At 36.3% G+C, this 72,089-nt stretch overlaps 1 protein-coding gene across 1 annotated transcript; it reads right to left on the reverse strand.

The window, feature by feature from the left end:
- Positions 1–18,988: 18,988 nt before the first annotated feature.
- Positions 18,989–40,886, reverse strand: HNF4G (hepatocyte nuclear factor 4 gamma; the record flags this gene model as incomplete). Its single annotated transcript, XM_079534008.1, has 11 exons — positions 18,989–19,042; positions 20,644–20,720; positions 21,076–21,198; positions 21,685–21,921; positions 22,119–22,271; positions 24,330–24,417; positions 26,616–26,771; positions 30,468–30,574; positions 33,949–34,043; positions 37,847–38,015; positions 40,769–40,886. The coding sequence occupies 11 exons, from the start codon at positions 40,884–40,886 to the stop codon at positions 18,989–18,991; spliced, it is 1,377 nt and encodes a 458-aa protein (XP_079390134.1).
- Positions 40,887–72,089: the final 31,203 nt, after the last annotated feature.

Genomic DNA, 72,089 nt, shown 5'->3' on the forward strand with positions numbered 1-72,089 from the left:
GGTTGTTGCTGAGTGATGGGTGCACACCATCAGTCAGGCTGGGCTGCTTGCCAGGGAAGAGCTGCCACCATGATGGCTGAGGGCAGAGGGCAGCCACAGTATGAGCCATGCTGAGATGCATGCGGTCCATGGGCTGAGGCTCTGACATGCCTTCTCCACAGTATCTGCCAAGACAGTTACCTTACAAAGGACTTTGGATCAGCTTTATATCAACAATAGTTCTTCAACTAGGTAAACCTATGCCATGTCTACTATAATACATAGTAGCTTTTCATAGAACTGAGATTGATTTTCTAAAATATAAGGTTTTATCATGTTAATGTTCAAACGTAGTCCATATTTCAGGATTTGAATATCATGTATTGTATAATTGCATTACAATACTTTTTATTACAAAATCACCACATTCTTGGTATGTCATGTTCAGCTTCCTTTAATATACCTTTTTCCCTCTTGAAATGTGAAGTCCTTTGTTTTCCAGGCCTTTTTAACACCTGCTTCTCTCATTAGAATTTGTAGGACTGGTAAAAAAAAGTACCAGAACCTCGGTGTCTCAGAAAATATGGAAAAAAAATAAAATGAAACATACAAAAAAGCAACAGGAATTCTATCCTAACCAATATCTATTGCAACTCATTTTATTAATTTTTACATTTTGAATGTCTATATGTGTCTTTAGTGGTACTTTTTCTAAAGACAATTTGTGAATTTCTATTCTACTTTTTCTTCCTTGAGATGTCAGATTTTTCTCTTTGCACTTTGAATATTAAGATCTCTTCAGAAACTCTAAGTTGAGGAAACATGCTATGATCTTCAGTGATATAATAAAGCAATTCTCAGTGAGATATATAGATACCATTTTAATAATTTTATATCTATTTTTAAATGAGATACTTAAGTGTAAGATGGTCACTTAGATAATGTGATCATTCTGCTTATAGTATGCAAGATCTGATAAACAATAGAAGAGTTTTTGTGTTTTAGTATACTGTCCTGAATACTGAGAGTATTGTTTAATATCTGTGTCTACAGTGAAAAGCGTCAAGGAAATAGAAGACGTCCTATTGCAGAATGAGGATAGGCTGGAAATAACCTTCTTAATGACCTGATTTCCTCTAGGATTGTTTTCACAAGATTGAGTATAGTTCAGTTTCTAAATCAAAGTGATATTCTACAAAGTACTAAATCTACAAAGTAATTATGAGAAGAAAAATATCTGTGTCTTCAGGTTCTATGGTAAGCTGGAGTTTCCATAAAAAAAAGATGGGTACTTGCTTTATTCTGCATTTCTGAGTTTGGGTGTACGTAAGATAGGAAATTATACTGACTCCAGGCAGGGAAGAATCAGTTTCTGACACAGTTGGAATAGTTCAATGTTTATTGTTTAGGTGATAGAGAAGAGGTTGAATCTGCTAAGAATTTCTAAGATATGTTGCCTGTTTTTACACTTAATTAATGTAATATAAAAATACATACAAATATAATTCATATGTGTATGAATTATAGTACACATACTTTACTTGAATAAACTCACAAGTATACACATTAAAGATAAATAAATGTCTAAAATTGTTGCAACAGCACCTTTTCTATCAAATAAATAATAATTCTGAAAGCTCAGAATATCAACATATGTCAGAGTTTAGTTCTTTCAAGTAATATTAATTTGTTATTATTTTTTGCCCCACTAAAATAAATTGGAGCTGTGGGTTATTTTGTGTGCTGATGTGTACGACAGTTATCTATTAGAAATATGGGATCTTGATTCCTTATTCATCTCCTATACAAATCTCTGGCCAGTGGAGTTCTCATGAAGTGCTTGAATTGTAACATTAAAAAAAAAAAGTTATTAATATCCACCTGACATTCTTTTATGAATAAGTCAAAGATCAAAGCAGCAAATTTAAAAATCACCATTTTATCTTTGGTCTGGGAGCAAGTACATATAAAAAAAAGAAACTGTCAAAGTGACATTAAACTTAGAAGCAAAATTAGAGAAAAAAACACTCTGACTAGCAGTGTGGGTTGTATGTGTTCTGCAGGTTCTGGACGTCCATAATTTCTATTGCAAGCAATTTTTAGGAATACATTAAGAAAAGTTTCAAGCAGGAAAGATTGAGCATAGCAGCAGAGCTCCTCTAGGTGCTGGGCTCCCGCTTGGTCTCTTTGGCCACTCCCTCTCTGGAAGCAATCTTTGGCCAGCTTCCTCCAGCTGCCGGCAAGCAAGACTGGTGGCTGAGGGACATCCTGAGTACTAGATTTGAAAAGTAACTATCATATGGAGGAGAGATAGAAGATAAATATCTTCACAGAAGAAAAAATATCCTGCTCTTGTGGGCACTTTCCACTTGCAGAGAATTTTTAGTTTTACTACCACAGGTGGCATTTTTCTTCCTCTACTCTGTTCTTATTTTTAAATCACCAAAAAGCATGAATAATGTCATATAATTTTAGGGCATTTTACTTGTTTTTCTAACTGTGTGGAAAATCACTTGTTCATCCCTACATCTCTTATTGAAAGACTTTATCTTCAACTTCCAATTTTTTGAGTTAATAGACCAAAAAAGTTTTTGGAAGACAAAATATATTTCTACTTTTCCAGTATTTCTTTTGCATGCCTTAATAGATAAAGTTTTGATTCATCAGATCACTTAATCCCAGCTTTAAATCTTTTTTGAAATATTCAATTAGATTCTACTGAGTCTGTTCTTCAATATACGATTTTATTTTGTGAAAGTGATGTACTTTATAATAAAATTATGAGACTTCAAACTGATTCAAAATTCTGCATTTAATTGGTGTTTTGTTGGTATATTTGTTTTGTTTTATTCAGTTTTCACCGTGACTTATAGGATTAATAGGTCAATGAGTCTTAATATGGTTTATAGAGTTTCACAGGATCACAGAATGGCTGAGGTTAGCAGGGATCTCTGAATCCAGCTGTTCCAGACTCTTCTCAAGCAAAAACACTCAGAGCAAGGATCCCAGGATCATATCCAAACAGCTTTTTGAAGATCTTCTATGACTCTGTAGCCTCTGAGCAGCCAGCCTATGCCAGTGCTCTGTAGCCTACACAGTAAATAACTATTTCCTGATGGCAGATTCTCTTGAGTTTCAGTTTATCTCCATTGCTTCTTGTATTATTGAACAGAGCCTGGCTCCAGCTTCTTGATGCCCTCCCTTCAGGCATTTATGGACACTGATAAGATCCCTCCTAAGTCTTCACTTCTTCAGTTTGAACAGTCTCAGTTTTGTCAGCCTTTCCTCATAGGAAAGACGCTCTTATCTCTTGATTATCATGGTAGCCCCCCACTGGACTTTTTGCAATATGCCCATATTTCTCTTATACTCAGGAAACCAGAATAAGACACAGTACTCCAGGTGTGGGCTCACCAGGGCTGAGAAGAGGGAAAGGATCACATCTCTTCAGTTGCTGGTTTGCCAAGAATAGTGTTAGATTTCATAGTGGCGAGGACATATTGCTGCTTCATGTTCATCTTGGTGTCCAAAAGGACACCCAGGTCCTGTTCAGGACCTGCTTTTTAGCAGAATGTCCTGGTGCCTGAGGTTGTTCCTCTCCAGGTGTAGGACTTTGCAATTCTCCTTGCTGACCTTCATGGGATTTTCATCAGCCCACCTCTCCAGCCTAACAAGTTTCCTCTGCATGACAGCATGAACCTCTGGTGAATCAATTTTTCTCCTTCAGTTCTTTGTCACCTGTGAATTTACTGAGGGTGCACTCTACTCTATTGTCCAGATCATCTGTGAAGATGTTAAACAGGACTAGAGCAAGTATTGGGCCCTGGGGGTACTTCACTCATTACTGGCTTCCAACAAGTCTTTGTGCAACTCACCACTACTGTCTGACTACCACACTTTATCATTACTGGATACAATACAAACATATCCTCTAGGATACATAAATAAGTACCAGAAAGGAAAGGATCTATGCCAAACATTTTTGTGGCACAGATGAATACTTGTAAAGTAGCATTGCTCAAATAAAAGAAAATGCTTTAAGATGCATTAGCTACCACCAGAAAAGAAGAAAAAGAAAAAAAAAATGTCAGGAAACAGGGGTTTCTTTCAATTAGAGTATGCTTAGGCCAACAAGTCAGTGGAATATTTCCAGAGAAATTTAGATAGGGAGCCTTTAAATCACCTTATGATTCTTTTGCTACCTCATCTTTCAAGTATTCTGAGGTTCAAAAAATCTTATGAAGATCATATGCCATTGTCTGCAATTTTTCTGTTACTAGCCTGATCTAGAGCATTTGAACAAGTTACTAGCTGTGAAGAATTGTTCCCAGCTTATGTTATGTTCTGCCTATTTGCATTAGTACCCTGAAGCATTTCTTACGTTTGCTGCTTGAAGAAAATGAACTGCAGCACTATATTTACCTGATAATTTTCATATAGCAGATTTGATCAGATGGAATCATTCTGCAGCCACTTATTTTTTGGTGGTGGGTATCAACAATGCAAATGGCAATTAACAGGACTGGAACAAGATTACATTCCATAACAGGGAAGTCAAATTATATTTCAGCTGGTAAGTAGTGAAAGTTCAATTAGAACATGAATCACTTAAAAGTAAATTGAACACAGCAGTGGATAACATTCTTTTGGAAGTAAGCTTGTACTTGTAGAGGGATATGTCTACTTAGCAAGGTAGCCTCAGGGATGCTCTGACCTATGCCTGAGAGCTGGCTCTGCACGTGGCAGTCCCAGAATGAGGGCAGGGCTTTGATGAGAGTTCCTCTTCCTTTGCATTTTCTCCCTCCCTCTCCAAAGGGCTCCTCACTGGCGATCAGGCACTGGAACAGGCTCCCCATGGCAATGTTCATGGCTCCAAGCTGTCAGAGTTCAAAGAACACACAATGCTCTCAGGCGTATAGTCTGATTCTCAGGTGGTCTTATGTGCAGCCAGCAGGTGGACTTGATGATTCTTGTGAGTCCCTTCCAACTCGGGATATTCTACGATGATATGAAATTGCACTGTGCACATAGCCATACCTGGAGATCTGTATCAGCACTTCGTTCCTTAGCCACTCCTTTAGCTACTGTGAGAATGTAGAACTGGAATTGTTGATCTTAATATCTTTACGAAGGCTTCCTTGTTTGTTTGTTTGCTTGCACTCCCACCTGTTCCCCTGAACATTTGGACAGGCAGAATAACTGCAATTTGAATGTCAGCAGCAAGCTGGGACATACAGCATGTTAGACTTTGAAACTGCTCCTACAGGTATCAACTGACCACTTCTAAGTACCTAGGATGAAACCCTCTCCCCTCTTAAGTCTCACAGCATTTACCACATCGTTCCCAGGTAAAGACATGACTGGCATCACATTTGGCATCCTTTATCAACTTGACTTTAAATTAATATAGCAGTCATCATATTCTCTTATAGTTAATTTGTATATATATTTGCTTCAACTTTCATGTCTGCTTCTGTAATCACTTGATTCATTTAAGAATTCAAGCTCAGAGAAGTAGCAAAGAATCCTATGAAGAAGCCATTGAAAACTAGGTCTGCAAAGAGATTCAGCAGAAATCCATGTTTGCCCTGCACAGTGGAGCACATGTGAAAGATACTAAGTTAGCACGGAAATACCTGGAAATGCTAGGTCTGAAAACAGTTGGGCAGTGACAGTTAATTACATCTTTGAGCTTACTGTTATACTGACACAGGTATAATGTTTGTAGTATGACTGCTGGCATGTCAGTGGAAGGCCACAGGTGTTTCAAAGGCAACATTATTTTGCTGGACCATGGAGGGACTCAGGTCCCAACTGTAATCCCCAAAATTCTTCTCTTCTAAACACCAAAGTCTCCTAGAAAAGGTTCAGAATATTTAATTGTGCACACACCCGGAAGCATCATAGCCTCAGTAGCTCAGACCCTGATGATTTTCTTTATGGAGATTCACAGCTTGGTCAAGGGAAGGGCACAACATATTTTTCTGCCTTTTGCAGAATTTTCAATGGTTAACATTCATGCAAATTTCTACATGGGAGGTATTTGGAGTGGGCATGTTTAAGTTTCCAGCTTACTGTCCACTGCTAAAATTCTCAATCTTGTTTGACTGTCTTGACAACCCCTAGTCTCTGTCTCTAGCCTGTTAGAGGACATACCTTAAATGATAACCAAGGCAGGTAGTATGCTATATGGCATGTTCCTTGCATTAGTCAGTAGAAAATGAAGACAAGAATCTTCATGACTGTTCTTCAGTGGATATTTCCTCAGAGGGACTGTCTCCATTCAGGATGCATCCCTCTCCAGCACTGCATGTTTGACACAGGCCAGCCCCTTAATCCAGAAAGAGACTGCATAGACACAAAAATTGTCTAGGTCCTCCATAAGGAAATATATATCACTACTACTATAAAGATCTCAGCTTATTCTTTTCGGTGATTTATATACTGCCTGTGTTTAAACCTTTTTGTTCCTCTGTGAACTGTAAATGGCAGCTGCATTTTTTTTTCAGATATGACAGTTTCGTGCAGTAGGTTATTTTTTCCCATTAGAACACATGCCATTAAATCCATTATGCTTTCTACTTTCTCTGTCAGCACAATCTGTCTCTTTGCTTTACTGCAGTTAATGCCACTATTAATTAATCTTATCCTTAATTCATTCCTTGTGTATTTTTTAAAGAGAATGTAGAGCTCATAATGAGCTGAACTGACAGATTTGGAGATCAAAGGCACAGATCCTCAGAGATACACTGGCACATAATTACGATTTAGGTACCCAACTTCCATTGATTTCAGTAGTAGTTGGGTGCCAAAGTATCTTTCAATATTGGTGCCAGAGTTCATATTCTTTTAATAGTTTTAGTGCAAAGTTCCCTTCATTACATTCATTTTGAAAGGTATTGTGTCCAAGGGTGTTACAAGCCAGAGCAGCCTTTCATAGTCAGTTGAGTCACCAATCTTGCTGTGAGGCTGTGAGTGCAACCCTGCTTGCAATTGTAGCTTAGTGGTAGGAGAAATGTTTTCACCCAGCTGATGGCTGAACAGTCACTTCCAGCCAGTTCCATCAACACTTCCTAAACAGTGGAAAAGAAAAACTTGCTTCCTTCAAAACTCTCTCACCAATCTCCAGAGATAAAAATAGTAATTTTCCATCTGTACTTTATTTTGCATTCAAAATAATGAGGAGATGGGGCAGTCTTTTCCTTTCATTCAAGACACTGAGCTCAGCCTGCGAGTTGTCTTCTCACATTGCTTCCTGTGAATAGATGAGAGCAACTATTTTGCTGAATTTATTTATTTATTTTTAATGCTGCAGCTGAAACAGAAGTAATTTGTATGATGCCCTGCAACACTGCCTCTTCTGCAGGGTGGTATGCAATAGTATGCAGCCTGACCCTGTGCAGCAGGGACCAATTTAAATCCATGAGTAGCTTGAGTGAAGTCAGACATGTTTCTGAGGCTAAGCATTACCTAACTGCCATGTTGCATTTGCTCAGAGTGTTAAGCGTTATCCCAGATTGTATCTCAAATATCTTAGCAACCTGAAAAGCTCTACCAGAGTAGGATACATTAATAAGTGATACCCAGATAACTCTATGCTTCTTCATGAACAGAGATAATTGGACCCTTGCTATCTTTCTTCAAGTCCACTTACTTCTATAACTTACTTCTATAACTTCTATTCTATAATGTGATCAAACTCCAAATCACATTTGCTAAGATTTTTTTGCTGCTTTTTTCTTCTGTAATGTTTTGTATCATATCATAATATTGCATTGTAATATTTTTCATATGAAAAAGCAAAATAACTAATTCATATATAAGGATCACTTCAGTGGAGTAGCAAGGAGCAGCATTAGCAGAGGCTGAACTGTCTTTACACCACAGAAAAAGCAGAGTATGACTCCACTCCAGTTACAGGGTGAAGAAGCCCTGCAGACATGCTGGAGCAGACACTGCTGCTTCCTTCACTCTTTTGGGGTCATCTGCACCAGTTAGCCTCATTACCTCAGAGGATACAAGACACGTGGCGCTGAGTGAGCAATCTCAGTTGTATTCGTCATCATATGAAATGAAAGAATATTAAAGGATCTTGACACTCTACTTCAAAGGTCAAGAAATAATTCTCGGTGCCTCCATATATAAAGCAAATTACAGTGGACAATGGGCACAGTTTTGTTTCATATGCTAGTTGTAGGTTAAAGCAAAGTGACAGGAAATAATGAGGTTTAAATTGGTGAATTGGCTTTTGTTTTCTGGGGATTAGCCAAATTGCACCCAAATTATGGAATTTCAGAGAGGAGATGCTTTAGAGCATTTTAACATACACACTGTTTTTTTTTTTGATATTTTATTTATAGCAATATTGGTATTCCTCATTACCTTTACACAGTCATGTCACAGTTTTAGACTAAAACCTTAAACTAACTGTAATAAAACTGAGTAGTATTAGAAAATGAGCACTACTAAAAGCTGATTTTAGTAAGGTGTGTAGTAGAGAAAGTGAAATGTACCAACAAAGGATCTGGTCCATATGTTAAATTTTTAGTGTTTATGAATGAAAGAAGGTGCAAAGAGGTAAAGGATAACTCATGCATTTTCTTTTAAAGCAAAGGAATATCATGAAATAACTTCACTGCTCATATCCTTCCAAACACTCCCTATACCAGTCTAGATGTAGACTGCACAGAGAAGAAGATTGGCAGTACATAGACCAATCTTCTACATTGGTCAGTACATTGTGTCATCTTATGTCTTCCTGTGACATGAAGAACTACCATGCAGCTACTAACTTGTACAGAGGTCATAAATAGTAGGCAATGAGTTCAGCAGCAGTGAGTAACAGAAATGACAAGATATGCTGCATCCCTCTAAATCTGCTGCTTTATTTTGCCCTTCCTACTTATTCTAGTAGGTGCTTTTTTTGCCCAAGGAAACTCAGACTGAACTCATATGAAACCAGACTAGCAGATTGACAATGCAAGTGCTGTAGGCTTGATGGTTTCAAGGATACTCAGGCACAAGATTCAATATAAATTAAGCTGTAAATAGTAAGGACTCTTACTCTGGGAAAGATAAGATTCAGGTGAGAGAGAAGACAGAGTAATGCAATTAATAGTTATTACACTAAAGAACCTTTATCACTAGCAAATATATTATTAGGGCTGAAGACAGTAATTTGAGCAAATAGTTCTATTAATATGCTTTAGTTGAAGTAGATCCCTTGAGTCTATTCAGTGTGCTGTTGGAAATGTTTTCTTTGGTCTCAGCATTCCCATTGTTTCGGGTTTTTTTTTGCTTTCTAATGTCTTCATTCCTCACACTCCCACTGGGGAGAACATGAAGATGGCATTTACAGTGGTAAATTCCAAGTATTCAAAATACGGAAGCAGAATAATAATTATCAGAAATATTGACTTGTATAAAAGAAAAAAAAAGTGAACAACAATAAACAATTACTTGGAGTTCAAAATAATTTCCCTTCTGTTTTTCATGTGAGTAAGTTTAAGGAGGTTCTCTCTAACCTTGATAGCTTGAAGTTCAGGCTAACCACAAAAAATAAAAGGATTCTTTTTCCCATATTACAAGCGCACCTGGATCAGGGAACTCCCAAACAAAGAATCCCAAGCAAAGAATCGTTTGAGAGCAGCCCTGAGGAGAAGGGTTTGGGGATGTTCGTTGATGAAAGACTTAACATGAGCCAGCAATGTGCTCTCGCAGGCTGGAAGGTCAACCATATTCTGGGTTGCATCAAGAGGAGTGTGACCAGCAGGTCAAGGAGATGATTCTGCCCCTGCACTCTGTTCTTGTGAGATTCCATCTGTAACAGTATCAAGTTCAGGGGCCTCCAACACAAGAAGAACATGGAACTGTTGGAGCAGGCCCAGCGGAGGGCCACAAAGATTATCAAAGGGCTAGAGCATCTTCTCTATGAAGACAGTCTGAGAGAGTTGAGGATCTTCAGCCTGGAAAAGAGAAGACTCCAAGGTGACCTTATAGAGGCCTTCCAGTACCTGATGGAGGCCAACAGGAAAGCTAGAGAGGGACTTTTTATAAGGGCTGGTAGCAACAGGACAAGGGGAAATTGTTTTAAACTGGAACAGGGTAGGTTTAAACCTACCCTAGGTTTAGATATTAGGAAGACATTATTTACTGTGAGAGTGATGAGACACTAGAATAGGTTGCCCAGTGAGGTTGTAGATGCCCCCTGCATGGAAGACGAGGCTGGATGGGGCTTTGAGGGTCTAGAGGGAGGTGTCTCTGCCTGTAGCACAGGAGTTGGAACTAGATGATCTTAAAGGTCCCTTCCAACCAAAACCATTCTATGATTCTACGATTCTGTGATATTCGTATATTTCGAGAAGAGATACAGTGAAAAAGGCAACAGTGCTGTCTTAGTTCCTTGGCTGAATCTCCGTCCATGCTCATCAAGCTTTCTTTTATCTACCTTCTCTGAGTTCCCTTGATTCTAACAGCACTAAATCTTTATAAGCAATTTTTTTCTCACTATTTCCCTTATTTTTTTTAAATGCAAAGTTCTCCTTAAGTGTTTTCTTCTGCAAGTCTGAAGCTGAAATCTCCATCAGTTTTTTCCTCACACTCAGAGAGATATGGATTCCTCTTCTGCCCTCCAGAAGGACTCTATTCCTATTTTTATTTTGAAATTGCTTATTGGTTAATGAGCATCACCTCAGGCTGTCAGTCTCTGAACAGCACAGTGTCACAGGCATAAAATATAAGCCTTTATGTATTTACTCATATGATGCCATATTAATCAACCTGCAAAAAATTGAGCTAAAATAGATGACAGATCATTCTACAGTTAAATTGTGATTTTGCTGTTGAGATAAAAATCGATATAAGTGTTCGTGTTGCAAGAGAGTGTACTTCACAGGAAATAAATTAAAGTTTGTTATTCTGTAATACATCTGTCCACGTATTTTACAGTATTGTTCCCTATTATTACATTTCTGATCAAGACTAATGCTCATTAAAAAATCTAATATGACAATGAAAAATTTATATGGAAAATTTTTTGTCCTCTGTTACAATTGCTATCTCCTCCATTTTTTGGAAACCACAGAAAATTAGTCTTGGGCTGTGGTAATCTTAATTATATCTTGGAACATATGATGTTGGAAATGTATTGAAAAATTCTATTGGTGAGATTACCTTTGCCTCTTAATGCAAAATCTCTATGTTCATATGCTTGCATTATTTAAATTACAAAAGAAAGGCAACTGAAAAATGGGATGCTTTGTTGTGCAGTCATATTCATGAAAATTCATTTAGTTGTGAGGGGGTAAAAAAAAAGGGGGGGTAAAAAACCTTTTGCTGTTCGAAGTATAACAAAGCTGCATTTAAGCAGTAAAATGCATAGGCTAAAAAACAAAGTTTTTATGTGCTCTCAAAATCAGATTTTTATGAATCTGACACACATATAGCTAGCTGGCAGCTGTAACCCAGCCTGTTTGGCTTTATTCCAAACAGACAGGAAACAGGTAACATTCTAAGAGGAGACACAAGGGCTCTGCAGATAACTGGTTTGACTTAAGCCAGTATCTCTTATGGATGTAACAGGTGGGTACATCATCAGTTCCAACACCCCTTTTCTCCACATTTGTATCAAATTCAAATGCTGACTCTGTACACAACTGAACTACAATTTGACTGTGCTTTTACCTTGCATCAATTGGTATATGAGAAGCATAAAATGAAGTATGAGTTAACGTGCTGGATCAGCTGCTGTTGTTATCACTTCACAGAATGACTGTGACTCCTGGCTAAGCATTTGCACTGTGTTTCCTGTCCTGTGATGTTTCCAAAATGGGGGAGCTCGTAGAGCTTTTCCAGGATAAGCGGTCAGATGATGCAACTGGCAGATTCAACTGTGCCACTACTGTGCCCCTATGATGAATGGAATGGTGACAGAAAACACTGCCATGGACTATATGAAGAGTGCCATTTCATTTCCATGGTGCTAGTGCTCAGTGACAAGAAATGCTTTTAAATAATACTTAGAGGCAGAGTACTTGAGCAGGGATGCAGTATGAACTCAGGCCTCCCTGCACAGCAGCCCCAGTGACAGCCAGCATTCTGTCTGAGTGCATGAGAAGACATGCTAAGCTGCAAGGTTATGCTCCAGGACCTGCTCAATAAAAATAAATGTAAACTAATCAGCTGTACCAACTTAAACCCTATGTTTGAAATGAACAAGCAATAGCTTAGACCACAAACAAACGTTCCTCAGCAAGGTTGTGTAATTTCTTACTTTCACTCTAGAGGTTTTCATGTCTTCATGGAATTGATGATGGTACCAGATTTATCCAGACCTTATTTCCTTCCTTGTTCTACTTAATTCCCTTGAAAGACTGTAGTACACATTATGTATTCTTTTAAAATATTTTTCTTCTACCAATCATGATCTTTTTTAACTTTGTGAGGCTTTTTTTCACTTCCAGAGACACATCTGCCCATGCAGTTTTTCTCACTACATTTCCATGAAGACATTTGGGATTCTAAATCTGAAACAGCAAGTGCTTCTTAGTGTTATTCGCTAACAAAACAGCGGAAGAGTTTTTTTCTGTGTGTGGCTAAATCCCACAGAGCTGCTGAGCCTTATAAAACACAATGTTCTCAACTATTCAGAGCACTTTCTTGTTATAATAAAATTTATTACAGAGACCAACCAGGGTTATTCAGACAAAATTTGAGGAGGTTTTTTTTTTGTTGTTTTTTTTGTTTTTTTTTTGTTTTTTTTTTAATGTGGATATCTAGGCTTTCATCTCTAAACTCAGAGCACAGTGCCTACACTTCAGATGGAACCATCCCTAGATCAGACTGTTTAAAGTGAAATCTTCAACAGCACTTCCTGCTGTTTTCCCTATGGAGAACACCTCCCTCTGTTAAGATACCAATGATAATCACTGCTGCAAGTAGAAAGGCCCAGAATTATCAGTGGTTGCAATGAAGAGTGATGTGCTGGTGCTAGGCCATGTTGCTGTGGTGTGACCTGTACAGCAATGTGAGTGAGGAACTGACAACCCTGTCAGCACTGCCAGTAAGTCTAGTGCTAATGCGATACCTTTGACTGATTCTTAATTGGGATGAACTGCCAAATAGTGTCAGTAGCAATTATAGCTCCTCAGCAACTTTAAGGAACAGAGATAATCATTGTCAGAACGCTTTTTAGGTGTAACTTTTGTTCTCTCATCTTGATTAGATGATCTCATCTTCTTCAGAAGCTATTTAGATACGATGACATTGAACGAGTATGATTTACCTCTTTCCATCTTGTAAGAAAAGACTTCAAGTCTCTTTCATTGCATAGGTGAGGTGTTTATATTACACTCCTCTTTTATTTTCTTACTCTATCATAAATATTTATAATTTTGATTGGAAATCAAGTATGTATTTTAATTTTTTTTTTTTTTGTATGAATAAATTTTGAAGATATTTTTCCTTAATCTTCTTTGTATTCAAGCTTAAATTTTCAATTTTTAGACGTTTCCAAATAGACATCATGATTAATTGGAATACTTGGATTTATCACAAAAGAATAAGGAACCAGAAGGAAGTAATGATCAACACTAGCCTTGATCAAGACTATGTCTCCTTTCTTTTTGTATTACAAACCAGACAGAAGAGGAAGAAACCTGTTAGCACAGTGACTTAAAGGTTTAGAAAAAGTAGTTTATTCTTTGTTTGGGATATAAAGGGAAAGAAGAAATCTACTGGCTCTACATCAGGGAAAATATAAAAAATTGTATACATTTGCAAAACAGCACAGATTTATGAAAGAATTAATTGAAAATGTGGCTTTATAAATTTGTTTTCCATGTATACTTTAACATAAAGTATATTCTGTTCTGTGAGAAACCATCTGGAGTATTGTATTCAGCTCTGGGGCATGTAGCATAAGACATGAACTTGTTGGAGCAGAGCTAGAGGAGGGAGAAAAAGATGAACAGAGGAATATCTCTCCTATGAAGAAGGGTGAGAGCTGAGGTTATTTAGTCTAGAGTAGATAAGTTTTTGGGAGACTTCACAGAATCACAGAATCACAGAAATACCAACGTTGGAAAAGACCTACAAGATCATCCAGTCCACCTATCACCAATAGTTCTCACCAAACCATGTCCCTCAACACAACGTTCAAATGTTCCTTGAACACCTCCAGGGTCGGTAAATCCACCACCTCCCCAGGCAGCCCATTCCAGTGCCTGACCACTCTTTCATAGAAGTAGTATTTCCTAATGTCCAGCCTAAATCTCCCCTGGTGCATCTTGAAGCCCTCTAGTTCTATCACCAGTTACGCAAGAGAAGAGGCCAACCCCCAGCTCACTACAGCCTCCCTTCAGGTAGTCGTAGAGAGCAATAAGGTCTCCCCTGAGCCACCACTTCTCCAGACTGAACATTCCCAGCTCCTTCAGCCGCTCCTCATAAGGCCTGTGCTCCAGACCCCTCACCAGTCTTGTTGCCCTTCTTTGAACCCACTCCAGGGCCACAATGTCTTTCTTGCAGTGAGGGGCCTGAAACTGAACACAGTACTCAAGGTGCAGCCTCACCAGAGCTGAGTACAGGGGGACAATCACTGCCCTGTTCCTGCTGGCAACACCGTTCCTGATGCAAGTCAGGATGCCATTGACCTTCTTGGCCACCCGGGCACACTGCTGGCTCATGTCCAGCCGAGCATCAATCAATACCACCAAGGTCCATTTCCTCTATGCAGTCTTCCAGCCACTCTGCCCCAAGCCTGTAGCACTGCCTGGGGTTGTGGCCAAAGTGTGGCACCCAGCATTTGGCCTTGTTGAAACTCATCCCGTTGGCTTCAGCCCAGCCATCCAGCCTGTCCAGATCCCTCTGTAGGGTCTTGCTACCCCCAGCCAGATAGACACTTCCAGCCAACTTGGTGTCAGAAAATTGAGGTTGCACTCAGTGCCCTCATCCAAGTCATCAATGAAGATATTGAAGAGGACAGGCCCCAGCACTGACCTCTGGGGAATACCACCCATGACTGGTCGCCGGCTGGATTTAGCTCCATTCACTACCACTCTCTGAGCCCAGCCCTCCAGCCAGCTCTTTATCCAGCCAAGAGTGTACCTGTCCAAGTCAAGGGCTACCAGCTTCTGCAGGAGAAACCTCCTTGTAGCCTTCAAATATTTGAAGGGGACTTAGAGGAAAGATGGGGAAACACACTTTATCAGGTATTGTAGTGGCCAGAAAAGAGATGACAGTTTAAAACCAAAAGAGGGTAGATTTAGATTATGTATCAGGAAGAAATTTACTGCTATGAAAGCAGTGAAGCACTGAAAGTTTGCGCTGAGAAGCTGTGGATGCCCTGTGCCTGGAGATGTTCAAGGCCAGGTTAGATGGGGCTTTGGGTAGCCTCATCTAGCAGATGGCAGCCCTGCTTATGGCAGGGGAGCTGGAACCAGATGATCTTTAAGGTTCCTTTCTACCCAAGCCATTTTATGATTCCATAAATAACACAAAGATTGGAGGTACATAATTAGAAATTGTGTCTTGGAAAGACATGTTTTAGACTGTCATGGACTGGCACAGATCTTCAAATGAAAACAGGACTGCTAAGTAGAAAAATGGTAAATGAGAGCTGTAATGGATTTTATTTTTTTATTCTGGAAACATCAAATTTTCTGTCACAGAAGGTTTCTGAAATTCAATAAATACCTTCAACCATATTCAGAACTCCTTAACTGGGAGAAATACTATACAGTGATTTGACCTGAAAACTAATATGTCCACCTCTTTCTGCAAAATATATGCTCCTGATTCACTTCTTGAGGTTGTTTCTAAACTTCATTTATGGAAATCCTGAAAGAAGGGTCTGTCTATCAGCACTTCATGTCATTGAAGATTTAGGCTCCACTGTAGGCTGAAAGAAAATATCTTCTACTGTTTAAAATCGTATATATATTTTTTTTTCATTCAACTTAGCATTTATGAGTAAAAAGCACATAAACCCTTTATCTAGAGTAATCAGCCAGAAACATATAATTCTCAATGGGACCTGGAGACCTCCAGCATTCATAAGTGCAGTTTCTTCTTCCTCCCGTGAAAGATTTGTCCAGAAGCTCAAAAGAAGTAGAAGGTATTTGAGCAAAAGCAATTACCCCAATTTATTGTGTTATTTCCCTCTTTCCTACCTTCCAAAAATTCCTCAAATCTACTTCTATGGAAAATCTATACACAGTAAAAATACTTTTCAAAACTTAGGAGATATTGCTTATATAAAAAGATCTATATTAAAAAATCAGTTTGAGTTTTAAATGTATTTACCTAGAAAGTAAATAGAATAGCTGTAACTACATTAGCCTAAGTAGCAATGCTCTAAGAAACAAAAGGGAGTGATTTATTAAGTTATCCCTGCCCAGAAAAAAAGAGAAAATGCTGTTGAACATATGCTTCATTTTAAATACAGATGGCATTAAGCACATGCTTCATTTTTTTTTTTTCTGAGGCAGAATTAAAAACTGAAAAACATACCTATGTAATACTTTGTCATGTTACAGGAGAATCAACTAAAATGTTGCCATTATATTCTTTCATATGATTTCAATATCCTGCCTGAACAAGAGAGTTGGACCAGATGACCTCCAGAGTTCCCTGCAATCTCAACCATTTTGTGATTCTGTGAATACTGTACAGATGAAAGCATGTTACAGTTTTATGCCTATTCATAAGATAAGCAATAGAAAGTGTCATCAATGTTTATGTAAATAGTAAAATAATAATAATAATTAACAAAGGCAAACGTGTCATTTGGATCATTCATTTTTCTTTATTGAATTTTGATGAAAAACAGTCCATTTGAAATATTTCCAGAAACCATTTCAATTCCAAATGCTCAACACAAAAACTTGGTATCAGAGTTCAAACATATGAAGTTACATCTTATTATAATTTAATATTTAACAAAGCTAATCATTTTTGATTTTGAATAATTAAGCTTACAAAAATAATGTTACAGTTATAAAATAAATCAGCTTTTCCCAATAAATTACAGTGGTGTTCATCTTATTCAAAAATGTAATATATTGTACAAAATAGATAACATCTTTTAGTAAGATAAAATACTAAAGTATGTTTTTCATCCAGTACATTTTGGCAGTGTGTGAAACCGTGTTATTGTACATTTAATATCTAAACAACAGTGTGAAAACTAAACCCATTATGTTATTACGTTAATTGCTTATATAAGGCAGGGCATCCTAACTTGGGGGCCATTTTATATTTCAAGTTACTTTTATTTAGTCAGGCCGATCCTGTCATATTCACAAAACTGGCTTATTTAATCTCGCCCAGAAAAGTCACACATATCCAGCCACAGCCAAACATTCACTTTCTGAGAGGGTCACAAAAGTGACCTCAGTCAACATTTGGGTGTCTCATGCATGCTTTATCCTTTTTCTCACAAAGTGAGAAAGCTGGTGGACTGCATGGAGAAACAGCACAGTTCTGATACCCCTAAAGTTAATGGCAAAACTTTGATACTTTATTCTGTCATAAAAAGTCTCACTAAAAGGGTCTAGTAAAAAGAGCAATGAATTGATAATAAACAAGCAAAAAAAAACCAAAAACAAACAAAAAAAAACAACAACAACCAGTAACCAGCAAAAAGAAAAACGCATTCTATAAAGCAAAAGGTAAACTTTAAGAGCTATTGTATGCAGATCTAAGTACAAAAGCAACAGCTTCAAAATAACAAGAAGAAACACAGCATCTACCTTGTGGTAAATGTATTTTCATTAAAGCCCTTTAAATGTTTAGGTCAGCTCAATATTTACTGTGTATTTTCTGCCTACAAAAAAAAAAAAAAAAGTATGCAAAGTAACTCTAAAGGCCAGTGGTTTAATTATACCATCTTTGGATGCTGTGATTAAGGCAAATGTCTGATTCAGGATGAACAACATCTCACCTTGTAGAATTTCTGACCCCATTGTATTTCATCTTTGCCATGGTTCAGCAAACTGCAAATATTTTTTCTGTTTACTTTGTATATAGCTTCTGGGGGGAAAAACAAACAAACACCTACTTTGAAGTAAAGAAAGGCATTGCTGTCTGGAATAAATAAAATGTGCAAAGTGGCAATTTTCTTACGATATCACTACTGTATGAACAAAATAATCACTTCATGTTTTATAAGAGATAATTTTCAAAAATTCTTAATGAATATATGCCCATGTGAGCATGTGTCACAACAGCCCCTTTATGCAAACTGACAGAGGGTCTATATCTAGATCAGTTAATATAGACTCCAGAAGGAAAATTTCAATCAATTCTGGATTCTTCATAACTGGGAAAGAAGGAAGAGGAGTCAAGGAGGACTCATCACAGTAAGTCAATTCATACCAAACACCTGAAAATCCGAATGGAAAGTACATGGTGTGCTGGTTATCTTCATAGCTTGAAATACCATGGCTCAAATGAGGAACATTTGGAGTTGAATTCAGGCATGTCTATCACTTTAGTTAGCAAATCATCTGTCTCCAGACATAGGTCTACAATATAAATATGTAGTTCTTTCTGAAAGCAATGCCTCCTATTTATTTCATGGAAACTACAACGGAAGTACAAAAACATTATTTGATAGACCAAATTCTCAGCTACAAAATGCTATTTTTCAACAGTCACCAGCTTTCGCTATGCATTTTTGCCAGTGATGAACATGAGCCTGCATGCCACACCTGTAAATATATGCACCACTGGAGGTAATCCACTGTTTCAGAGTTTCTTGACACTGTTGATAGAAAAATGTTGGCTATGTAGTCCATCTTTCATCAGCCCAAATAGATGGAAGTCAAAAGTCACCAAATCTAGACTATATGGTGGGTGTGATATGACAGTGCTGCCCAGATTGGTTATGTTTTCCATGATGTTCAAACTGGTAAAGGGCCTGGCACTGTGTTGCAGGAGAAAGGCTGTCTTCTTCTGTGGTCTGACTCTGGAAGTTTGAACCTTCGACTTAGTCAGTCTCATGATGTAGCTGTCAGAGTTGATGGTTTGTCCAGGTTCCAGGAAATCCAGAAGAATCACCCCGTTTTTGTCCCAAAAGATAGTGCACATCACCTTTCCTGCTGAAGGCTGAATCTTGAACTTTTTCTTCTGTAAAGAATTTCATGTGTCTACTCCATGGACTGTCATTTTGACTCAGGCTCATAGTAGTGACATCAGGTGGTCCAGAAAACTGTCACTGCTTTCACCAGTGCTGAAATGCACACATTGCATCCCTGCATTCAAAACCACTGTTTGGCTTCCATAAACATTAAGCAAGTGTTGATGAATGTCAATAAGTGCTATTTTTTCCACATGAAGGAATTCAATTCCATACTTTTGCTTCACACACGCTTCTATGTCAGACATATCAGACTGCCTCTCCACTGATATCCATCACATGGCATCAAAACACAATGGATTATTGGTGGTAAGGTTTGATCTCTACTGCCATACTACCAACATCCACCTCTGCTGTTGTGATACAGCATAATAAAATAGGAGGCATTACTTTCAGAGCAGCTCTGATACAGTTATTCTGTAGGTAAAGTTTAGAGTGATTGCCATGCACTCACCAGACAGTCAGACAAATAACACAATGGCTACATTTACATTAGTAAGTTAAACAGTACAAAGTCTATATACTCCAGTCTTGAGGTCAACTGACATGGCCTGGACATGTTTCTACAGTTATTCACTGTAAAGAAAAATGGCAATATTGCAAGTGCACAGCAAAAAGTGCCCCTAGACAGGCCTAATTCCCAAAATGCCCTGAGAAATTGTCTGGGAGAGAAACAGTCCTGACCATAAAAAATTCAGACCCCTTTTTAACTCTTTAGTAATATAAATGATAGCACTCTGGTGTCTATACATCCATGCCTAGGTACTGTCTCATTGAGTAATATAGACATTACTGTGTATGTAGATTTCAAAGAGTTCTCAAACATCTTCGCACATGGCAAGCCCTCCCTCTGATTCATACAAATTTGCTGCATGGAGGATTCAACTCTTTTGTTGAAATTTTTCTTGAAAGAGATGCTTCTCTCAAATCAGTATTTTTGAAAACGTACTGAATACTTCTATCCATTCAGTATTTCCTCGTTTTTATTCATTATATGTGCTTTGTTTTTGGAATCTTGGCTTTGGTTTGACTAATGCACTTTTTCATGCCTACAATTCACAGGTAAACAATCCCTAGACAGTTCAGTCACAACGAAAAAAAAAGTTATGTACACAACTAAAACAATAATATAAAGATGACAACTAAAACAGAAAATTAAAAAAAAAAAAGAATCTGTGCATTTAAGAGATCTAAAAATAACATCAACCTTTATACATTTTTATCAGACTGTAGTGTCCAGAGTTACAGTCTGCATAGCAGTCAGAACATTGAGTATTACCTTCCAAATCATAAAGGGTCTCAAGAAACACCCACAGTAGTGGCTGCTGGGGAAATAAACTCCTTTATCATCCTGAGATTTTAAATGTGCAAGTTTCCTACCAAATTATCTAGTGCATAAAAAGGAAGGAGGAATGGAAGGAGGGAGAACTGAAGGGAAAGAATGGGGGAAGTAAGGAAGGTAGGAAGAGCAAGACCAAGAAATATTATCACAATGATTTTTGTTTCAAAATAGACTGCTGTGCAATTACTGAAGCCTGATTTGAAGACATTTTGTATTCTTGTCCAGAGCCTTGAGGAGGAGAAGGTAATGGAGTCTCTGGTGTTGCTGAAAAAGAATTCAGAAAGAATTGCACTTTTTTATATTCTGTACAATTCTGCACACATATATACATACTACTGACCCCAAATACAGTTCTTCTACGTTATTGCAGATTTCAGTTCATCGGAAATTGTGCACATAAAACCAACGATGTATCAGAATGGTGCTAAATTGTTAAAATTAGATTAAATTCAAGTCAAAGACTCTTAGTTATCACATGTTAACAAACATGTTTTTAATGCACAATTATTTCATTCTTTATGAAATAACTCTATAAGCACTGACAGGCCACCATTTTAATTAATATGTTAAACTGTAAGACTGAAATGTTATGATGGAAGGCTAACTTGAAATTACTTACAAATCTGTTCTGCATGTACAGGAGCAGACATTGAACTTATGAGGATGGTTTGGCCAGTTAATGGATCTTGGGCTAAGTGAGGATGTACTGGATGATGTAAATGACTGGTATCATTAGAAGTACCTGCAAAAATAACATGAGCGTATATCAGTTTAGAAGAGCAGATTGTTGCCAGCAATTTATACTGCAATAATTACATTTCTGCAGAGCAAATATTTTGATTGGCAATTTGAATAATTGCCTCTGGGTATTCATTAAACAATTTAACCAGATTTCAACCACATTAAGCACTGTATTTATTTGCACTGTTTTGACTGCATTAACAGCGGACTTCTTGAAATATTTGTAAGAATTCTATAATCTGTCACGGGAATTCTGTGTCTAAAAATCCAGAAAAGACTAAGAAGTACAAAGCACAGTCTGAGGCTGTAGGACTGAGGGAACAAGACGAGCAGACAGAACAAGCATTTAGCTAACGATTATATGACTGGAAGCTCCGTTAGTGTGGTACTGGTCAAAGTGCTTGCTTACATCATGATTCCCTCAGCATCTCAGTGTGCTAAATTCAACAGAATACAGCATGGTAAGTTTAAGATGTTGTTAATTTACCTCCCAGTAACATTTCCTGAAGCAAACTGTCAATTTTAACAATTCCAAATAGTTTAACCAGTTGTATTTGCTCAATCATTTGCCAAGTGATACTCTGGAGTGTAGGCAGTAAAAGCAAAAGCTCTCCAAATCTTCCTCGGGAGTCATACTGACGGTCATTGATATAATCCTCTAAACTGATTTGGACTTGGTACCGCATGTTCTTAATCTTCATTGGATTACTCAGGCCTTTAGCATCTGAAAAATGACAAAAGCATACAATCAAGGTAAATTTTTATTTGGTTGGAGTGTCTTACTTTTTTTTTTTCATTTCGTTCTTTTCCTTCCAGCTAGATATCATGAGCACATGCTATACCAACAAAAATCACTTACAATGTAATCTGAACAAAATCAATAATTAACAATAATTCTGATATATATTTTCAGGAATGTACCTGGATCAAAAAACACAATGGCTTTCAAGCAAGCATACTCATTGTCATCTATCTGAATTTCCTGGAAGGGTCGAACTAGTTCATCTAGGATTCGATTTGCCACTCGGCTGATCTCCACTTCAGTGCTGTTGCGATGGATTATATAGTTGTTACCTTGGAAAGAAAGAATACCAACATGTAGACTGATATAAAGATTTAGATGCAATATACTACATGATGAAAATGATTTTCAAAAATATATTTTATTTTGCTTAATCAAAATAGTATTTTTTCATTCAATAGCTCTCCTTTATAGCATACAAAAATTTAATGATGCAAATAAAGTCATACGTACCAATTAAAGCTCTCATCTAGTGAATAAACTGTGCGGGTAAATATGCCATCATGTGTAGTTACTTACTAGTCCACGCAACTGAGATGGACATTTGAATGCACAAGCATGGAATAAGCAAGCCTTTACACAAAAGATAAAGACACCACTAAACAGATCTAACTTTTTTTCTCTGCCCATTATATCCCAAGATGAATAATCAGATTTTTCAGTGGACAAAAACCCTTTTTTCAGAGAAGACAACAGGAATGCTTCATTATCCAACAAATTCTCTTGTTATTCCCAACAAAATGTAGAAGCATCAGAAAACTTTCAGTAAATAATCAATTTTGCCTCTTCTTTTCATTTTAAATTTCCATTTTGGGTAAGTCACCATCTTAATATCTTAATTACTGTACAAGAAAGCATCTAACATAAGTGGTGAGAACAGTGGGAAGACCACAGAGCTTCCAGAAGCCACAAAGTCATTTTGGAAAGAAGAGTTGATGAACATATCACAAGAGATCCATGCCAAAATGCCTCATAAACTATACAGATATCTACCTTGAAGTATCAGAAATAAGCATAGCCTCAAACTGTTTCTTCCTTCAGTATGTATGCTGATTGTGGTAATGCTGACTACAATTTTCTGCTTATTATTTTCTCATTATTTGTCCTTATTATTTAATAATCCTGATAAAATTGTATTATTTATGTTAATTTTGTCAGTAAAGTGACAGCTAGAGAAAGTACTAGACTAAAAAAGTCATCTATATAGTTTCTAATTTGAAAATATTGCTGATGCCAGTAATATCTTCAGAGTAAGCCCTTTCTGTCCTTATGGTGCGTGTGAAAGAAAATTCAAACTGAATCACAGCTATGGAAAGGCTAACCCAAAGAAGTAGCAGAAAACTCCTCTGTACCACAACACTGATGAATAAACTAGTTTGAGTTGATATTCTGCATAGTATTGACTCGCTTCAGCTGTCCAAATAAGACTTTAACACTTTCTTACAAAACGGCTAAAGAATTGAACATATTAAATGAGGACATTTTTGGTAGGGTGCACTTTAGACTTGCAAATTGCTGTGTCAAAGATTGCTAACAAATGTTTCATCATGCCATTATGCACACAGGCACATATTTCATCATATGACTGTGCCTCTGTTGTGTGACAGAAGGGAAGACTTGCTCCTACAGTGTGACAATGTTCTCTTTGCTAACAGCTCTGGTCTCTCTATAAAACCCAGCAAAGGTTATGGTCAAGCATATGCTTGTTTCATGATTTGTTACACATGCAACAATCACACTGTTCTGTACATGTAGGTATCTACATCCAACATGACAGGGAAAAACAGGATTGCTCCTTGCATGGTGACACACGGCAGCTGTCAAAACAGCAGTGAAAAAGATGTTGGGAAAGACAACTGCCGGGAACAGTCCGTCCACTTTCATAGCCTATAGGATCTTCTGTGATAATTTCTGAAGAGCTTTTAGGAAAGAACCAGGTAAATGGTTTTCATGAGACTGAAATTATTAAATTAATCTCTCCTCTTAAATGAAGATTTCTTATGTGATTTTGGTACTGGTGGTGGTTTTTGTTGTTATTGTGTTGTTTAGTTCTCTTTTTTTTTCTCTTTTTTTTTTTTTTGTATGGGATAAAGATAAAAAAATGATGCTAATGTAAGGAAATCACTTGCTAGGAAATCTCTAAATTGTGGCTTCTGGTATTCTGCTTTTGCTGGAACAGGGCAGATGACATTATACCTTTAATAGCTATTTAGCATTTACAGCATGCATTGCTTTGATTATGTCACAACAGTTGTCCCACTTAAATGACTATGTGGTTGCTAGTGTACTATATCATCATCATTATTAATTGAAATAAAACCAATATTTACCTAAAAGTAAAATGTCCTTATACACCATGGACCGTTTTGCTGCTCCAAGCAACAGGTGTTCCCCAGCATGTGCTCTCAGCAGTGCAACCTTAAAAAAAATAGCAGAGTCATTAGAAAATAAAGCAGTAACTTCCAAGAAAGGGCAAAATGAATTACCATGCACATTAACATGAGTACTTTTAGCTACATGTACTGTAAGGTCATACGGTAAAATGTCAAATAAATATAAAAACCTTCCACTGTATAACACTGTATTTATAATTTATAATTATAATATTATAATGAAATTATCATTCCTTGTCACTTCTAGCAGTTGGGGATGATCTTGAACATATAATTCTACAAAATACTTCTAAGTCAGTACAGTTCTTCTATTTATTTCCTTGCCTTTATTTCATTAACAAATTTTGCTCTAAAATTTTAGGTTGGTGTCAAAGACTCCAGTGGGCTGGAATGAACCATAATAGTAAATTCTTCATTGTCATTCCTTGATTTTTGTCATCAAAATTGTATGCGTTACATAAAAGAGCTTTTTCCCTAACACAGATATGCTAAAATATACACTACAGTAAACAATGAAGAAACTTGATTCCTAGCAGGAAGGTGGTACAAAATGTGATCATTAGTTTACTCTTTGTCACCTATTTACTTTCCCTTTTAAAATCTCCTTGAAGCTTCAGCACTGACCTCTGTTAACTCACAACATTTCTCTCTGTGCAAGCATTTCCTTATGAAGCCAAGCCCATTCTTTATGGGTGATGTAAACCTAGGAATACTTAATGTATCTCAGTAGAGTTGACTCATCCAGATTGGCTGTTCCACAGTCTGATTCCAAGATCAGGAATTATTTGTCACAAACCAGATGATTAATGTGATAAATAAACACACAATGCACATTAAAAAGAAGTTATCACAAAAATAATAAATAAATAAATAAATAAATAAATAAGTAAATTGACATTTATTTTAACTCCTAATACCTTTGTCATTAATTTTCGAAGGTATTCAAAGTTCAGGAATATTTCCCAAATATGCACTCTTCAAGTAGCGCATTCTCAGCCTTAACTTATCTATCTGTACTGATGACTTTTTTCATTTAAGTAAAGACAGTAACTTCTTACTGACATCTGATCCTTTCCATATTTTCATGTCATCTTAGCAACTTGTTTTTTGCTTGCTTCCAGTGATTTTGTAGAACACTGTATTTAAAGATCTAACACTACATTTCTCTTTCTTTTACAGATTTTTAACTTGTCTGTTTAGGTTGTGCATATATATAATATTCCATGGGTCTGCACACATAGCAAAGTACTAATGTGGGGGCTTATCCCCTGTGTCTGAACCAACTCCGTATTTCTGAGAAAGCATATAAAAGGACTCAGTTTTAATTTTAAACCAAATTATCTAATCTTCTTAATGAAACTTTGTTAAAAACTGAAAGACTAAAGAGAAAAAAAAAAAAAAAAAAGAGGAATTGCTCAATTTCACTTCTCAAAGTAATTTTCAAGCTAAATCAGACATCACTGAGATCCCGAGCCATGAATTAATCTTCTATCCAGGAAGTTGGTGACAAGACCACAAGCCTACCACAATGTGAAGACACTTATTCTATGTGTGCCAACATGGTTGGCTTTGAAAATCACTAAACATTAGCTGCATTACAAATGAGATGATAAGACAGACCTCTGTAATGAAGACCCTGAAGAACCCTTCACGTTTTGATGATTTTTTTTCTCTACACTTTTGTTATTTACAATATAATTTGAGTACATTATATCATATGAAATATTACTTGCTACAGAGTGACATCAGCACGTGTTTGGCATTTGCTCAAGATTCTTATGGCTTTTATTTTTTGAAAGCAGAGAAAATCTGCTTTAAATTAAATAACAGGCGGCCTTAAACTATATTACAATGAAAGATGGACATAAAATAAATACTTTGGAAGATCAGAAAAAATCATGATTTTTTACAATATTTTTTTCATTTCTGCATTCATCTTGGTATTTATGCTTTCCAAAAGAAAGCACAAAACACTAAATGATTACTAGTTTGCTAAAGAAGTGATTCTTTCTTTTAGCAGGCTAGAGCCATATCATATCCTTCTATTTTCCCATGGTGGTGTTACTTCAAAATTTAAAAAAAGAAAAAAAAAAATTTTAATATCAGGCATGTAGTATCAAGCTGTATTTGATCAGACACTGCATTATTGTTTTCTCATATAATTAAAATGTTACAGAAAGAAAAAGACAGTTACAATGTTCTCCCTTTGGTCTTTTCTTGTACCTGGTCATCCAGTGGTAATTCACAGAAGCCAGGAATATATTTAGCCCATTCCACCAGGACCAAAAGTTGCTGCTTCATAGATTCACAGACATCACTAATACCAGCAATTTTCTTAGCATTTATGTCAGTGCTTGCACCAGGACTGGAGATTGAGATCTGGACATATTGAAAGAAAAAAATTAATAATGTTGAATTTCATATAGTTGCATTTTCAAAGCAAACTAAAAAAAAAAAAAAAAAAAAGAATGACAGCAGTTATCACATACTCTTAAGCAATTCCTTGACTATATAGAGAATACAGACAGGACAGTCTGCACAAAAATTATAAAACTTAATTTCACATTTATTACCGCTATTCATATCATGGTACAATATCTCCTCCCTTCAAAATACTACTTGTAAAAATTCTAAAGCCTCCACTGTCTGTAAACAGGAGGGTTTTGTTTTGTTTAGGTTGAGGTTTTCATTTTTTTTCCTTTAAAATTGTTGTAATTTATCTCTTTTTAGAAAAAAGAAAGAGTTTATATGCAATAAAATGAAAGGCAAAGAAAGAAAGAGAAAATGGGTAGCAAATTCTTCCAGTGAAAAGTGTTACTAACTTCTTAAGTTAAAATAGGGACAGAACAAAGTAATGTATGAGACCATTGAAACAGTTTCACTTTACATTTTACTTAAGAAAGGATATTTAAATCTTGAGATTTGATTACTCCTGTAACCCCTCTGCTATTTCCCCACTTCAATCCCTAAAAAAAAATAAATAACAATGAACTGTTTGATTTTTTTGCAGTTACAAATTTCAGGATTGTGGATCTTATTTAGGTTGACTTCTGCCATATCCTCCTCATTCTCAGATCTGTGTTTAATCACCCATTGGGACCCATGGTGAAATCCCATTATCCTTAGATGGTCAAAGGGAGTCGCACTTCTGAACTAAAGCACAGCACTTCCTACATAATTCAGTAGCCTAAAACACTGAAAACAGCTTAGATAGTAATGGCAGTTAACCATCTGAATGTCAGTTCTCGGGAGAATACAGCAGTCAATGAGATTAAAATAAAGTCCTCAGAGATAATTCAAAGGCAGTGATGTAGGAAAAGAGGTAGAGATATTGTCTCTTTGCAGGCAGACCATTTGTGAAATCCTTCCTGTAAACACGAGTCTATTTCTGGCATCTGTTCTACAAAAACAAAGTTGAAAAAAAATACTGAGTATTGTTTAGGTAGGCAGGATCTAGTAGAATAATTTAGTCTAGAAAGAAACAAAAAACAGAAAGAGAATAATGAAATTCAATGTATTTCATTCTTTCCAGAAAAGTCTTGATTGTCAAAAATACCTACACTGGGAAGAAAATTCTCATAGCAGGAGGCTCTCTGATCTATCAGAAAAACAGATATATCACCATTCACCAACTAGGAGTTAGTTCAAGAGGGAAAAGAACATGCAGGTTCTTTAATCATTACACATAATGACTCATGAACTTGAAACACACTTCATCCTTTAATATCTTTTGCTATACAACTTGATAAACTACAAGATTATGGACTGAGTCCTGAAATTACTTGGTGAACCTCTGTAGGGGATTCATTATGAACGCCTAGGACTGCATGTCTTAACAAAGAAATAAAAAAGACAACTTTCCTCTTTCTCCATTGCTCCTCTGGGTTGAAATATGGGTGTCACCAGCTTGATGAACAAAACAACATAACACTACATGCCTATAATCCTGAGGAATGTCAGTGACATATCTTTATTGAGAGTAAAGCATCTTCCTTACACATTTATGCAATCCAAGACCTTCAATCTGTGGGAGAATTGCACGATTTATCCTCACAAACAATCCTCGGGGATGAAATAGATCATTTTTCCCATTTTAATATGAAATCTAAAAAATGAAAGAATGACACCTTCTTCCTCATTTTCAAAGCTCAAATACTTGACCAAGTATTGGACTTGGGGGTTGTGGTAGACAAAAAGTTTTACACAAGCAAGCAGTGTGCACTTATAGCCCAGAAAGCCAGCAGTATCCTGGGCTGCATCAAAGTAGGGGTGGCCAGCAGGGCAAGAAAAGTGATTGTCCACCCTCATGAGTCCCCATTGGGAGTACTACATCCAAGCATGAGGCACCTAGCACAAGAAAGATGTGGAGCTGTTGAGAGTCCAGAGGAGAGCCATGAGGATGATGAGAGGGCTGGAGCACCTCTCTTACGGAGAAAGACTGAGGGAGCTGGGCTTGTCCAGGGAGACTTCACTGTGGCCTTCCAGTACTTAAAGGGAGTTTATTAACAGGAGGGAGACCAATTTTTCACACAGTCTGAGTGTGACAGGACTATGGGGAACAGTTTTAAACTAAAAGAAGTGAGATTTAGGTTAAATGTTAGGAGGAAATTATTTAAGCATGGTATGGCTGTGCAACAGGTTGTCCAGTGAAGCTGTGGAAGCCCCATCCCTGAAGGTGACCAAGGCCAGGGTCCTTGATCGGGTGGGTGGCAACTCTTTCCAGAGTAGGGGAATTGTAACTAGATGGTCTTTAAAGGACCTTCCAGCCCAAGACTTGCTATGATTCCAGTGTATGATGTATGACACTAACAAACTCTTGAAATCCCTTCTCAGGACTGAACTATTACAGGCCCATTCAACTGAGGCAAAAACAAGGACCTCCAGAACCTGGCTTTTCCATCACATTAAAATAACCTCTTGGCCTTTAAGGTTTGGCATATTGGAAACAATTCTCTTTTACTACACCGTATCAAACAATAAGAATAATAAATTTTTGTGTGAATTCACAAGGAGGTGTTTTAGGACAGGAATCTACCAGCTGACAAGAACTTAGTGGCAGAAAAGACTGAGGATGTGATTCTCTTTAAGAAAGCTCTTATTCCTGAACTGCATGAGTCAGTTGGAAATGATTAAGGGACTGACACACACATGCACATACTAAAAAGCATAATAAGCAAGTTCAAAGAATTACTAAGGAGGTAAAATAGGTATAGTTTTCATACTGCATAGCTATGAAAGGTAGGAAGGTCCATTATGTTCATCTGCCCAGACATGCAATATCTGCCAAAGACTATCACCCAGCAATTCCTGCATCAATTCTCTACAGACAGTTCCACTCTAAGAGAGATGCTGATAAAGGATGAGATTACAAAACATTTGGGGATGTATAAATCAGTCAACATGAAATCATAAAGGTGGCAGTTAAATTCTAAGTTAGCAAGAGGTGCAAGAATGCAGAATCAATGACCATGATTTATCTCAGTTGCAGAAAAGGGCTGGAGACTGTTCCATTCAGCAATTGATTGAATAGGAAAAAAAAGAAGAAAAAAAAGAAAATGAAGTTCAGATGAGACAAAGAAAATTTAAAAGAAAGCTGAGAAAAGAGTTTGCAGTTGGAACACTTCTGTTTGCCTTATTTATAATACCTAAGGATACTGAAAATGGGATTTTCAAAAGAATGTAAGGAAATGAGTGTCCACACCCATTAGAAATTTAATGGGTTTCGACAATTTTTTCACTAATGTTTCATATGAAAGCAAGCCTCAAGAATAGATAGGTGCCACCAGCTGCCTGAGACAGCAACTGATTTAAAAGCAGTAAGAACCATAAAGCTTTATTAAGAAAGGCGCCTAGGACATATTGTCCAGGACAAAGTAGAAATTTTATATTGACTTTGCTTTAAGAATGAATTCTGTTGCTGATTCTTTATTGGAAAGAGGAAACTGGGTATATTTTAGAAGTAGGAAGAAAGTAATATTTAAAATTACATTGAATACAATGAGAATCTGAAAGTATTTAACCACAGAAAATATTTTCTTGAAGTCTATTAAAGAAATTTATGGAAGATATCAGTACCTGACGGGAAAGTGTCTCAGCTTGTGACAATGTGCTAATAGAGGGAATGTTGCAGCCATCAAAAGTATTTCTTCTTGTACTTATCCTGTCCCGTTCATTTTGTACAGCTGGAAGAGAATAATTGTCTCATTTATTGACTTGTAAAAATTGCCACACAATATCATTACAGAGGCTTACTAGATAATTATAAGAAGAATGGCATTCAAAAAACTTTGTGCTTTCAGCTCTAACTAATGAGAAAGAATGACAGTACATGTTCATGGTCCTTATCCACATTATGATGTTTGCCTATAAAACTTAATACAACCAACTGTAGCTAGAAACTGAACTTCAATAAATGAACCTTTCTGATAGTGACAGAAATGGACATCTCAGTACTGCTGAATGGGTCAAGAGGTACAGCATCATGAAAAATGTCTGAGTGAGAGGTAGTTTCCTGCAAGAAACCTTGATACAGCAATGGAAAATGAATTAAATATTCTGGTAAAATAATTTTGAGACTTAAATATCATACTTCGACAACGAATTTCTAGCCAGTTTACAGAACATTAACTAAGTAAGAAATTAAAGAACAAAAAAGCACCAAAAAGGTTCCAGGAAGGTATCTTTTGTCCCATGGGGGGACAAAAAAAGGTAGTTGAAAGGACTTTAAATAGGGAATCCTTAATCAGTGCATGCAAGGCTTATGAAGCAACAAGGCTTACCTCTGAATTCAAGGAAGAATGAAAAATAAAACTATCAATCAGATACTTCTATAACCTAGAGCATGTCCAAGGTTAGGCCAGGAAAAAAAAAAAAAAAAGAATTATACTGATCAAAATATTTTTTACTGCGCAAGGAATCTCATAATCTTTTAAGAGCAGCAGCTTTATTTCCAAAGATGTGTTTGCTGTTTTGTGAGCAGCTCCAAAGGCTTCAATAAAAAAAGAAAGTAAATAAATAAATAAATAACTGAATAGTTTTCAGGGTTTATCTGAACAATGCACATAGTTTATTCCTGAGGAGCAGTAACTTTTTGCCAAGGACATTCAATGATGGGCCTTTTATTAAAGTCACAATAAGAAATGTTGTGCAGTGATAAATACGAAGTGCTAAATATGCCTGAAGAACTGAGACAAAAAATATAGCTTTTAAAAAAAAAATGGAGAAAAAACACTCACTTTTAATCTCAGAAGCTTACTGTCACATAGCTAATTAAAATAATGTTAATAGTAACTAATATTAAAATAGTAAGCTATTCTGCCAATCACTAGTGAAAGTCACTAGCAGAGCACTTGGGAATGATAGGCAAATTATTTCTTGGGAATACACACTTTCAGATGTACTGAATTGTCTATCTTTGTAGACCCTTTGTTCAGACACTGTAATGAAGGGGGAATATTTGCTCAAAGAGGGCTTGTATAGCCTCTACCAGCTGAAGCCCTTTTCACCTTTGCCTTGAAGGAAAGAAAGTGATTTCCTGGAATCAAGCTAAGAATATATCATACAAACCATGCTACACTTATGCTATAAGAGATAATCTGATTGTGTAGAGAGAGGTCTATAACAGCATATGAGCAGTGAAATCTACAGTTCAGTCTCTTGAATTATTTTACTGCTGGGAAGCCTTGAATAAACATGACTTGGATATGGGGAAAAATGAAAGCCTTATAGGTAGTGGAACTGAAAGAGGCAGAATAGTGTAAATGAGATTAAAATTCTGAACAGGATATATATTTTCAGTTACAACACGAGTCAGCAATGTGCCCTGTGTCCACATTAGCTAACTGTGCACTGGGCTACCCAGTGTGCAAGAAACACTGGAAAACTGGGCCTAGTGAAGGGCTATGGTGCTGTAATCCACATGATGTCCAAGGTGAAGCAGAGTATTTGATTTTATAGGAAAAAGAGGACCAAGGTGGAGGTGGTCTAATTTCAGTAGACCCAGATCCTTCTCACATGTGTAGCGAAAGGCCAAGGCAATAGAGGCTACACTAACTGCAAAATGAGACATTCTAGTTAGATATTACAAAGAAAATCTTCACAGTGAGGGCGGTTAAGCAGTGGAAAAAGTTGCTGACAGAGGCTGAGAAATGCCCTCTCTTCGGGACTATCTAAACCTGGCTGGATAGAGATCTTAGCAACTTGACTGAACCTAGGAATTACCTGTTTTAAATAGGGGCCTGGGCCAGATGACTTCCAGACGCCCCTTCTTAGCTAAAATGTTCTTTATTTCCCATTTTTGAATGTCTACAAAGCGTTGCTTTTTGCAGAAGTTCTAGGGTTGCTATGTATATGAAGGTCTTCCTTTTTTTTTTCTGTCATATACATAATCAACATGTTACTGACTTTAATGGTTCAAATTCCAGAAGACTAAACTGTGTTCCACAAAAATATCAAACCTATTTCATTCAAGCACAGTACTACCTGTTTAGTTAGACTGTTTGTCTGTACTTACGAGGAAAAAATTCCTGTTATCTCATACTATAACTCGAATACAAGCAAAGCAATATGATACTACAGATACTTAAAAGCATAAACAGCTTCCTTCATTTTAGGAAAGCAATGTCTAGACTAAAACTATCATGATACAGTCTAGTTACAGGACAGTCATGCACTTCCACTGCAGACTGGCCTTCCAGATGACATATCATATTCCAAATAAAACAGGTTGCAAAGAGCATCACAAAAAACACAAATTTTGCAATGAAATAATCATCTCTGACTGCTTATTTGAACCAGATCAGGATGCCTTTTGCCACTACATTATAACTGAAAGTGAAGCAACAAGCCCAACAACTTGGTATAAAAATTCTCTGATATTCCTACTGACTTTCTCCCTCCATGTCCTCAAGATCACCAGAAGATCCATGTTTCTTCACATTTTTTGAGGTAGATGCATAAGCATCTTTTCTCACATATATACAAGTATATCTCACGTACACATACTAAGTCCCAGCGAGATTGGAAATATTCCTGATTGTTGACACTCCACTAACAGTTACCACAGTTACCTCACACTTCTTTCTTAAGAGTTTCAAACACTTAAAATGAAGGGAACAATAAGCAAGTCAGCCCTGTAGCTCAGGTAGGGTATAGAAACACAATGCAAAACATGCATTTTATGATTGAAATTTGGAAAAAATTATAAATCAGAACTGAAATTCTGTGCTTTGAATTTTTTCCAGGCATATGGCACTTAGAAAGCAATGAATTTTGGTGCCAGGATTCATGGATTAAGCAGTTGATATTCACTTGAAACCAGTCATGTTTGATAATGCCCAAAGTATTAAAACTGCTTACCCACCTGAAAATTAGATGATACATACTTCACCTCAGTAAAAATCTCCATCATGCAGGCAGTATAGCTGCCAGATTTTCCATTTAATTATTCTGCTGTTAATTTTTTTTTTGAATTTTGATTAAATTTGGAATTTTGATTAAATTTTTAAACTTAGATTCTATTACTTCAAGCATGTCAAATAACAAACGAGTCTATTACCTTCTTTTTTCATTCCTGCTCGAAAACATTTTTTTAAACGACAATATCTGCACTGATTCCTTTTGTCCTTGTCAACAACACATTGCCGGCTGAATCTATCAGAGACAAAATAAGGTAAACATACAATGCATTAATAAAGCACCACTCTGGCTTTGAAGAGGAGAACTAATTAATTTGTGCTCTGAGAATTATGTCTATGACCACAGAATTTCTTCTGCAGTTTTTTTTCCCTGTCAGTCAGTCTTGAGAGATTTCATACCTCCTTATTTTGCAAGCACATGTGTGTATCTATGTATAAAATACGTATTACAATGGGCAAGAATGGAATATTTTTGAGTTATGCTTTATTGTGAGATATGCAAATGCTGCCTACTCAGAAAGGGTTGGGATGAAATGCTACTAATAGAAGAAGGATAGGATACTTGATGAAAATGTCAACTGTCACCAGCACAGAGCAGCCCATCCAACTCCTGCAAAACCGGTACCTTTGGTTGGCAAAGTTTACTTCTGGGAGCTAACAAATGAACCAGTTACCTGTAATATCATTATAGGTGAGAAATCAAACAGGAAATAGGAGGAAAAAAAACCTGAATACCGCAATAAAGATGCAGAAACACACAGAGTGTGACACTGCAAGAAAGTTTTTCTGGCTCTCATGCACATCCACAGATGTTCCTAAGGAAAATGTATATGAGGCATCCCCTCCTCTCCATTTGCTTTTGCCTTTTTTTTTTTTTTTTTTTGTATGTGTTAGATATATAGATCTATCCTCTTCAGAGCTCTACTCGGACTCAGCTACAGCTCTTATTACACCATTTTAGAAGCATTCTATGATCATATATCCATAATTAGAATGCTAAGTATCTAAGGAAGAGTGGAGCAAACAACATTTCCAGCAACAACGCTATGAAGAAAGTTTTCAGTTTTATCTATCTGTCTAAACTCACAAATATATTCTGTGCATGGCTTAAAACTGACATCTTAAGGACTCAGGTATGCACAGAGCAATTCCTCAAACATGGTACACATAGTTGCAGAATGACAATTTGGGCAGCTAGGCACAGAAAAGTTAACAGGTTGCCGTTCAGACTGTCAAGGAGGGTAATAGTCACTAAAAGAGCAGTGCACAACTGAAGTGGGAAGATGTGTTATACACTTGATCTGTCTTTAAAAAAACTCATAAATTTTAGTTTTTCTACAGAAACTGCCTTAGCAGAGAACAATTTTAAAATCAAAATTAAAAATCAGTTAAGAATCACACTTTCCAGTGAAAATACAAGATTTTTTTTTTTCATTTTCTTTCTTCTTGTTTTGTTTTGTTTTGTTTTCAGGGGTTGTCTCTCTGGATATGGTTGTGGGCACTCTGGTCTAGGTGTCCCTGCTTGAGCAAAGAGGTTAGATCAGATAACCTCTAGAGGTCCCTTCCAACTTTAGCTGTTCTGTGTTTCTATTATTCTTTGTAATCATAAATAAAAGACCAAGATTGCACTTCAGTAATACAAGGACATCAACCACATCAATGGACACGTGGAAACTCTAACAGAACAGAACTTCCCTAATAAAATCACAGAATCACAGAATCGCAGAATCACAAGGTTGGAAACGACCTACAAGATCATCCAGTCCAACCACCCTCCCATTCCTATCAGTGCCACAAGCTACTAAACCATCTCTCGTAGCTCCTCATCCAGGCGCCTCTTGAACACTACCAGGGACGGCGACTCCACCACCTCCCTGGGCAGCCATTCCAGTGCCTGACCACCCTTTGAGAGAAAAAGTTTCTCCTAATATCCAACCTAAACCTCCTCTGGTATAACTTCTGGCCATTTCCTCGGGTCCTACTATTTGCCTGGGAGAAGAGGCCAGACCCTTTTGCATCACAACCTCCCTTCAGGAAGTTGTAGAGTGCAATGAGGTCTCCCCTCAGCCTCCTCTTCTCCAGACTGAACAATCCCAGCTCCCTCAGCCGCTCCTCCTAAGACTTGTGCTCCAGACCCCTCACCAGTTTCGTTGCCCTTCTCTGGACACACTCCAGGGCCTCAATGTCTTTCTTGTAGTGAGCGGCCCAAAGCTGAACATGATACTCGAGGTGCGGCCTCACCAGTGCAGAGTACAGGGGGATGATCACCTCCCTACTCCTGCTGGCCACACTATTTCTAACGCAGGCCAGGATGCCGTTGGCCCTCTTGGCCACCTGGGCACACTGTCGGCTCATGTTCAGCCGAGCATCAACCAACACCCCCAGGTCCCTTTCCTCTTCACAATCATCCAACCACTCATCCCCAAGCCTGTAACGCTGCCTGGGATTGTTGTGGCCAAAGCGCAGAACCCGACACTTGGCCTTGTTAAACCTCATCCCATTCATCTCAGCCCAGCGATCCAGCTTATCTAGATCCCTCTGCAGGGCCTCCCTGCCCTCAGGCAGATCGACACAACCTCCCAACTTGGTGTCATCTGCAAACTTACTCAGGGTACACTCAATCCCTTCATCTAAGTCGTCAATGAAGACATTAAACAGGATGGGCCCCAGTACCGACCCCTGGGGGACACCACAGGTCTCCAGCTGGACTTCACTCCATTGACCACTACCCATTGAGCACGGCCCTCCAGCCAGTTCCTTATCCAACGGAGGGTAAAACTGTCCAAGCCATGGGCAGCCAGTTTCCACAGAAGAATATTGTGACAGACCATGTCAAAGGCTTTGCTGAAGTCTAGGTAGACTACATCAACTGCCTTTCCCTCATCTACCAGTTTGGTCACCCAGTTGTAGAAGGAGATGAGGTTGGTCAAACACGACCTGCCTTTCATGATCCCGTGCTGGCTGGGCCTGATCCCGTGGACAAGCTGCGTGATCTCTCCCAGGAGGATTTGTTCCATGACCTTCCCTGGCACTGATGTCAGGCTGCCTGTAGTTCCCCGGATCCTCCTTACGGCCCTTCTTGTAGATGGGAGTCACATCAGCAAGCCTCCAATCCTCTGGAACCTCTCCAGTCAACCAGGAGCGCTGGTAGATAGCCGAGAGCGGCTTAGCGATCACCCCTGCCAACTCGATCTCCACCTCGATCTCCGGGGAGATACGCTGCATGTCAGCCCAGATATCCACATCACGGCACAAAGTGCCCTGAAGATAGCTGGTCTGACTATTAAAGGCAGATGTAAAGAAGGCGTTGAGGACCTCAGCCTTCTCCTTGTCATCTGCGGTCACATTCCCTGCCGCATCAATTAAAGGACAGAGATTATCCTTGGGTTTTCTCTTGTCATTGATATATTTGTAAAAGGATTTCTTATTCTGCTAGATAGATACCTGAGTATCTATACTTGTATAAACATTTTTTGTTCCGGTAGTGATACCAAGTTAATTCATAGGAAAAACAAAAACAACAACAACAACAATGAAAAAACAACTGATATAAAACATTTAAAACATTCAGCCCAGCTTTGATAATTAAAGTTAGACTTTCAAAAAGTGCTGTCTTGATGCCCATTAAATTGTTGGTAACTTTTCATTCTTAGCATTTTGTCTGCAAGTCCTACAAGTAAAAAAAAACCCATCAATGAATAGAATACTCTCATGAGGTCTTAAAAGCTAACTTAATATGTTACTTTGTTAAAAGCTAACTTAATATGTTGTCTTTAGGAGCATATATAGTGCTACAAAGATTCCATATCAGAGAAGCCGTTTATAGGTGGTCCAATTCATTAGACTTAAATGAAAGGGATGTTTTTCCACATTATAAGAACATAACATCCTTGCAAGCTCCATCTGAAGTGCTGTTTAGAATTCCTTCAAAAGAAGCTGAAAATACCCCTATGTATGTCTGAAAATTCTGAAAATGTCTGAAAGTAATGTTTGCATACACTCACTAATTTAGTGCCTCTAGATTAACTTTTTAAATACCTGCATGTATAAACATGATTTTTCCGTATACTGCGTCTAAAGAATCCTTTGCATCCATCACAACTGGAAGCACCATAATGTTTTCCAGTTGCTCGGTCTCCACATATTGCACAGAGACTGCTGATCCCGCTGTCAGTAGCATTCATGTTGAGAGGTTCTCCAGAACTGTCTGAAAAGAGAGAAGAACAACATACATAGTTATGGACAACAAGTTCTCAACAGCAAATAATTTTATTCCAAACTGTTTCCAACTGAAAGGGGTTATAAAGTAAATGTAAGGTCTTGCAGGTCTAATTACATGTATTCTAAATACATATATGTCTAATTATATGTATACTAACTAACAAGAGGAGAAACTTTGGCATAAAGCAACATTACATGGATAGCTGGCAAAGACATCATATACCACGTCTAACAAGAAATGGCAGTAACTGTTGACTATCAATGAAAAAATCAATTGTATTTAAAAAAAAATACAATAGACTTAAGGAAAGAATGCTAAGAGAGTCCTCTTAGCATAGCTTAGTAGTTTTACTTCCTTGAACAATTTTTTCAAAGGAAGATTGACTTAAAAGTTGTGAGAGAACATTATCTAAATATGCTTAACATTTAATCATTGAACATGGAAAACAATACTGAATTCATATAAAATCAGAATAGCTATGTTTATTATCCTTTGAATCACAAGGCTTAACAGACACATTTTCTGAATATAGATCTTTTTCTGAGTATGCTTCTGTTCTTATGGAAGGAAAACCTCAGTATCCATTAAACTTTTGTAGTTATTCAAAGAAAAGAGGTTAACATTACTTAAATATTCAAGCTTGCATTAAGAAATACGAGTTCATGAAGAGTAAAAATGTTGAAAAGCAGAACTGTTAATGTTGATAAACATCATTTATATTGTAGAAGAGGCATCTGAAATGTGTCTTGCGAAAATACAATAAAATTTTGCTTATTCCCTAAGGAATTTACAATGTAAATAGAATTAGCATCAACTTTTTCTGTACAGAGATATAGTTGATTAGAATCACATTTTAAAATGTTCAAATAAAAATAAAAAGGTAAGAATTCAGTTCCCTGAAGAATTTACTGTTTTAAAATTGGGTTTGTTATGACCAAAATTTTAAAAAATAGTCTACAGGGTAGCTTCATTTGAAAAGTATAAAAGCTTTACTTCAGACTTTAGAGATTTTGGATCAGGACATATCCAAATAATTAAAATACTTAAATGTAATGATGAAATATTTCATAGCAGTATGACTTGTATCTTCTTGTGTCTGTGTTTATGCATATGCATACATATATATGGAGATACTTGTTTTCTTTGGGTAATACTCTGAAAGAAAATGGGAAATTGACTTGATTTTGCAGTTTGTTCAACAGAACTGTACAACCTGTCTGAATGTGGATAGTTAAATTTCTCTGAATAGTTTTAATGAACTTAGAAGTTTTGAAAATACACATCTGAAAATTCAGAAAGGCAGCTCTCAGATCCAACCTAGCACTGTAGATGGAAGTCAACCTTTTTTATTAATTCTATCAGAAAATACTTAGCCTAACCACAAAGAAAACTCTGAAGAAAAAAAGGACTAATTTAGTAAAAAATAGTTGTCAAAGTAATCATTTACAGTGAATAATTTAACTAACTGGATCACTAACACACAACACAGCATAACCTCCCTAATCAACTTTCCCATTCTGAGTAACATTAACAGATCAGAAAAAATGAGATTCAGCAAAAAACAAATGACCAATGAAATCATCCATAGTAAAAGGAAAATCAGATAAATCCTCTAAAACTTACATAATCATTGTTGATAGCTTCAAAATCATTTAGGCAGTGAAGGTCTGTTTTTCTTCCTAAACCAATAATAAAATCTACTTTTCTGTTTACTGAGCTGGTTGTAAAGTAATACTAGAAATTCAAATAAAAATTCAAATCCAGTAATAAAAATTAACTTTGATTCTATATTGAAAGAATACATTGACATGGGAAATGGAATGTGCTTAGTATTTTTCCTGCAAATCACTAAGTATTTGTTCTGCATTTCAATATATTTCATAAATATTTCATAAATACTATATCTGTATTAGAAATACAACTAAAACTAATTCTCAAATATATCAAAAGATTTGGAAAGACACTTTAGGGGAGTTTAATTCACTTGATATTTTTCTTCACTTTAATAGACTGAAACTACCCATTTTTGTTCAATGCAAAAAGATGGCAGAATGAAATTGTGTGCTTCCTATTCCAAGCACTGGTACAATTGGTACAATTTCTCACAAAAAAAATAATAATAATAATAAAAAAATCTACCTGAAGTTAAAACGCTGCATTAGCCAATAATTTATGCCAGTAGTTTTCCTCAGCTAAACATTAGCCTGTAGAGAGCCAACATGATTTTTAAAAAATCACCCTCATTCATATGTACACATATTTAGAATGATTATTTTAACATTTAAATGAACAAAATGTCCCACAAATAGAAACTAGGCATCGAGAAGCAGTAGCTATTTTTTTTTCCACAAACCTCTGGATAATCTTGTCGTGTCCTTCTGAATGCTATATATAACATTTACTTTCATGTCCCAACTGTCAATACTAGTTATTCATTTGTCTTACAGTAAATAAAACAACTGCTGAATACACCATTTTCTTCCTTTGATTAACTGAATGATGACAGTACAGTTCAGTTATTTTATTACATATAACCACTCTTTTATTTTCCTTAATGTTAAAGAATTATAACGTCATTAACTTAGAGTTAACAGTGAAGTGTGATAGAGATGATCTGTGGTTTGAAAACAATCACCAAATCTGCCATTAATAAAACATTTTGCTAACATCTTAAAACATTAATAAAATTCACACTTCCCACTAACTGGCATGATTTTGCATCACGGAGCAGAACTCACCATTGCCATTGTACAGAATCTGCATAGTTTCAAACTCCAGTGCGGTGTACGCAGGATCTAAAACTTCACTGTAGTTTGCCATTTCCATGTCTAGTATTGGTTCCGAGACCCTCATCATTCAGAGCAAAAACAGTGAAAAAGCTGCTCAAATGTACAAGCTTTCCATTCTGTTTTACAGTGGTTGATTATCCAAAGTTAACTATAACCGTGTCTCTTGCGTGCTACAGTGGGAGGAGCTGGAAAACTGCCTCTGCATGCTATATTCTACCTGCATTTTTTTTTTTTTTATGATACAGTGCAACTCTTCTGATAATCTTGGAATGCTTCATGGAATTACCTTATCAGAAGTTATACTGGCTCTAGTTCTTTCATGAACTCAGGTACATCCAGGAAGCTTCCTATCTCCTGTGACCTTCTACACATTTTGTTGTCAAAAAGTGGTGTAAAGGTTCTAAAAAAACTACTCTTGCTTGCTTTGTGTAAAGAGACTGTAGATTCATATGCTATTTTGTTCTCTCTGTTTCGAACAGTAAGGAAGTGCAATACAAATATGGACTATCCTCAGTTCCCATCTATCTAGCCTTATGATGCCTATTTTTACAACTATTCATGTTCTTCAACAGTGACAATGAGCTGGCTGTGCAGGCATTCTTAACAAAGATCTGAAGCAACATAAACACTAAAGCAAGAGTTCCCCCTCCTCTTTACAGTCCCTCCCCATCACGTATTGTGTTGCTGCGATGGCAGCAGTGGATCTCACATGCTCTCAGAAGATGGCTTCCTGCTCTAAAACTTCTTCATGCAGAATGCAATGGCAGTATGCAGTTTTCAGAACCACTGAGGTACATAGAAAATAAATTATTTTCCTTCTCTGAACAGAAGGTGGACATTTTGGATAGGTGCATTGCTCATCAGTTAGCATACACATACAAACCCAAACAAACCCCACCCAGGAAGTCACTTGAATCTCTGCAATAAGGTTGCTGAATTTTGCTTGCTAATCACATGTTTTTAAATGCTGCATGGCAGAATTTCAGATATTCTTGCTTTGCAAGGGAGCCTGTACAGAGAACTACTCTTTACACTGCTAAACAATAGTTACAGTAAAGATTACGTGTACAGGAAAACTTTCCAGGTTATGCTTAACCAAGAAGAGGAAATAACTATATACACAGCATTTAAATGTTTATTTGAATGATGTCTGCTATCACATTGCTATGCCCAAATTTAAGAGTATCATTGATCATGTTCCTTGGACAAATTCCCTGCAGATTTTGTAGGGTGCCATTTTTAACCCACTGTTATATTTCCTACACAGTACAGAAAACAGTATTTGGGAATTTTAGGATTACAGCTGAAGAGTTAAACTATTTCATGTCTACAAACATAAAAAAAAAAAATTCTACTCAGTAACACTTCACAGTAACAGACGTGTAAAAAGATCCATTATCTTTTACCCTCTTCATTATTTTTTCCCTTTTTTAAAAGAAGCATGCAAAATATCTTTGTAAATTAAGATTGTTGAAAAACTATTTGTTGTTGAAAGCCTTTATTTGTTTAAGAAATCACTGTAGTTTCATCATGAGATAGATTCCTGCTATATTCTGATGGTTCAGCTTGAAGTTTCTTCAGTAGCAGAATTTGTTGTAATTGAAGTATTTGCTACATAACTAGTTACTAGTTATAGTAATAAAATGATTCATTGCATTAAAGATGCTAGTTAAAATTATATACAAGGGTTTCACTTTAAGTAGAATTATCTTATTTTCCCTAGTGCATAGGTTTCGATAAGATACCCTAGAAAAAATCTGTGACTTTTTATATCAAAACTACATGTTGCACAAGCTCAAACTTATCTTCAGCTAGCTGAGTTGTATTAGAAAACTCTAGCTCCAAAACAGTCTGCCATGCAAGTAACTTTTAAATAAGGGAGTGTATTTAAAAAGGAAGAAATGTATGACAATACCATTATATCCTCTATTGTTTAAATCACTTCAGTGATTCAGTCTTCACTCTTCACTTCAGTGATTCAGAAATCACTTCAGTGCTGCGAAAACAGGCCCCTCAGTGACAACTAAAGAGAGGGAATGAATTGACCCTTTCTGATTCCGTCATATAAAAACTCACTTCAATTGATTTTTTAATATGGAAAAACATAAATATAGGGAAATGTTCTTTATACTATTTTTTCATGCCTTCATATGGAAATTTCTTACAGTTACATCTTGTATTCATAAAGATGTGTATTTGGGGGGATTTTTTGCTTCATAAAGTAAATCATGAACAATTAATGTATTCTAAATTACTACTGTAAAATACTTATATGCTTTCTTTCCATCTTAGGTAAATCACAATGCAGCCCCAGAATTAAGGCCAAGACATATTAGTCCTAGATAAGCAGAGGCTTTAAAACTGCATAATTAGTCAGGCTACAAAATAGTTTTCAGACTAGTGATACAGAAAACTTGAGTAGAAAATGATTTTTCAAAATTAATTTTGCACTAACTCTGAAGAAGCAGAAAGCAGAACTATAATGTACTTGTTTGTGTGGTTTTGTTGTAGGTTTGTTGGTTTTCTTGCTTTAAATCTGATCTCATAGTCACATACAGAAAGCATTCCAATCTTATCTTTAGGACTATTAACCCTGTTAATTGTTCAGTTCTCCATAATAAATGTAATCATTCTTTCTGATTGTGGTATAAAATAGTACACAAGCTAATAAAATCAAGGTTATTTCCATAAAATGTCTTCCTGAAAATGAAAACAGCTCCCAGATTACTATCACTACTGAATTTTTTTTGTAAGTAGCAATACATTCCCTTATTACGCTAGTTTATTAAGAAATATAGGTACTTACAACAAGGTCTTTATTTAAAGGGTTGTTTTCTTGTTTGTTTCTCACGTTTTGAATAAGGAATACACATCACATAAAGAATCACAGTATCTCTTTTTTTTTTTTTTTTTTTTTGAGTATGGAGAGTTGTAATTGATATACTCCAAAGGTATCCTTTTTATATTAATAATCTGGAGTATTTATTAAGTATGCTTATAAAACACATACTTTGATATGTCTCTTCTGCCATTTGCTGACACGTAGGAGTACACAGGGAGCCTACATTAACCATGCCTAATGAAATCACATGAACTTATGCCGTAGTATCACCTTGCAACCATCAACATGGCCAAAGATCTCCCAACATAGAGAGATTATCCACCAAAAGCTTGATACAGGAAGCTGTGTGCAGATTTCCTCATGTCACTGAGGAATTTCACCTTTGGCTTATAAAGACACAGCTCCATATTGCTGCAGACTGAGTGCCCCAACCCTGTAACAGACTCTCAATGGGCACTGTCATAGGAAGGCTCCATCGGCTCTGACACTGCCCACCCCAAAACATTTCATGAACGAATCATGAGCAGTGGCTCAGAAACTTGTATTCTAATACACATAAAATTATGAGCATGTTTGATATTAAAAGATTCATAATGTTGCAGTGTTATTTTTCATGATGGAGATCATTGGCTTTTTTTAAGAAATAAAATGTCAGAGGTGAATCGCATCCAAAAAAGAGTAATTGTGTTACTAAGGTGTTACCCAATTCTTAGACATTTTGGAAAATAAATCACCTCTTGTGCTTAAGACCTAAATATCATAATGAAAACATGCCTACAGTCCTCTGCAGATCTAAAAGACCACAGCAAGTCTCTAACACTGTCACTACCTTGCCCCCCACATAAAGAACAACACAATTCCAAACAAGGACAGAGTTGTCTTTGAGTTGATTAAAATAATTTTCAGAAAATATTGTGGATCGTGAGAGCAAATGCAGAGCACTACTACTTCCAGTAAGCTGATCAAAGGAACAATTTAATATACACCCAGCATCAGCATTCTGCTTTACCAGATAAATCCGTAGCACTTAGATGTTTTTATGTCTTCTCCATTTTGCATCTTCATTTTGACTTTGCCCTGAAAGTTCAGTGAGTAAATAAAACACTCAAAAGTGAAGTAAGAAACAGAATCAACATCAGATTTCTGCGGCACAAATGTTAGGCAAGATAATAAGACTATCTGCAACAAATCATGCCCACTGAAATGCAAATACATATCTTTCTGGGAAATTTAGGTTAAACTTGTTTCCACTGCACATTTTTAGGCAGAGGCATTCTATAAAACTGAGATACTTGCACATGCTGAATCTGCCTCTTCTTTTCATTTGACTATTCATTACACTAATCTCCACAGCATCATACAGCAAAAATACAGATTCCTTTAATAAGTGATGACAAGAGGTGAGTTTTTTTGTTTTGTTGTTTTCCTTTTTTTTTTTTTTCATTTTAGAGTAACAGGAACAGATCATTACTGTGAGGTGTTAACTGTTTTTATGTTTCTGGCTTCAAAAAGTATCCATCTAGTAGAACACAATCACTATTTCAACAGCTATGAATCTGCATACACAGAAAAAACAAAGAACATGGATGGCTTATGACTGGTCAAATGCTATGGACTCACCTTATTTAGAGTGCTTTGCTGGAAATATTGCCCAGGAGTTATGAAGATGTCAATGACTAGTCTACACCAGAATTTCAAAGGTGAGTAGCAGATTTAATGCTCCAAATTCTTTGAAGTGCAATTTACAGTTTTAACCTTGCAGCCACTGAGGCCTCTGCCCTGTCTGCACTTAAGGGGAAATATCAAAGGAATATGAAGGCTGTAAAATATTTGAAGCCTGATAAATAGTCGCCACAGCATCTGAAGTTAATTTACACAAGCTGAGGATATATCCCACTTTCAGATCCTTTTTCCATATTCCAAATTTCAATCTCTGCAGTTTATTCTAAAAGGATATATGATTTATTCATTTTATATTCTACATTGTCATTGAGGAGATAGGCTGCTAGCATAGCAACACTAATATAATGGTGCCATATGCAAAGGAAAGATGTTACACCCATTTTGTAAGGTCAAGGTAAACAAAGTTATCTGGTTTATCTAATTTTATTTCTCACGTGCACATACATCAGTTTGCAGAATATCAGTGTGATTCCTAGGTAGCATCTTGCAAAGTACAAAATATTTCAAATCACAAATCTGCAGTCACTTTTTTTAATAGTAAGGCATTTTTTGAGGATGACTCTTACATTGGATTCACTCATATTCTGAACAGATAACAGTGATTTGGACAATATCTTCTGCATTTTCCCAATGTGCTGTGCTACTTTCTGTCAGTGGTCCAGCAAAACCAGCATTGTATTTGCGTGTGATATTCCTGCAGTGGTGATCACAAGCCTTTGATTAACTACTACTATCAGGGAGATTTTTCCTACTGTTATTATTTCACTTCATTATTCACTCTTTATTTTCATTATTCACTCTTTGTTATTCATATTACAATGAATTTCTTCAACTAAGGAGAGCTAGATTGCTCCTACAGTAATTGTATGTGAACAGCTAATACTTAAAAACTGTCTTTTGACAATACACAGTGTTCACCTTAGTGGAGAGATTTCTGGATAGCCTTCCACCAAATTAAACAACTACTTAAGAGCAGAAATGTCCAGAGAAAGCCACCTCATAGTCTGTAGGTGGCATGTGGACCATTGCATACAGGCCACCATGAAATGTCAACCAGCAGTTATATTATACAATTGCACTGATGGAGAGCAGTGTGTCTGGGTGGTGGAGAACCCAAAGTCAAGACTGTACCTCTTGAAGTATGACATTTTTATGAGAAGATTTACAGGGACACCTAAGGGAGAAGTGACAGTCATGACATATATTCCTGGTTAGGAGACTAGTCATTAGGATTTAAAAGACCAAGGACACAATTTTCACACATTCCCCTTTCTAGCAGCTCCAGGAGGCATCTGGCCACAGTAGACCTTGAGACAAATGTAGACAGACAAAAGCAGATTTAAAATCTTGCCTTATATAAAATGCACATGTATACATGCATGTATGCATCCACATGTGAATTTCTATTCAGTGTTTTTCTAACAGTTGGATTGGCTCCTGAATTATTATCGAGTGTGCCTACAAAAATGTATTTAGCAGGGGGAAGCTCTCCATCTTGCTCAAATATGTCTCAGTCCTAAATATTGGATTCTAGTAATTCTTGATATTATACTGTCTGTGAGCAGATTTTCTCCATAAGCTAGTAGTAAATCTGTATTTTTCCACTTCAATCCATTTCTGTGCTTGCTTTGTGGCCAGATTAACAATAAATTAGCTAACCTTATCTGGATAATTGTGCATTTCCATAGGGTGGAGGCATACAAAAAAAAAAAAAAGGGATACTTTTGCTTTTTACATAGCATCAGATAAAGTTTACTGTTAGGTGTTCGGATTACTATTAGGTAGACTTTAATATTTCTGTTTTAACTGGATATTCTTCAGTTCATTTTATTCCTGAAAACTCACAATAGCCTTGAAGTTTTGGCAGTTTACAGAGCTTAAAGGATTTTTGTAGTGTACAGTTTTCTGGCAAGTCTTGCTGAGTTACATTTAAACGACTAGAATGACTTGTTAATTATTTGCTTAGATCAGATAACTTTTATTATTTTCTGATACACAGGGTAATTAATCAGAGATTTGTCTTGGAGACCAGAATGAACTGAGAAGAAAATAGGAGAGTTCAGGCACAAGATAAAACCAAAACATCGTGATATTGATAAGCAAGATTAAAAGTCCTTGTTCAATCATCCTCATGTGATTAGCAATTTCTTAACAAGCCTCCTTGGCAGGTTTTTATTGAAACTTACTCGTAAACAATGTTTTATATAGCCAGCTAGGTAGCTTATAATTTATCCGTGTTATCTTGAGAAATACTACATAATGATATATATTTTTCCTTTTTACTCCACAGATAAACACCTTTGCCTTTGTCATAAACAATAAAAGAGTTTAAAAACGGTTAACCACTATTTGAACACAGTTTGTTCTGTTGTTTTTGTTTGTTTGTTTGTTTGTTAATCTTGCTTAGAATCCTTCTGTGTGATGAATTAATTATAGCAAGTCTTCTAACTTCTAAATCCCATCCCTTGCTGAATGAGTAATATATTCCACATAATTTTTCAGGTCGAACTCAGTACACTTCTGCCCAAGTTAGTGACTGTGTAACTCCTAGTCCCACGTAAAAAAAGCTACTTAGATAACTAAATAGTCAGACAAGTCCCATTATTTTCAGTTACTCTATCTAAAATTAAAAATTTTAACTAGTGTCTGAACTGACTCATCACATTCCTGCAGAAAGAACTTTGTGTCAACACAATCAGCTTAACTCTTCCAAGCCACTGGCACGGTTATGCTTGGCTTGACAACTTCTCCCATTTTTACTGTCAAGAAAATCAGTTAATGTGAAGCTCAAAGTGTGCTAAAAACTAAGAGTTTAAACTGAAAGTACAGCAAAGAAAATTCAAAATACTACCGGAATGCATGAGAGGAAAGTATTAGGGCATATATTCTATTGCAATTATATTTTGGACCAGTCTTTTAAAGTATTAAAAGAACTCAATTGTATGCAGTAATAAACATGAAGATTTTCAGAACACCTCATATCCTGGGGAAGCATGCATGTAAAATATCTTGACTTTCAAAGGGATAATTTTTCCTCTGAGAACAGTAATATATGAAGGGATTGAGTACTACTAAAAATCTAGCTTCCATATCAGAATCAATAATCCAAAGCTTCTAATATTGCTAAATTGGTCCAATGAAGCCATTTCACTTGGTCAGAAGCCAAGAAATTTCATATTCAAATCATTACATTGTTTTCCTTAAGAGAACAAATCCATTATTCCAGCAAATACAAAATGATCACAGTATCTCCTTGAAAATACAATCAGAGCTCTTCTAAGAATTAGGAAGGTCCTGGAGAGTTGATTTTTTTATGGGCAGAAGCATCTTCTCTGTGCATGCAATGAATTCATATCCCAGCTCACATGAAAGAGAATTGTCTGCAGAAGAAAATTAATGCTAGGTGTGTTCCCAGGTAGGAATAAAACATTAACTCCTGTGACTTCTGAAAGATACAAATAAATCCATTCCGAACAGATTTTTGACAGTAATTTTAATAAGTTCAAAATTAGCAAAAGTCCCTTTTAAAAAACTGGTGATTAATCTTATGAGAGCTAAGATGGACTTATCTGTTAGAAGAATAAAGCCAGAACATTGATCAAGTTGAGCAGGAAAAAATTGCTGGCATGGAAACTATGAAGGAAGCAATACTGCAAAGTTGTACTTGGGCCTAATCTTAAGTCTACGTAAGAGGAAGCTTTGAGAAACAGTCATAGGTACAGTTATGACCAAAACCACAATGCAATCATTAAGATTCAATCTGAATCATTATGTGTAGCTATAGTAATGTAAGTTGCATGATCAATTCTACATTAAATATTATAGATAACCTCTATGTCAGGGTGGGTTTTCTGGACACAAGCAATATTCATGTGATCATATAGTCATTTTTAGTGTACTCATGTAGGCCTCATCACTTTATCCAAGAATCTTGTAGTCAGTAAATTTATCTCTGTATCTATAAGAGAGGGTAAAAGTATATTCCTCTTTTTATGAACAGAGGAGGAGAGGAGAGCATACAGTGCTTATGACGCTTGAGTCCATGTGCCTACAACATAGTCATCTGTATGCACACTAGAAGTCTGTCTTTGTGTCTGATGAAAGAAAAAAGCACTTCTAAAAAGAATCACCAAACATATCTTTGACTTTGAGTTGAATTGTGTCATCCTTCAAAACGCCCACTGGTGAATCCTACAAGTCAGAGAAGGTGGAGACCCTGGATGGAGACCTACTTTCAGCTTTATTCACCTGAGTACTTTCTCAAAACTGCAAGTATATCATATGTCCTATCTGCTACGAGTTATACAAATCCAAGGGAAATAATATCCTTTATCAAAATCAAAACAAATTCAAGTACTGTTGTGATCCTACTACATATAGTGGATGCTTACTTCACCTTATAAAATGTTTCAGAATGCCTGAGCTTTAGCAAGAGTCAGCCAACGTAACACACATGGCCATGTGTGCAGTCATAAAATGCTGAGCACTATACCCACATAACTCTGCATAGTAAGAATGGGGCTACATGTATTGAAATCCAAAAATAGTCTAGGTGAAGAACATTCCTCGTAACAGAAAGAGACAGAAAAATGGTGAGTTTCCCTAACTGCAGAACATCTCTACTGCATGGAAGTTCCAATTATGGATATGTATTCAAATTCCCCGCAACTGTAGGAAATGGATGTATAGAATCATGATTTAGGTGGCAAATGACCCTCAAGATCATTAAGTCCTGCTATTAACCTAACATTACCAAGGCTACCAGTAATCTACACACCTTCATGTGACATACACGTATCTCTTAAATACTGTTAGAGATGTTGACTCCACTAGAAATACCTCCAGGGATGGCTACTTTTTCTCCTGTAGTTTCCTTCAGAAGGAACACTAAGAGGAGAGGCTCAGAGCCTAGTCAGTTCTTCCTTGGGTTCTGGGAATCAGAAATACAAAGCATACATTGGACACACGTCAGTTCCCCGTCCTGCAGGTACACTACAGTCGAGAACAGTACAGGAACAGCTTTCCATGACAGGTTAAGCTGCCTTATTAAAAAACTATGTTGAATAAAAGGAGAAATCACAGCAGATCTATTAACTATATCTCAGGAGAATCACACAAAAATTGCTGCGCTGCAATATTTTGGTGATTTTTCAAAACAATGTTGTAAATACATACAACTTTTTCTCTGAAAAAAAAGAAAAAAGCAGCTATAAACTGTAGTTTTTACTGATTAAATGCCCTGGCAACCTTTCCTATCTAAAAATGATTCATTACCCAGGTAATAATATTGCTTTAATTACACATGTGAGAAAATATCCAAGGTAGCAGCCCACTTGATCATTAAGTTCTGTAAATACATCAGCATTTAAAACACATTAGTATTTGAATACTCCTATCTGATTCGGGAGCATGGTAAAAGTAACTTCCTGTGAGAAGTCAGTCTTTCAACTTGTAAAGTAAGCAAAAGCCCCCTAGAAAAGTATCTCCTTATCAGAATGAACCACAGAACAAATTTGTTTAAGTATCAGGAAGGCTGAGTCAGAAGAGTTCGTGTGTAAGCAAACTAAGATGACTTAAACTAGACAGATGACAAAAAGGTCATTAATGGGCATATCCAACCATTTATGGCAAGGTTTTAACACACATAAAACAAATAAATTATTTGAAAAACTTCAAATTCTGCAGGTGACTGGGAGAAATAGGGGTGACAAGATACTGTCTTTTTAGGTAATGTAAGCTCTAGACTTGTAGGCATTGTTGTAGTAGACTGACTGTTATACCTAGCGCAACAGAATTGGTGTACCAGAGGAGACAGCAACATTTGCAGTTTGAGGTGGATATTCTGCTTGTTCTAATATGAAACGTGGTCTCCTGCTAAAATTTGGCCTTGCCTGGATCTCTTTGTAAGTACAACTGAAATGGTGAAGCTTCTTTATAATTTTTGGACATATAATAAACGTTAGGGATAGGAAACATGATAAGTTTTTTCCTAATTGAAAATCTAAGAATGTATTTTGATGTGCTTATCTAATATGACCTGCATACCTCAAATAAATAAAACTACAGCATTGTTGCTTTAGAAACACAGTTAAAAAAAAAAATAAATAAAAAATCAGAAATCCAACAATTCCTAGGAAATGTGGCTGAAATAATTACTCCAAAACCCAGAAGTCTTCAGAATCACCGAATCCTAAAAAGACATGAAGACACAAACTTTGGTAACAAAAGTTTTATTTCATATAAGTGAAGTATTTTTCATTTGTCTGCCTACAGAAGATTTACAGCTGAAACAGAACCAGCTTTTTTCATAACTTACAAATTTGAAGATAATTAATTTGACTGAAATAGTACTGTAGCAGATTGTTGTGATGTATTTTTTTGAAGACAAGCATTAATAAAAATAAAATTTAGAACAATAAAATCCCAGCTTGATGTTATTTCCTGAAGGGGACCTGAATATAAAATACAGCCAAGAAAGAAGTGATACTGAAGTGAACTAAATAATGCTGTCTAACATGATGCATAAAGGGGAAAAATATTACTGTCTTTGATCCCACTTGAAATCATTTTCTTGTAACAGCCAGGATGCTGTTGCCCTCTCTGCTCCAGGAACACATGGCTAGCTCATGCTTGACATCTTGTCTGCTATGGTCCCTTTGGATCTTTTCAGCAGAGTTGCTCCACAGCCAGACCCCTCATTCTTCCACTAGTACAAGATTTGTCCTTGGTTATTACAAATCGTAATACCTTGCCAGGCTAAATTACTACAGTATTCTCTAATTTTAAGAGAAATATTTAAGTAATTTTCCATGAAAAGATTGGCTTAGCTGTCTCAAAGAGTCATAACTGAAACACTGGAGCATCTGTTCACTTAGCCAGAAGAAGTCAACTGGCAACCAGTTGCTTCCACCAGTACTTCTGAACACATTCCATAGAGGGAGCAGAACTCATCTACACCTCCTGCTGTCATTCACACGAGACTACACAGTATTTCTGCTTCCATCTACATGGGAGAAAGGGCTTAAAAGTTGCCATTACAGCTGAAATTAAGGAGCGCTAATGGCTTGCCAGCCATGTTCAGGGCAAGAGAACATAGATATCGCAGAAGAGGATTGAGAGGAGTTGGTTTACCCACCTTGGTGAAGTAAACAATGAGAGGGAGTGTTTTCTACAAATCATGTATGATGAATATATGAAAAAAAAAAAAAGATAATGAAACAGTACTTCATAAAAACAAAGGACTAAATTTTAGTTTAACAAGTGGAAAGATTCTAAATGCGGAAGGATTAGTGTGCTGTGACAAACTTTCAGTTACATAGCAGAGGCAAGGGATTCAACTGGTTTTAAGAGACTGATTTATGAATGTTATTATTGATGATATCAGCCAAATTGATGACTCAGAAGACCTCTTTTAGATTTATGTTGCTCAACATTTGCATCCTTACTTTTTTTCTTTTTTTTTTTTTTTAAGTAGTTACTGAGCAATATCAAGTGTGGTATTCCAATTATGAATTAAGCAAATATAAACGACAGAATGTTAACCTTACTAACAATCAACTGAACTATACTGACTGCAGCTGATACACAAATGATGTTATCCATCTAATTTGCCCAGACTGGAGTAGCTTTATTCTCAGACATGCTTAGCAAGTTGTGTGGTAATGTACACTTGAATGAAACACTCTTTACTAACATGTTCAAATCACAAAGTTGTTATTGGAATTGTAAATAAGTTACATTCTAACACTATTTTCTCTGAATATCATTTTCTCTTCTTTGCAACTGTCCTTGACAGAAAATCAAACTGCAGCAAGTCCAAAGGATGTTTGCACAAATTGAGCAAAAGAAATGTTATATAATTAAACAAGAAAAATGTGCAAAAAATCATCCTGATGAAGCAAGCTGAACTGAACTCAAAGCATATAAGTTGGTGCTGGGTAGGAAAGAACAAGGATTATGGAGAGAGAGAGTTCACAATAGAATTCTTTTAATAAAGTAGAAAAGGGAAAAATATATTTTTAAATGTTGTATATTTAAAGCCCAGAACTGAAAAATATCTGATAAAATCAGTATAAAATATCACTAGATCTTGACTAGATCTTCAGGGGCAATACTTTTTAGAGTTGTAAAATGAAGAAGCTAGTGGTTCTCTGCTCTTCTGGTCACCTTACCCAGGGCATAAGAGAATCTGGACAGCTGGAGAAATAATGTATGATGAAGGAGCAGTTGCCTCAAAAGTAGTATGCACAGCCTTGGTAGAACAATGTATTGATTGCACATAATTGATAATACACCATACCAGTAAAAGTCTTAGTGTGGTGCACACCTTCCACTAACCTACCACCAATTTCTCCAATGTCACAGATATTTATGTGGCTTTCAAGAGCACACAATCATTCATACAATTGTGTCTCCGAACAGTCATTATTTTTCTGAGAGAATGACATATCAAAATAGGACAACTATCTGTACAGTCTCTACAAGCAAGTGTATTAATGAAGCATACAGCAAAACTTTACTTACATTCGAACACAAAACAACAGAGTACGAAAGATTCAGTTCTCCATAGACAGATGAGGGAAGGCTGACTTCCTGGTCTGTGTTTCCATCCTCACCTGTAGGTAACACCTGCAGTCAATAAAAGTAAAATAAATGTGAAACTACCTGTAATGTAAACCAATCTTGCTCCGAAAGAAAATTATTTTTATTATGAAGGATGAGAATACAGTACTTTTAGTCAAGGTACAAAGGTATTATTGAAGATTAAAGAAACTCTGAGAAAAGACTAAGTCATCAGACAGTGTTGCCAGATTTTCTTCCACTTGCAGAATAAAAAAAAAAAAACACAACAAAAGATAGAATTTCTACAAGGTCTTGAAATGCTATCTGAAAGGATTATATATAGGGAAGAAGAGACAGAAAGCTTTTAAAACTGTGGAACTGTTGACAGAGAAGCATATGAACAAAAGATTTCCTGCTCTTTGGATGACCCCGGTGTTTAGGTACAGGGTAAACTATATAGTAAAACAGGATTTGCAATAGAAAAATCTAAAAAAAAAAAAGGAGTTTAATTTGACTATGTGCAGAGGATTTCAAGAAGGATGAAGATATGAATAAAAACAAGGGATACTTTGTAGTAACCTTGAAAAGTACCTTATATCCCATGTTGCCTTGCTGATTTTTCTAGCATGACTTGCATTTTTAAATGCTAAGCTTTAGGGACAGTACTATCTTTTTTGTTTTACAACTTTTTTGTTGTTTTTTTTTTCATCCATGCTACCTATAAATTCAAAACAATTTTATGTTGGTATATATACTATGGTAAAGTTCTGAAATACGTTTTCTTTCTACATCCAAAATGTAATTCCTTGTTAGTAAATTCCAGGTAAGTACATGTCATTTTCAGATTCTCCAGTTAAAATAAAACAAATGAAGAAAACGAAACAGAAAACTAGCATCACCAAGACATCATTCTTTGCTCTGCTTTTTACTTTACTAGAAACCTTATGGGCCATACATTGTGCTTCCTCATGGAAGAAAATGACAACACAGAAAATCACTTCTAGACACCTGGGATGAAAATAGCTCCCCTTATTTAGATACAGCAGGACTTTAGTCAAGACCAGAGATTCTTACAGTCTAAATTGTAGGTCTGCTGAGGCATTATATTCTTTATTGATCTTATAAACTGCAGTGCATGCAAAATAGAAAGCAGTAAAATTATTAACCCATCAGTACTTTTTTGTCCTCATAAGTGATACTGCTGCACCAGTATACAAGATTGATTTTGACAATATCAGAAATGAGAGTGTTTTATTTGCTATTTATGTACATATAAAAGTAATCCTCATATGCATATTTTCATACATCAACCGTGGATCAGAAATGCACTGTTTGGCTAATTGGGTAGGAAAAATGCAGCACGTGTAATGGCACAGCCTCTCCCATTGGGGCCACTATGAAGGCACATAAAAATCATCAGCTGTACTGAAGTGAGGATGAAGCCTAGAAATGGATCTGTTCTCAAAGTCCCTCTGTGCCTCTCCCTACCCTTGCTTATCTATGCAAGGTAAATTGGTCTCTCCATCATTAGTGATTAGGAAAAGACAGAGTCTCTATGGCAAGCACACACTTCTTTATATACCTCTTTCAGTTCTACATTTTCAGAACTCCCTTACACACTTAATCCTATAGCCATTAGTAAGGCAATGAAATGACATAAAATGAACAAAGAGCAATAAAGTAATCATATCCCAGCATGTTTATTTAGTTGTGGTCCTTAATGACTGAGACCTTCGTACCCAGTGATATCAGGAGCTGCTACTAAATTTCCTCTGACTCAAATCCCTAGTTAGGATTATTGTTCGATATGCTCAATGCATTAAAGCCTGCCTCACACAAACCATGAAAGCAAAACAAAACAAAGAATCGGAAAAACACTTCACAGAAAGGAAGATCAGTTGTATGAAAAGTTTTTTAAATTCAGCCAAAACTCATTTTTTTTCAAAGCAATACTTGAAGAATAGGTGTGGGTTAAGAAGCCAGGTTAAGAACGAATCACAAAACCACAGAATGACTTGGGTTGGAGGACACCTTAAAAAGAGTCTAGTTCAAATTCCCTTGCTGAGGAGGGAGTTGCCACTCACTGATCAGGTGCCCAGAGCTCCATCCAGCTTGGTCTTGAACACGCCCTGGGATGGGGCATCTACAACTTTTCTTGGCAACCTGTTCTAGAGTCTCACCATCCTCTGAGTAAAGAGCTTCTTTTCAACATCTAATCTAAATCCCCCTTTTAGTTTAAAACCATTCACCCTTGTTCTGTCGCTAGATATTCATGTAAAATGTCAGTTCCCAAATGGTAGAAGTGGACAACAAGTAGGTTCAGGCAGCACTTCTGCTGTCCACACTTTGAGCAAACTGGATCTGACAAAATGCAAAATCTGCATAGCTGCACTGAGATTGTGTTAAAATGTGTTAACGTGGGCCTCGGTCTTTAAGTATATTGTCAGAATTAGGAACATAAAAAGGCTGAAACATCAAATAGCAGTAAGAAACATATTTAAAAACTTGTGAATGAATCTGATGACCAGTCAGGCTTTCATCCCCTCAAAATACAACTTTGACAAGCAGTCAAATTTAAGCTGTACTAGCTATAGCATATTGTGATTACTTTTCCAGTCACTGCTGTGTCGATCTAAAATCCACTCCTATTAAAATACCACATTCTTTCAAGAGCTATAGTTACATATTAACTATTTAAGACTAGTTTCCTCTATCTTTACTTTGCAATTTATAGTATTGTTTAAGAACTGTTAAAAAACATTATTGCCAGAAGGGGACATTGAGATAATCCGCCCTGATTTCTGACTAGCACTGAAAAGTGCTATGTAATCCAGTTATTCTTAACAGGGAGTGTGTGTTTGTCCTTTGGGAGAACACATTTTGATTTTAAAATGATCAACAATCCACAAAAAAGTCCAGTGAACCATTACAGTCCAGTGGTTAGTCACAGTCAAAAATGCAGTCTCGATTAAAAAAAAAAACAGTAACATAGTTCCACTTATTTCTAGTTTCACCTTTTAGCCATTCCTAGCTTGTTAATTTATCTATCTATATACCCACCTATCCACTTATCTATGAAAATTGCTCTATTTTATCTTTTTAGAGTTGCCACTTCTTCATGAAAAATGTCTGCAGAATCACTTTAGATTCACCTCATGCTGTGTGTTTCCTTCCCAAGATTTCCCCCTTTCTTCTTTCCGTGTCCCCCTTGTTTATTTTCAATTAATCTCGTCTCGCCTCATTTTATTTAAGTAATTCCCTATGTATTAAAAACAAAAATATTGCATGTAATGAAGCCAGCATGTCTTTAGATTGGTATTGAAATTAGAGAAATTCTTTCACTGAACCATTTTTCAGGATAAAAAATTCCAGAACCTGGAAGAGATCTTTGTTGAATTGCTTACTACATCACAATGAGATGTGAGTGGATTTCCACTTCTTTAAAATATTCCTAACAAATGTTTATGAAATGCCTGTGAATATGCAGTTATGCATTTTCTGTGGCAACTTTAGTAGGACTGGTCTCTGAATCACTACTTAATTGGAAAATCTGGGATTCTTTTTAAGTAATTTCGGAGGGTTCAAACTGCATTTTGCACTGCTATACTTCACACTTGTTGCAATGCTCCTGCTGTCCCAGTCTCTCCTAGACTTTTTTAGAGATATTTTATCAGAGAATATTTTTCTGCAGATTTCAGCAGTGTTTTGACTCCAGAGTGCTCAGGGAACCTGGCCTCTTTCAAACTGGGATGAGCTACACAAATGTCTAAGTCCAGTCATAAATTACCAATTGCTTAGAACAAATAAATTACCTGACCAAGACAGCATGTGAGAAGTATTAATATCGTAAGCAAAAAGATACAACACGTTTTGTTTACAGAAGTAAGTGCACATGATACAGAGAAAAGGCATATAGCTTGGTAACATTCTTCAAATTGCATGCTATATATAGGAAAGTTGGTCAAAAACTACTGAGAAGAAAACAAATTTCCTTTTGTATTTGAAATTTCAAATGATCGAATAGTATGTTTCAGGGAAAAAAAAAATGGCCTGCTGGAATAAAAAAACAATAAAGAAGATCTACATGTTGAATTATTTCACTGAGTCAGAATCCAAAGTAGAGCACTATGTATAAATCACATCATTTTATTTAAAAGGCAAGGGAGAATAAAACATAGAAGAAAACAAAACAAAACAAAACAAAAAGAAGAAGAAAATACTGGAAGAAAAATAAAAATAGTGCCCCTTTCAGGATGATTGATTTCTGTGCAATCCATATTTTACTCTCTGCTACATAATTTTATACTCTTGACAAAATGTCACACAACTGGAAAAGGGCTAGGAAAACATATGCAGCTTTCTATCAACTTTATGCCTCCCTAAATTTAGAAGATTTCTCTGAATAGGGAAACTAAAAATAAATCAGGAAACAATGTCAATAATGAAGTCTGAATTATCCAGCAGTAAAAAACACGAAAGTATTTTTAGTATATTTAAATAGAACATTCATAACACAAATAGTGGCAATGAAACTTGACTGTCAACAAGAAAAAAAACAAGTGATCTGTAGCTGACTTCTGTAGATGACGTTTTCTTTTTTTTTTTTAAATGACATTGCCTATATGTACTGTGCCTTGTTTACTTACACGTTTAAACTATTGTAAGAATTCACTGTTAGAATGTAGCCAACATGTACTTTACCTAATCTTAATAAGAAAAGCTGACACTGAAGTTGGATAAGCAAATATATTCGCATTTATAGTTACAATTTTGTTTCCAGAATGAAACTCTGGGCCAATTTAACCAGATAATGTAAACAAATTAACAAGATATGCAGAAAAATTAATATCTACAGACAATTTGGGTTTCATCACATATACAGTGCATTTGCACATATATACAAGAGAGAGAAGGCAATTTAATTACAATTCTACGAAATTATAATCATTAAAGAAATCTTCATATCTTTAATGAAATATGCTGATAAATTACATAATTATAACAGATATATTCCTGGATTTTCTAAGAGGAAAACTTTTTCAAGACTCTGTAAGCATTCACAATATTAATTCTTCAGTCACTACAGTAACATCATCAGAGATACTTGACAAGAATGCTAACTATTATGCAAAAACTAAATGTGGTTGATATAGAAAAGTTTTTCTGAAAAAGCATATGTAAAATAACAGCGGTTAGAAAGAAAAAGAAGAAGTAAGTTGGTTGTCAAAATAAATGTTAGTTAGTTGACTAATAATGTTCATATTTGAATTAAAGTTAAAAAAAAAAAACAAACCTTGAGAACTTTAACAAATAAAATTATATTTCTGACTAGCTCTAATGATGTGTGCAACACTGAACCCAGACTGAGATTAACACCCATTTCTGCCAATTGTTCAACACTTCTATGAAGTTACACAATTATTCTGACTGAAGATGGTCCCAAGTTACAGTCTGGCCCACGTGCCCAGCTAGCCAGTAAGATTTTTTTTTCTCGTGGGGACCTTGTGACCACTGAGAAGCAAAACAATCAACGAGACTTCACTGAAGCTCCTGCAATTCTTTATCATTACCCTCTCATGTCTATCTTCTTGTTTCTTATCCTTTTCAATCTTACTAGACTTTTATTTCCTATGTCAAAGAGCACAGATTTTTGCCACTCACTTTGACGAGTTCATCAGTGAAACCACTGCGGGTCAGAGGCATGCAAAAGTGAATGGTGCTGCTTGTAGCACAAGCTGTGTTAGAGTTTTCTCAAGCCACTATTCTTGATTTTCCAACATGCCTGTACTAAACTAAACAAATATTTTCACACAATAAACTTCCAATATTTAACTGAAAGTAGTCATAAAGTATACCAATCAGTAACCAAATCCACACACAAAGCGTACAAATTATTACAAAGCAGCACTACATCTGCAACATTAGCAATATGCATTATCTTCTAGAAGGTACTGAGGGACAAAGGACACAGGCTTTTTCAGTTTTACGTAAAGAAAATGAACCAAGGTTTTTATTTAAAAAAGAGATGGTGAGGAAAGCTATCTAAAAATGTTAGTTAGAAAAGACAATTGAGTCTAAAGCTACATCTAGAAATAGCAGCTTGCATGAGCATGAGAATGATCTTCAGATAATGGTTCGATGACATGACTGATGGAGAAAGTTAAATTTTATTCAGATAAACAAAATATTTTTTTTCAATTTCTAATGCCCTTATGTCTGCAATTGTTTTATGCCATAAAAATATTTATTAATGTGTTTATAGGCAACCATTGATTTTACTTGAAACATTCCATTAACTATTGGAAGACATAGTATAGAAAACATTGTGCAAAGCCCTAGCTAGTATACAGGAAATTACATAAAATTAGGTGAGATTAGATGAAATGAATAGATATAAAAAGACTGCAATATACCAGCCTAGCAGTGTTCTTCCTGTAGAGAACATTCTGTCCCAGGCAGTTCTCAACAGTAAAGAAGCAGACAAGAACAGAAATCTCAGTCCCGTTGGAAAGTCGTCATCTCAGCAAAACAGCATTGAACAAACCTACACGAGAAGCATATGCAAACAACAGACCAGCAGAAGATTGAGTAGTCCCATAAAAAGATACAGAGATTTCTTAGTAATATTCAGGCACCATGAGATGTATTTATATATGCACTGCAGGAAAACCCACGGCTCTTGGTAATGGCTGGCCTCATCCTGCCAGGAACCAGCAAGTTAAAATGCGTGACTTTCAGCTGAAATACTAAATGAGAGAAGGATGAGATCGCTAATGCTCAGAAGAGGGTGATAAAGAGCAAGAATCTTGTACAGTGACTTCAAACACATACACAGCTGCAATTGTATCAGTGTAATATTGCTGTGTATTACACAAGTAAAGTGTAATCAGTGTAATATTGCTTTAAACGTGAAAGAGAACTGTGAACCATTATTTTTATGGTAGTTTTGTCCTGTACCTTTTTGCTGTCAGTCTGGAAGTTCAGTTTACAGACACAGGATAGGGATGGTGTATTTCACTAGATGCCTGTTAGAATCTTTTGATGCATAAACCCTTTCGAAAATCTGACCATAATCCTAAGTACTCCATAGAGAAACATGATGGCAAAAGTTCGTTTTTGCTACTCCATTGTTGTCTTGAACTCATCAGCTGTCAATTAACTGTAAATGATTACAGCAATCACATGTGCTTGTGGGCAAATCATAGAGCTCAGTTTCAGGTGTAAATGAAATCTTTTTTATGAAATATGTTCTTTTAAAGTACAAACAACTGCTTAACTTCAAATAATGCCTTTTTTTTTTTAAGTTTAATAAACATATCCTGAATAAGAGCTCGTTTGCTTTCCTTTGCTCTTTTTCTGCACAGATATGAATTTCATGAGAAATGTATGCAACTAATAAGTCTAAAACAGATATATGATAAATTTTAATTTTAATGTTTACACATCAATTGAAATAACTGAAATAATGTAAAATGTTTTCAATTATGAACTAATGCTCTCTTTAAAAAATTGGTTTCCATCTATCTGAACTGCACACAACTGTGTATCAGTCACATTCTGCTACACTAAGACAACATAGCCAGTAGCAATTGAGAAACACATTATACATGGCACTTAGTTCACCATGAAATTCTAGATGAGTTAATGATAGATAATGGCCTACAATTCATGTGTGACTTATTTTAGCAAATCTCACTGATACAGCAATTCAAGTGAACTGCATCAAGGCTGTACTAAGTATAATCAAATGGGCTTGCAGGAAAAAAAAAAATCAGCAAAAAATTACAAAACACTTAACAGAAAAGAAAGTGACATACTCAGAAGTCCCATGGAATCAGTACTGTCTGACTGTTTTAACACATCTGTTCTATTATCCTTTCCAGTGCAGTTTGTGGAGAACAGAACTCAAGTGTCATGTTCCCTTACCCAAAGGAGCATTATCCTCTCCTTATCCAAAGCTTCTGAAGTAGTTACAAAAAACTGCCCAGTATCACTGTCATGGCTGCCATCCTGACTGACACAGAAATGACATGTAAAGGGTGCCTTTGCAAATCCTCTTACATCTTTCTAACTGGCTTACAAGATCCACATCCAATACTCATGATTTGGATGCACTATGGAGGTACCCAATAGATTTGCAACTGCAAAAAACTTCACTACCTTGTGAATCAAGGCCTTTCAAGAAGCCATGAAACAAACTTCATTGTGATAAGGCCTGAAAAGGCAGCGGATCCTTGCTTCCTTCTCACCAGGACAGAGCAGGAGCTATGACAGTTGTTCGCTCTCAGGATGGGACAGTACTGAGAGAAGGAGGCAAGGAGCACAAAGCACCAAGAGGCCAGATGTGACATTCTAGTATTTTGATGCAAGAGCATAACAAACATAGAATAGTGAGACAGATCAGTAAATATAAATCATTCTGTAAAAAGATCATTGAAAGAATAACAACTTAAAATACCAACTTGTGAACAGTGTGCTATTTTATCATGATAATTTGTGATAACCTCCTGTGGAAAAATCTAAAACAGGTGAAACAGAAAACATCCTTAAGACAGAGCAAGAACAGTGAATTTCCAGCTCCTACTGCTGACATTCCCCATGGACAACGGAGCCAGTCTCCTCGCCGCTGGGAGCAAAGAAGTCAATGTGGCCAGCTTGGGCTCTGGATGGCAGCTCTCACTAACAACCAAATTAGTGATAAGGAACTTCTTTAAAAATGAGAAATCCACTCTATGAACAAAAAGCCATTGATATTCACAGATAAAAGATGCTGGAGCATGGTCAATAAAAGACTAGAAACATGTCTAAGCCTTACAACTGGTAATGTTCATTTGTTCAGGAAGGTCCATTTTTATAGGGCATGTCTTGTTTCATTTTGATGGTACCAGAAATACTAAAACAAAGAGAAGCAAAAATACACACACAGAAAACCAAACGTATCCTAGAGAAACAACAAAAAAAAATCTTTGGCTATGAAAAATACAAATAAAAAGTCTTGAAGTATGTGATCAGGCCCAAAAGGCATTGGAGTAAGGTTTGCTGTAAGAAAACTAGCAAAAGTAGCCTATTTCCAAAACAAAACATAGCCTGAAGTATTTTCATCATAATTTTGTTTTCTCATCTATCTTTATTTACCCAATAGAAATACAAATTTGTGCAACTGTGTACATATAAAGACTTCCTCCACAATTATACTGTTGCCACAATGCCAGAGTATATACTTTTTAAGTAATAAACAACAGACATAATAACTATCTAAAGCTGATTTATTGATTTTATTCAACATTACTTGTTCATTTTTTTCATCTAAAAATAAATAAAAAGAACAGAAATATTATTGCTCTTCTGCTACTTTCAGTGGCTTTGGTGGAAATCCACAAGTTCAGAGCTTTTTAGATTCATTTCTTAGAAGTTACATGGAGCTTGACATGAATTAGCTAATTCAAACAAATAAGAGCTCTAAACAAATGTCAACAATGATAGCAATGGCCACTTCTCAACAAGAAGAATGTACTTTATCCATACAAAGAAATTAAAGCAGAGTTGGAACTACCTTGTCAACCTGTCAACTATGAGAAGTGTACATCAAAACTAATATACCATTTCTTCCAAGACTTTCACCTACTTCACCCAAAGAATCATCTGTAAGAATACGTGTAACAGTGCCCTCTGGTGATTATGTGCCTAAGGAATATTCTTTCATTATAAGGGCAAAGAGCACAAATCTGTGGCAGGGCTGGTAAGTAATTTTGGCAGTTTTGCAAACTGAATTCTGTTACCAATTCTCAAAAATTGCAGTGAAGAAATCAGGTATTTGCAACTGGTTTATGCCTATGGTTTTAAATGCAAATTCACATGAAGAAAGAGACAGTAGCCTTGACTAGGTTAAGATTTATGGGTGCTATAGACAGCACAGCTACTTTTATGGCTAAGAATGTAATAGATCCTAAGCAAACACTGATAAGTCCTCTATTCTCCTAAGAAGTATCCGCCCATCAAGTGTCCTGACACTGGAAAAACCCACAGTTTTGATAAGAATAAAGACAAGCTAACTGTAGAAAATAACTTCATTTCTTAAGTTAGCTGAAAACATTTATCAAGTGTTTGGTGGGCAAGACCAGGGTCTTCTTCCATTATTGGACAGTGATCACTGCATTTTCAATCCTACTGCAATAGATACATAAACAAAACATATATTAACACATAAAGTATGTTTTATACATATCTATTTACTGTGAGGGTGACAGAGCACTGGAACAAGCTGCCCAGAGGGGTTGTGTAGCCTCCATCTCTGGAGGTATTCAAGACCCACCTGGATGCTTTCCTGTGTAATCTACTGTAGGGAGCCTGCTTTAGCAGGGAAGTTGGGCTAGATGATCCCCAGAGGTCCCTCTCAACCCCTATGTTTCTATGATTCTATGACGTATGCGTATGTATATATATGCATATAAAATTAAAATATTGGAGAGACTTATTATCAAGCAAAGGAGTAAAATTCTACTTTCACAAGATTTAAACCAACCAAGATTTTAAACCAACAAAAGGTTCTGCAGTAATAAAAAAAAAAAAAAAAAAAAAAAAAAAGCTGATACAAAAGTACACTGGTTGAGGCCTGAAAATACCACTCTAGTCTTAGTTTATTACCTCCTATCTGGGGTGAAACTAAGGGCAGATTTACTGGGAGTGTTATACTACCTCATTAGTACCTCCCAGTAATCACATACACTCCTTCTCTCAAGGTACCATGGCAGTTACTTCTAGCCTCTGTAACATAACCTAAACCGCAGCAGTGTTCCTGTAAAGGCAGTAAAAATTAGGGAAGTTATCACAACTGTTTGTTTCTCTAATGTTTGTAAGAGATATAAGAGATTCTCATAAGAATAAGAAAGGGAACTTTATGAAATACTGTCCTAATAAACTTATCTCTTATAATGATCCCTTTTCTCACTCGCATTAAATACCCCTCACTACTCTCTGAACATGGTGACTAATTAACTTCATGTTTTTTAAGAAAGGAACCTGGCAGTCCCATGGGGTTGTTTAACAAATAACCAGCTATCTTCTGAGGATTTTAAAGAATCACTTCCAGCCAAGTTTTTTTGGGCCACGTATAAATACTAGCAAGTTGCAGCAAGAAGTAAAGGAGGAGAAAAGAGATAGAAAAATTAGATCAAAAAACAAAAAATCAGATTTTTCATTACTTTTCATTATTCATATAGCTCATCAATCAATTAATAGATCATCATTATTTTTCAGTATTCAATCCTTTTACTATAGTTACTGTGATGGTTACACTGGACATTGTAGGCCCTGTTTATACTATATGGCTCTTCAAAGTTAAGCATTTGCTTCTTCTAACAACACCTGAAAAACATCCAGCTATCCGCTTACCCAAAACAGAGGCACTGGTACTTTTCAAAGAGGACATGTTAATTAATTTTGTAGAACCACAGAATACTCTGAGTCAGGAAGCACCCACAAGAATCATCAAGTCCAACTTCTGGCTCCACAGAGAAGACCACCCAAAAACCAGATCATATGATAGAGATGCTTCTTGAACTTCAGCAGCTTAGAACTATGGCTGCTGCCTTGAGGAGTCTGTTCCATGCTCATCACCTTCTAGTAAAGAACCTTTTCCTGATATCCTACTTAAACCTACACTGACCTAGCTCCATGCCATTCCTCAGGTTCAGTCTGAAAAAAAAAATGGACCAAGTAAACTCCCCTTTTCCACAGGTGGAAAATGAAGTCGATTTATTTTGGCAAATAAAGAAGGGAAGGGGCTGTGAAAGTCAAGTCTGCAGTAGAAATATTAACTTTGCTGATAATACTTTTAAAGCACTAACGGTCCTAGAGCAAAGGCTATCTTTTATTATGCCAGCAAACAGCATTCAGCCTCATGAGACTAACAAGCATCAGTGTAATATATGGAAAACCTAGTGGTGGTTCAGACTAGTCTGGGGTTTGCTCTGAACATCAGATATAAGGAAAGTTAGTGTCAAATTGAATTACTGACTTTTAAACTTCTGTATGCTTTTGTACAGTTCCGTAAATATTTCTAAATTAAGGCAGCTTTCTACAGAAGACTTCAGCCAGCAGCAAAATGGAAGAGTGAAGCTGCACTGTAAGATATCACCATTTGAGGAGATAGAGGGATAAGATGTAGGTACAGCCATTCTGCTCAGTGTTCCTCACTGGTGAAGGAACTGAGACCTGAAAGTACTCTGTTGAGATGTGGTTATTTTGTGCCATGTTAATCATTTTAATAGAGTGGGAAAAAAAAAACCGAAAAAAAAAAAAAGAATACATAATCCAGAGTAGCTGTGAACAATACTGCATAGCAATTTAGTAGAAGCAATGCAGAAGTTTAAAAGCAATCAAAACACAAATATGAAAAAACAGGCTTCTATAGAAAATGTTAGCTAACTGATAGAAAATGTCAAATTTATTACAGTTATCCTATGTTCTAAATCGACGTGACCTGAATGCAATGGACATTTGTTCAGGTAGTCAAAGCAAAAGCATGCACACAAAAAATATCAGAAATACTGTTCTGCTTGGGGTTCAGCCCAGGCTTGTCCCACTTCCTACAATCACTTGCTGGGGCACACTCCCTTGAGCGCCACCAAAGCTGTGCTGACTGTTCTCTCCCTGAGCATTGCAGAAGACTCGAAGGAAGCTGTACTGAAATTAAGTCCTTATTAATCAAAGGCAAAATAATTCTCTCTCTTCCGTCACATCAGAGAGTGGGGAGACAGTTACTTGGGAAGCGGAGAGCCTTGGCAGCCCTCCCGGCTCTTTGAGCTCAAAACAGTACAGCTCTGACAGTGCTGCGGCATGGGTGCAACCGACACGACTTTATACTTCTGTTCACAAAGAGGTAGTTCACATGTCTTAGATCAGTCACAGCTTGCCCCAGTGATTCTAAAGGAAAAAAGGAGGGAAAATAAATATACTATTGTTCTAGATTAAAAAAAAAAAAAAAAAAAAAAAAAACTAGAACAGAAAACAGATTTTTTAAATGCTACTGATTTTCCTCTGCATTCCTGTATTACAAACAAACTGCTCTGACAGTAATTCTGAACAGTAAATAAAGTAAAAAGAAATCCACTCTAATCAGATAAACTTATAATACCTTATGCTTATGGTTCTTGTGTTACCTTAGCAAAAATGAACCCTGCTTTGGGCTCTTCCAGGCTGTGGGATCACACCATTATATATCTTTCAACATAAAGTTACAAGAAAAAGAGAAAATACTTTTTTCTATTTCTATCAAGTTTTTATAATGTCTAGGTTTTCCATCTCAACTGTTCTTGTTCAAACTAAATCTAGGTCAGGAAAAAATCCCCACCTCATTTCCCTGAGAACCTACTTATTTTGTCTACCTCAACAACCAAGCTACTCTACCTTGTCATTTCAATTTTCACATATTTTCTCTTTGTGTATTAGTTCTTTGATTCAATGAAATCTCATCTCCTCATTCCACTGCCATAAACTACTGTCCGGAACAAAGCCCTCTCTCAAATTCAATCTCAAACAAAATGAAAAAGAGAAAATCACAAATGAGAAAGTGGACTACAACCAATCCTATGGGTCCCATTCTCTCAAGGTCTGCAAGCTATTTTGCTTCATCAAGTAAACCTGAACTATGGGAAGGTGCTATCACCTCTCTCATTGTCGAGTGAGAATGTGTTAATAAAAACAAGACCTCCTTATGGGGACACTGGTGTGTCAATGTTAATCACCGATTTCACTGAAATACACTACTTGATCTCAAAAGTGATTTCCAGATGAAAGACAAACAGCTGAAATTGTGTTTGAATAAATCAAAAAGCAGGTTTATCACACATCTGTGGAATTACTAGTGCTAAACTATGATCACAATAAATATTAATTATGTATGTAACGGTAATACCTAGAAGTCATCTGTGCTAATTTGAGTCTTATCTGAGATATTTAATAGCCCCATTAAGCTGGATGACAAGGGAAACCTTTACATTTATGTTGTTATATTCTGCACAAAGCACTGACCTGTGGAGGGTCTCTGTTTAAAGAATCTTTAGATAGGGAATAATTTATTTTTGTTTCAAAATTTAGGATATTTATTGCACTTTCTCATACTGCCTTTTAAAAGGTTTGTAATTTCTTTCTTCAGTTCAGTACATGTGCTTTTTCTCCACTTTATATGCCTCCAACAGCTTTTGTAGATAGCCCCACCTGCTAAAGCCTCCCCAAGAGAGCTGTTAATAGCTGCAACTCATAGGACTAGATTGTGAAGCTTTTCCTTCAAAAGAAAATCTGGAAAACACCGAAAATAAAACACTTATGTAGCAAACATTTATAAATGCTGGAATTCAGCCCCTACATGTGAACTTCCCAGTTAAAAGGATTGGGCAAAGAAATTTATTAAGGTTCTCTAAAAGTGAGAAAATTCTTTGTCACATAATGGTGCCTATAATTTTTGCAATCAAGAGTAAGTAGTTGTCTAAATCCATGCTGTGCCATTGTTGAGGTACAAGCCGTGCAATTGCTTCAACAGAATTACATGCAAAGTTAGCACTGAAATAAAAAATGTTTCACCAATGACTGTGAATTTACTAAAAAAGGTGGGATTCATTTTTTTTTCCTTGTTTCACAGTGATTTTAAACCAGTGTAACCCCATTAATTGAACTTCATGAGACAGCAACAGTGTGTAGAATTGGTGCAAATGATTTCCCCATGCCACATGATAGCAGTGACGTATTAATAACAGCATATTCTAGCTCAATGCAGATGTTCCTAGAGCCTGGTGACTATTGAAACAGTTTCAGTTTGCTCAAAAGCAATACTCTGAATTCTTTATTCAGCTGCAAATCGGATGTGTTATTAATAAAACTGTTCTGACTTCTTCAGCTGTGCTTTTAAAAAGCTAGCCTACAGTTAAAAACTGCTAGCACTTCCCCATGATTTTTCAGGGCATTACCTCATTCTTAACAGATTTACTGTGGTGTGATTCCATAAATGTGCATAAGTTACAGAATGAGACTTTAATGAACTTGGCAACCTGCAACATATTAAAAGTAACCTTCTAACTCGCATATATATACATATATATATATATGTATATACAAACTTTGAAATGCGCACACATTCTCTAAAGCCTTCAATATTCCTATTGCTATACTGGAACATAAATCTCTTGTTACTACTTTATCTATGAAACATTCATTTTTCATGCCTCAGCATTTTGTTTCCTACTAAGCAAAGAATCCAGCTTCTGTGAAGTCCTGCAAGGCTCAGTTTTGTTCCCCCTGTTCTATTCTCATCTTACTACTTCCTAAGAATCAGATGTGAGGTCATCAGTCACCTCTAATGTTAACCACTAACATCAACTTTAGTGATGCTTATTTGCAGATATTTTAATACTTGTTAGTGTATCTCCTCCTCCATAGTTCCCACTGTTAAGTTCTAGGTTTGCTCTTGCTCTTGGTTTCCTAGGCCAAAGCTTGAGATGTACCCAAACAAATAATCTCTTTCATTATCTGCTCCTTCTGTCTGCTCCTTCTAAACTGCTTGCATAATCTCAGCACTGACTTGGTTCTTCTACATCTCATCTGCAGACTGCCTGCTGGTTCCTGCAACATTCTCTGTATATAAAAATTTCTTTGGCTTACAGCCGGATCATGCTTTGCTTCCCCTAAAACCATAAGGCAACAGCGTACTCAGAAACCCAGTGCTTGCAATGAAGAATTTTGCAGCCTGTGTCCCTTTTCAAAGATGTCTTGGACTGCCCTGCTCAGTAGCTGCTAGGATTGATGTCTGAACTGTGGTCTTCCTGACACAGACTCCCCAGGTGCCAGAGGCCAGTCACCTCATTTCATCTCTTCCAAACAATGACATGGGAGAGCAGAGTCCTTGAAAATACTCCCCACATCCATCTTCACCAAATTCCTCATCTTGATACTCATCTGTTTTCAATTCAGTTACATCTCCTTCTGCCCTAAAGCCAAGCTCTCCAGCCCGACAGATGTACAGATTGTAATCCATCCTCCAATGCACAGAATGATGCATCTGCTCCTCCCCCAAAAGCAAGCTACAAAAAAAAGAGAGTAAAATTCCTCCAACATTCTCCCTCACCCAAATATTTGCTTGGAAGAAATCTACAGCAACGGAAGAAGAACACAGTATGTCACATTTTTTCATGCTGTAATTGTTAACCACGTTTAATATGCAGCCAGCTGTTTAACTCCTGTCTACAGCAAAAGCTGGTGAGTTACTCGACAAACAAAAGCAAACAAACAAATAAAAGCAAACAAACTCCAAATACACATACAGAAGCCACACATATGCAATCAGCCATTAGCACTAGTTCCTATAAAAAATTCACGATTATCTTCAGCTAGGGCAAGGCAATTCTGCAGAAACTGGAGTGCTACATTCAAAATAATAGAGAAAAATATAAAATGCTACTGGTCAAGTTCATATAAAGGATTTAAAGTTTTGCTTAAATAAGATATGCATACTTCTCCTTGTTTAGAGATGCACAGAAAATTTGAAACGAACTGTTAGAACACAGGTATCAACATCAACAGAGTATGTATAAAGTTTAAACCTCTCAGCTTGGGACACAAGTTACAACACAAAAATAGCATGAAACACAAAGAAATTACTTGGGAAACAGATAAAAATGTGGGATACTTTCATGAATGAAAACTAACTTGGCTTTGTAATATAGCTAACTAAGCCTTCATTTTCTAGCATAGAAAATATATATGAGACATTATTCTGAGGTGTTCTAAGCCAAGTTCCTAGAAATCAAAGAATTTGAAATCTGTTTTGCTGGGACCTAGTCTAGTCAATCACTTATTTTAAATCTCATATTTTTATTTTAAATACTTTGTTAAGGATCTATCTCATAAATAAATAAGCATATAGGTGGATAAATAAATAAATACTTCTGCCTTTATTTTGATGGAGCCTATACTTAAAAATAAATTTTAGAACAGCAAAGAGCTTGTTTAAGAGACAAGCAAAATTCCTAAACTGACTAAATGTAGAAAATAAATATAGGAAAAAAAAAATTTTAAGCCTTAAGAATTGTTTAATAGAGAAGCTTTTTAAAGGTTTTGTTGTTTTGGTCATATACTAAGAACTTTCTTAAATGCTTTATTTCAGAATGCAAGCAAGTTGCAGATTTGTATGACTCACAACCAACCGCAGAAAATATGCATTCATCCCATATAATTCCCATATAGTTCTACTATAGTTACAGTGACTTTAGAGTCAAGGCCATCTGAAACAGCCGATACTAGATTTGACCAAAAATGAAAAGGAGACACAGAAAGAAGATAAAGAATATGTCTGTGTTCTTTATCATGCCAAATCACAACTCTATATGGAAAATGTCTTACCAGAAAGGATTCCTTCAAGCAGCAACTACTAGCAAGATGCAGATTTTTCTTGTTATCTGAGAAAATGGATCATGTCATCCCATGCTACAAAATGTCTTTGATTCTTTATCTAGCTAAAGAGCGCTGAAGCATCTGTAAGTGTCCAGAATCACAAGCGGTAGTTGTGGGTACATATATCCTTGGAGAAGTACACCACATCAGCCATTTTCAAGATTTCTCAACTATCCATCACCCAAGCCAGGGCTCCCCACAGTTTCTACTATCTGTTATACTGGTCTGAGGTGGAACAGCTCTTAAACTGAGAAACAGAAGTCCATTATTTCTACAATGAAGCTGTATTCACAGTGATTTCCTGGAGCGCATTGGCTTTTCAGGTTTGAATAATGTGTTTAGTTCTTAACTAGAATAGCTTCTCTACAACTAACTTATTTTGCACAACTAATGAAATACTTACTTATCAGGTATGTTTTTCCTTCATGACCTTGCCCATACAGCTGAGGTTTAACAAGCACCTTGTTGGCTTGAGTTGCTCTGCTCTGTAACGATGCCTTCCTTCCTGTTGTGGAAATCAAGAAGCTGGCCTTACAAATTCAAAGCTGTGAAATGAATCATAAAGGCTTTAAAAATTTGCTGCAATCTCATATATATGTTCTCTTGGCCAGTCAAATCTGTGTTCTTTTCTACCCAACAAGGATTTGCTTTTCATACATGTATCTAAATTTCAAAATGTCCATTCATGTTCCATGGTATCAGAAACTTATGAACACTCACTGGGAGTGGTTTTCACTTTCT

This window comes from Tetrao urogallus (assembly GCF_951394365.1).
Source record: "Tetrao urogallus genome assembly, chromosome: 3".
In the NCBI taxonomy this organism is placed as follows: domain Eukaryota; kingdom Metazoa; phylum Chordata; class Aves; order Galliformes; family Phasianidae; genus Tetrao; species Tetrao urogallus.